General features: G+C 40.3%; 2 protein-coding genes across 3 annotated transcripts; both read right to left on the bottom strand.

Annotated features, from left to right (window-relative positions):
- Positions 1-366: 366 nt before the first annotated feature.
- HAO1 (hydroxyacid oxidase 1) lies at positions 367-26,459 on the bottom strand. The gene is made up of 8 exons (XM_075036776.1): positions 26,323-26,459; positions 18,107-18,258; positions 9,281-9,536; positions 5,622-5,797; positions 4,544-4,635; positions 1,158-1,316; positions 826-895; positions 367-437 (listed from the first exon to the last, which is right to left on the bottom strand). Exons 1-8 carry the CDS (start codon positions 26,457-26,459, stop codon positions 367-369), a joined length of 1,113 nt encoding a protein of 370 aa, XP_074892877.1.
- A 6,031-nt stretch (positions 26,460-32,490) lies between these two features.
- On the bottom strand, positions 32,491-58,674 carry TMX4 (thioredoxin related transmembrane protein 4). 2 transcript variants are annotated; one of them, XM_075035446.1, is made up of 8 exons: positions 58,470-58,674; positions 49,548-49,663; positions 44,593-44,638; positions 43,349-43,477; positions 42,334-42,379; positions 39,989-40,090; positions 37,632-37,695; positions 32,495-36,314 (listed from the first exon to the last, which is right to left on the bottom strand). In XM_075035446.1, the coding sequence occupies exons 1-8, from the start codon at positions 58,664-58,666 to the stop codon at positions 36,028-36,030; spliced, it is 987 nt and encodes a 328-aa protein (XP_074891547.1). In that variant the 5' UTR covers positions 58,667-58,674; the 3' UTR covers positions 32,495-36,027. The 2 variants fall into 2 exon arrangements, with proteins under 2 accessions (XP_074891548.1, XP_074891547.1); XM_075035447.1 differs by lacking the exon at positions 39,989-40,090 and having other exon boundaries at positions 32,491-36,314.
- Positions 58,675-72,089: the final 13,415 nt, after the last annotated feature.

The raw sequence follows: 72,089 nt of genomic DNA on the forward strand, positions 1-72,089 counted from the left end.
ATTTTGATAGCTGTTTGCTATCAAAGCATTTCTGTTTGTAGTTTCATTTTAACAGCTAAGTTACTTCCAGGCATGTAAGTTAATATTAGCATTTGTTGCAAAACACCTCGAAGTTTCTATGTTGGTCTTGTATAAAGGCCCATCTCTAATCACAACTGCCAGTAGAGCAGCTTTCCTGAAGAGCCTAGGAGAATATGGAAACACCTGTAAAATTGGCTTCAAGTACTTTCGTCAACAAGTGATCTCCTACAGACCACCCCTTCTCAGTCAGGATTGCAGGATGAGGCCCAAAGAGTGAACGCAGTTGCTTTTTGTCAGATAGCACACTTTCTGTACAGGCAACACATGAGGCAATAGTCTTCAGACCTAAATCTTGGAAAGCAATACTTGATGTCTTCGTATCAGTGTCCTGCCAATTTCTTCCACTCTCTGGCATCCTGGAGGAGAAGTTACATATCACTTGAAAACCCTGCTTTTTTATCCCACTCTAAGCCTTTTCTTTTTCTATCCCATAGAAATCTACATTCTGTCAGATGAAATCCACCCCTTAGTGACCAAGGATTTGCTACCACCTTTCTGCGGATTTATTGCTCTCCTTCTGAAAAATATTTTTACTTGTTTTTACTTAATCTACTCAGTTCCCCATCTATAAGACAGAGATAACAAGTCCTTTCCCCATCTCTCCATAGCCTTATCTGTTTATATTGCAAACATTTCCATCTCCCTTCTGTAGGTTACAACAACATCTTGCCCAGGGCAGATGAAAGCTATGAGGAAATGTGAGACAGAGGTGGTTATTATTGAGAGGAAGTGTTGATGTCTCACCTGTCAGTGCCATTGCTAGGCAAAACTCTTCCTTCAGCATCTGAAGAACTTCTTTTGCTCCTTCTTCACCCTAGATTAGGAGACAATATGTACTATTATGTGTACACATAGCTCAAGTGTAGATACAGACACGTATACATGTGCCAACAAAGTTTTATGCACAACTGTAACTCCTGAATCCTTGTCATTGCAAATTTTAGATTAGATGGTCTGGATACACATAGCCACCATCACATACGCACCCCTGTGTGCACACATATACGTGCATACACTAAGCCTAAAGAGTGAGTCTAGATATCTAACAACAGAAATTTGAGCTTTTTCTAACTTACTTGATAAACCAAGCCCCAGATGAGAGGTCTTCCAATGAATACAGCTTTGGCACCAAGAGCTAATGCTTTGAGAACATCTGTGCCTTTTCTTACACCACCATCTAGGAACACCTCCACCTTCCCTTCAACAGCCTCAACGATTTCAGGCAAGACATCAATCTAAAAGAGTGAAACCAGAAATACAGCTTGTCTATTTCTGTAACCCTATTTAATTTTTGAATGAACTCTTATGTACAGGATCCAAGCTTTAAAGAAGCAAAATGAGCAATTGCATGCCTAACCATATGCACGAATAACACAGCTTTGTACTGAAAAGCAGTAGTGACTTAGCATGTTAGCAGATATATACAAAGGTCAAATTTATTTGAAGTGCCACATAAGTAGAATGAGAATCAGCAGGGTCACACAAAATGTCCATCTGATCCAATGACATGTATCTGACACAAGCCAGTATCTGATGCTTTGGAAGAATATAAGAAGAAACACCAAGCACAGATGAGGCCTTTCCTTGATATTACCCCCCAAACTTCCAGTGTTCACTAGTTTGGGGAAGAAACCGAATCACTGTCACTTTTTAAATAATTGTCTTCACTTTCTTGTTTAAATTTAGTATTCATTTTTACTAAGGGCCAGCTAGCATCCAGAAGCCCAGAGGCAGGCATTGTACTTATAGACATGGAGTAAGAGAAAGATGTGCCCTGAGAAACTTAGAGCTGGCTGAAAAATTTTAATGAATATATTTTTCTTTTTGAAAATACATCTTGATTGTAGGAATAATTGTAGAAGAAATTTCTTCATTTGAGCAAGGCGGGAAATGCTTTCCTTTAATGTGCGTCTACGTTACTTTCACCAAGCTCTACTTATCCCCTACACCAGTGATAAAGGGTAAGGGGGAAAAGGATTTTGACTGCTCCCAAGTTATAAGTAACCAACCAGGGAGTTAAGTAACATGTCCACACCATGCAAGAGGTCCCAGTGAAGAGATGAGCCTCCTGAATTCAAGCCTCAAGTGTTAATTATAGGACAACTGTTCCTATAACACCTAAGTAGTTCCTATTCATGAAAATCAGGAAAGACAAAATTGGAAGCCAAGTACTAAGGAGACTGGAAACAGTGTGTGGTAGCAAGACAAAAGGCATACAAATTCATGTCTTTCAAATACAGATGTAATTTATTTCCTTTCTAATGGATAAAAAATGACTAGGAGATGAGGGGGGAAAAAACTTGAAAGTGCAGTTTGCTTTTAGATTTGGATGAAAATTTTCTTGAAGTTTGGCACTTGCTGTGATTTTTTCCCCTCCCTTTGGTTTTGCTCTCTTGCCAAACATATATTGGATCTATTTCCATATACAGAGACCACTTTCTACATCCTGACAAACTGTACCAACATTAAAGTGCTATAATAACTAAAGTATGATGCAAACCATAATTAAAACATAGATTTCCTCAACGTGTAGCTAGACACTAGAAATATTAACCAGCTTGGGTTCAGCTCACGTTCTGAAAACCCATGAAATTAAAGCAAATCATTATGTTTCTAATACAGAAACATTTATCGTGATCTGATACAGGTATTTACATTATGAAAACAACATTGTGAAATGTAGTCCTTTGTACAATGAAATTCAGTGAAAACATCAGCTTTAATAGTGCCTTCTCCTCTGCACTGTGGTGTTGCAAAGGAATAACTCATAGCAAGTAGTTTGCAAGTTTAATTTCTGTTCTATTGCAGTTGGCAAAAAATTAATTCATATTTCTTGAGCTTTCTCATTTCTCAAAATGATGTTTTTAGTATCCTCATACATTCTTACTGTTGATTACCTCACACATAGACTTGCCCAAGATTTTCAAATACTCTTAGTGAAATTGTGGAATACATTCTCAAAAGGTGACAAGAAGACAAAGAGGACAGAAGTTAAAGAAGAAAAATTCATTTCAGAAGTATTGGGCACCCACACTCTGAAAATTCAGTTCCCCTTAAGGTGTCTAAAACTGAATAGCTGTACACTCTCTAGCAACATAAAATCATATTTGAAAAAAGAAAAACCTTAGTCTCTTTTTTGAAACTGGAGAAGTCCTGAGATCAGGAGGTCGTTTTCCTACCAGTCCCCAGGAGTATCTGGAGACAGTCAGGCAAGAGCATCTCAGAGGATAATACCTCAACTCAGAGGACAATGCCTCAATTTCATTAACCATTTAGAAAACCATCTGTGCTGGCATTTGGCTCCCCAGTGCAGGGCTTGGCTGGTGATGAACGAGCCAACACAACCAGGCAATCACTGGGTGCATGTGAAAACCTCTGAAAATCAGAAGGTGAAGGAAATTGGCTGGGGAAATCCATAGCTGCCCTTCAGGAGAGAAGCAGAGAGTAGAAGTGCTCCGGGGCAGGTGGGGGGGATGCCAGTGGAACAGCAGAGCCAAGCAGATAAGACTTCATGTGCAAAACACCCTGCAGTGAAAAAAGGCTTACCTGTCCCCTTCTCCCTTCAGAAAATCATCATGCAAAACAGGAGGTTTTTCATCAAGGACACATTAGGAATACTGAAACAGTCACAACTGGGCTTTGATTCTCCTCCCTTTCATTCTCTTTTTACTTGCGCAGCTTTCCCACACCAAATGAAGCAAGATGAGTGATGACTGGAATTTTGAGGGGTTTCCTTCACCCTGAACACATACTTTTTCATTTTCCTTCTTTCTTTTTTGCCAGTTGAGAACTTCTCAAATCCCTTTCACCTTTGGAAAAGGCACAGGGTGGCACGACAAGGAAAAGGAAAAAGGAAAAAAACTATAATTTAACCACTGTGTACCTTTTCCAAAGTTGAAAAAGTTTGAAAGGAGAAAAAGGGAGAGTTTCATTCTGCCTTTAGCTGTTCTGTAACTCTGTAATTTTTCAGAACTCCCTGAAGAGTATTAAAAGGGAAAAACAACTCTAGTACGACCTTCAGTGAACTGCAAATGGCAACGGGGGGGGTTCAAAAAAGGATGAGAAAGGAGAAATAAAAGAGAAGACTGATAAAAATTTCTTAAAAACTTCCCAATTTCTAAACCTTTAACTGAAATAATACACTATCTGAAATTACTCTTCTAGATTTCCATGCAGGGTGCTGCAGACAAGGACAGAGCGCCCAGGTAGCTTGAAGAAACAGCCTCACGTAAACCTTCCCGTGTTTTTTTATTTGATCTGATGAAGGGGAGGCTGTGTCTAACTCGGTGTGATGTGACATATATAGAGAAGTGGAGGGAGATTACTAATCATGGGTTAGGGCATATAACACACATACTTACAGGTTTTTCGTCCAGCTACCACATGTTCAGAGAAGGCAAATAAGCAGCCAAAATGTAGAGAAAACCAGACACTACTGGTACATATTGGCATCAGTACTTACAGTTGCAGGGACCCCATCAAGCTGTCGTGCTCCATGATTTGACACCAGGATACCATTTACCCCAATCTTTACAGCTTCTTTAGCATCATCAGCTAGAAAAAGCAAAAAAGACAACAACAAAAAAAAAAACAACAAAAAAAAACAAACAAACAAGATATGCCCTTCCATAACTGGGAGCTTATTGATACCATGATGAGGGAAACTGTGGCATCACTAAAATGTGGCCAGCTAATGCAAAGCCACCTGAGAGCTTTACCCTTCCAAAGCCCCATCTCAACACAGAAAAAAGTTTTATCTTTAAGCAGTAAGACCAGAAAAGTAATTTGAAATGTCGGAGCAGAACAATTTACCACTTTGGATTAGCAGCTACTTTGGTTGCTAGCCTTTATTTTTTCTACTATGTCCCACAACTTGTCACTGAGAAATTATTTTGTTAAATTATTTTTTCCAAGCCAAAATTATCAGCATGATTACAGTAATAATTCATACTTAATGAAACCACTTCACTGTGCTCAGTGCTTTTGACAGAATGGATCCAGCTTTCCTTTAAGTAGCATCCAACTCAGATCAGAGTTAGACTATACAGGCACAACGAACAGAGCAAGTTCAATCTTCGTGGCTGAATCTGATTTCAGATAGAACTGACGTGACACAAGCCTACCAACTTACTAGTTTAGTGACCAGACGCTCTGGTCCCCACCTATTGAATGTCAAGGTAAACGCACCTTGCAGCACAGCTGTGCAAATCATCTGACAGCTCCAGGTACTTATTAAAGCAGCTGCTTCTGCAAGTGTCTTGCTTGCTGGTTCCCTAACCATGCATGAGGAAGAGAAGGTTTTTTCCCTTTGGCTGTTTTTGCCTCCGATTTGGCAAATCTTCCCTATTTAGCACAGCACAGAAACATGAACATGCATCCAACCATATTCCATATCAGCAAAGCGGATGCTTGCCATTAAAAAGTAATGCACTTTATGCAATTCTATAGAAATTTCCCCAACACAAACACTTTTCCTTCCCTGGTGCCTCTGTGAGAAGGGATGCCTCGCCTCCCCCATGGGAAGTGGCAGACCTACACACCCCTGAGGATTCCTTTCATGATGATGGGCAGTGAGGTCAGCCCTCGAAGCCATTTGATGTCCTCCCAATTGACGCTTGCATCAATCGCCTCAGCTACGTACGCAGCCAGTCCACTATTTTCTCCAAAGTCTTTCCCTGAGGAGAATGCCAGGTTACTGCTTGAAAAGTTTTTTAATCTAAAACAACAAAAGACATAGAAAAATAGTCTGAGAAAGATTCATTGTAGCCATGAATCAGTCCCTAATGCCAGAATTTGATATAACTGTGTTAAACCTTTGCTGTACTGCAAGGCAAGAAAAAAAAAAACCAAACCTATCCCAGCATGTCAGATCACATCCCTTAGCAAGCCAAAACCTTTGGCTGGCAAAGCATTTTATAACATTGGTGCAAGTTTCTCTGGCCCAAGGCAACAGTCCTAGTTCTTTCAAAAGAAATAGGATAAAGTCTAAAATCTAAAGGTTCAGCATCAAATCCACAATCAGGAGGAAGACCCAGCAGTGAAAGCACTAATTTGGGCTCAAGCATCTGTCCTCCCATAGACCTCCCCTGTGACTTTGGGCATGACACTTAGCCACTCCTTTTGCCTCAGTTTCCCACCATAAAATAGGAACACCAGTATCTGCCAGGAGCACTGTGAGGATAAATCCATCAGAGGCTGTGAGACATTCAGACCCTAGAGCAGTACAGGCTGGATGTGAGAAGAGAACATCGATCTTGCTTTACATAACCCAGGACTCACTGAAGTCAAGAGGTGCACCTCTACTTACCAGCAAAAATCCCCTTAGCTTTCACACAGCAAATTTGATTTTGTTTTTGATGTTCGCTTTGTTTTTGTTTTTGTTTTTTTCCCAAATCCAGTGGATTCAGCTACTGGAGGAATAGGGGATCAGGTAGATGGGCAGGGAGAAGGAAAGGAAATTTTGTTAAGCTCCATGATTTAGATGGATCTTCACGAAGCCTTGCAAAGAATTCAGAATTTTCATCTGTCCAACACGACCAACATCCAGCCAGTTCACCTTGTGTCTTTTTTGTATGTTTCCTTGTAAAATGTAGGGGAGGAAAATGAAGTTCCTATGAAAACATTAGCTATTATTTACCGTTTAGCACCAAATCAGTCTCACAGGTTCTAGGAACTGAATGGTAAGTGACAGCCCCTGCACCAAAGAGTTCATAGACTTAGCAGACAAAGCAGAAGGGGAAAGGAGGGCAAATAGAGAAATTCAGGCTGTGCTTGTATTAGAAAGCTGCAGCAGCCCCGAGTGCTCACAAGCATTAAAAAAACATCAGCGACACGAGACTGATTGCTCTGTTCTTCAGAAATTGTGTCTCATTCCACATTGCACTATTTTATACTCATATTCCACATTTTGGGAAATGCACAGGGTTTTTTGCATGGAAACTGGCTAGTTTCACTGCCGATTTCATGCCTGCAACAAGCAGCATTTCACATGGCTTTTCTGTTCAGCTCCAGGCCCAGAAGAAAATGAGAAAGGAGTGGGGTCTCAGCAAGATCCAGCTTTTCAGCTGTTGGTTTGTGGAGGGTGGGGTACCCAGAGAAAAACAGAACCATGGATAAGATTATATAAATAACTGTTGTTTTTCTTGGCCTGTGAAATGCAGATCAACACTTGAATGAATGTTGCCTTACATACGTTTCTGAGCACAATGGCACCTTGTTGTTACTTTGAAACTTTGTTGAAAACCTGAAGCCAAGAAAAAGTTATCACATAACTGAGCAAAGCCCCGCGCTAGGGGAGTTTCACCGCCGACTCTGCAACAAAACACTGTCCAAGTGTCATTCTGAAATCTGAAGTGATTAATTCAAACCTTTAAAGATTACTCCAACTTCATATTCTTTCATATGGTTCACTCAGACAAAACCTTGTTACGGTTCAGTCAGGTGGGATCAAAGTGTTTCAGAAACGCTCTATTGCTTTCCTCAAATATTTTGGGGTTAACTCGCATTCAGAAACTCTTTAACCCCAGGCCTTAAAATAATACTGACCCTAAAAATGCTATTTAAAGAATTTTTAAATTTCTTTTTTTAGGTAAAATGGCAGTGTGTATCAATAACGTTTTGTTAATCACAGATCTATAGCAGGATTACTATACAGGGCATATGCATACAAGTGTACTACATTTTAATGTTAGATGTGTCAGGGATTTTTTGTTTTCTGGTGCTTTTGTCATAAGATTGTACCCTCCTAAAACTGTACTTTAACACAGAAGTCACAGGCAGAGTTAAGGTTGTTCTGTCAACTTTCATCATATCACCTATTCGCTCCAAGTACAAGTGTATGGGGGAGATCCAACACCTCAAGCTCTGGAGGGTTTTGGCCTGTGAGGTAAAGAATCAGATTCATTGCACAGTCCCACAGCTTACCTTCAATTTGAATATTATGAAAAAGAAGACGGACCTCAGGATGTGATATTATATTTCTTGCTATGTACATGTTACGTATGGTATGTACATAGTATAACATAACAGTCTTAAAAGGCATAGGAAGAGCACTTCAGATCCATTGATAATATTCAAAACTAGCTTTCACCCAGAACTCAAATCAAAGTTAATCTGCTTCAAAATATGTTCACCTATCCTTTTTCATTTTTTTCCCCTCTCCGTTTTTGTGTTCATTTGCAGGCTCTGAATAAGAGCAAACACAGTAGTCTTAATATATGCCATGGCAGACCAGGGTCACTACCAAGACCTATTTGCAAGATTCTCATGAGATTTTTAGCTCCATTTTGCAAACCCAAGTCCTGGATATCCCATCCACTAAATACTCTTCCAGCCAGTCCTTGGCTGCTAACACTGTGCCAGCACTTCAGCATATGTTTATGAGGGTGGTCTCTACAGTGTACCGATTTATATTTGCAAAAGACAAGTGAAATCAGTGCCCTTACAACACTGCTGGATAATTCAGTTAAAATTAAATGCTGCACAGACCCTGCAGTAGAGAGGAACTAGAATATAGTGCTGAAGTCAATCATGAGGCCACAAATTCTTCTGAGTTTTAGAAAATGTCCCAAAACACACATGGAGAGAGAAATAGACTCTCATGGAGAATTTAGAAAGACTGATACCCATGTGTTTCTGTATTTGAGTAAAAGAAGAGTTGAAGTTGCTTGGAAAGGGGCTCCGTGGTTGGTAGTAATGTGGCCCCAGACCCAGTGCAGTATCATAGGATAACACAGGTTAGAAGGGATCGTAACGTCGGTCAGAAGGGACCTTTGGTCCACTTAGTCCAGGCCCCCATTCAGAGTACAGCCAACTCTGCAGCTGGATCCAACTTCAAAGTCAGAGCAGGTTGCACAGGGCTGTGTCCAGCTGAGTTTTGAATACATCCAAGAATACATTGACAGATGTACAAAGAAATGCCCCATCTCTCCAACTTCCTCAGTCTGCAGCCTCATGTTGCCCAGCATGCAGCATCTTTTACAGTCTGCAAACAACCAAGAAAGCTTAGTTTTGACCCAAAGCAGACCATAGCCCAAGCACAGCAAGAGACATGTGCTCAGTTCTCTGGTGTTACCAACCAGTGCAGCATGTGGCACCTGGAAGAAATTCCTTGTGCCAGAGACAAATTTCTCCCACAGCATCTCACAGTGACCGTGGCACTGCCACATGCCCATCCCACATCCCACCAGTAGGCATCTACCTGAGGTGAGGAGGAAGCTGGAACTTGTTGCGCACGTCATCGATGCGCCTGCCGAGGAATGGCGTGTCCACTGTCACGAAGATCCCTTTGTAGCCTGCTCTCTCTGCACGCTTCACAAGGGATTTGGTAACCTCCCGGTCCTTGTACACGTAAAGCTGCAGCCAGTGAAGGCCAGCTGGAGCTGCTTCAGCCACTTCTTCAATGGAAGATGTGGCCCAGGAGCTCAGCATCATCCCTGTCCCCATTGCGTGGCAGGCTGGAGAAACACAAAGATATATTCAAGATTATACAAAACACAGAGGCTCCTCTAAACAGGAGCACTTGGCTCACAAGAGTGTGTAGGTGCACATAATTTCACACTTCCTTTCCTCAGTGTTAATGCATTTTCAGCCTTCCAGGGAACGCTACATTAGTAGCAGTTACTAACAGTGGCGGGCTGCTGCAAGCGCTCTCTGGCTTATTCTGTGTGTTTGTAGGAAAAATTCTGGTGACTGCTGTCTGCATGTTGTTTGGGATGATCCCTGCTCCAATACTGGAAATAGAAGATATTATAATCAAACTAAGCCTAACCCATATTAATAATTCTTTATCCTATGGGGACCCTGTTTGTAAGCCCCTAGTGTCTGGCTACCACTTGTCAGAGATTTTGGCACATACATTTAAGGACATACAAAAACATGCACATTTTTAAATTATTTTAAAAATGCATTTAAGGCTTCCAACTTTTTGAACACTGCCACATTGCTGCAGATCAGTGTCTCAGATCTGTCATTCTCAACATTGCTCTTCAGTCCTCCTCACCACTGCCACACATGCTCCCTTGAGCATTCTGATCATGGCATTTTGGCTGCTTTCTCCCACCCTCAAAATGTTCACTAGCATTAAACCTACACTCCTTGAAGTGCTCTTCTAGTAAATGCCTGTTGTCATCCCTACAGGGTATTTCAGGGCATAATAAAACAGAAGGACACAGTCCAGCAGACAACTTGATTTAAAGCCTCAAGGGGGAAGCTCCACTGTTCTTTGCTTCAACGCTTCCGCTGCCTGTCTCATGGCCTGAAGGAGAAGAACCCCACATCCATTGTGCGATCCCACTCATATAGCTTGACACTTCTGCCAATAACATGTAGAATTTCTGACCTCACTGAGAGTGGGAGAAACACATGCCAAGTGGCAGTCCCCAACCAGAACACCCCAAAAGTAAATACAAAGATGAGCAGGTACAACAGACAAGTGATCTCCGAAGTCTCCGCTGAGGCCAAAGGGATGGGTGCTCACACCCAATGTGTTTTGATCTTTCTTCCTTTACCTTCAGAAAGCTGTGGAGTGAAATCACTCCTGAGGTGTGGGCAGCCCTGAGGTTAAATGTCATTGAACAATCCCAGACGGGGTCAAGCAGCCGGAGGCTCTGTGCTGGCTGCCTCACCAGGGCTGATTTCCAACCTGGGCTGCACTACAAACCAGCTAACCTCATACAATTATATTTTTATGAATCTATTACTTATTCTTTTTGGAGTAATCTGTCACTTAATGTAAAATAAAGGAAAACACACTGTAAAACTCAAAAATATTATATAAAGCCTTATTTTTCTTGGTCTACCGCAGTATGCATATTTTTAATGTAAATGGACCTCTGTTTCAAAACGTCATCTCCAGCCCATTGAGGAATTAAAAAGTGGTCTTTATGACAACATTTTATTAAATAAGGATTACAAGTCTCTTAGAGTGGAAACTTATGAACAGCTTATTCAAACAAATTGGTTACACCCTCCCAGGGCCACCAGGCAGCTTTCAATCATTGGAAATATGGTAGCTATGACCCAAAACTCTCTACATTGTAGCCATTTCATTCCCCCCGCCTTAAAATTACTGAAAATAGTTCCCTCTCACAGATTAAGTACGTAGAAATGAGTTTCTTCTAAAGAACCTATGCATACTGAATACCTAAAGTCCTGCTAAAATCAGCTGTGGTGGGTTATTGTAAATCCCGTAATAAGTGATTTGCCCAATCAAGACCATTAAGCAATGCTAAGAAACAAGGGATTCGCGTTCCTGTTGCTCTGTCAAATACAAGTTCATGAATGAGAGGGAGGGTTGCTAACCCAGCAATTGCAAAACCCTCAGATCAGATAAAGGAAAAATGTAAATGTTATGGTTCAATCTGCTTTTAAGTATCATTTGTTTCCATTCTTTCTTTTATTCTCAAGTCTACCTCTACAGCCCTATGGACACAAGAATAGTTGCAAAAGCACAAATTAAAATAGAAACTGCACAGTAAAATATATTTGGTCAATAGAAGATTTAAAACACAAAATACCACCATATCCTTTCAACTTATCTGCATACATAGCAATAGAGAAAATAATGCTTTCATCTTGTTTAAGATTAGATTTAAGCAGTTTGGTTCAATCAAAGTTCAACTATCTCAGACTGGGTTATGGCATTTTCACGAAAGCATATTCACAAAATTCCTCTCGTCTGTCCTGTAAAGTTAATGACTCTTTGGTAAAGCACCAGCTCAGCATGCGTATTTTGGATCTGCACAGTCAAATTCAAAGTTCACACACACAAAATTTTTCAAGTTCCAGTTTGGGTTGATCTGTACTTTATCTTGATCATTTTAAAGCTTATTTTGATAGTTTTCTAGACTTTCCAAAACATATGATACATAGTCCTGAAGTGCTGCCAGGTTTTGGGTTTTTTCTACCTCAAATCAGGTTTTGCTAGATATACTCCCACTCCTTGCACATTTAGCTGCAGTTGAAGAAAACAGAGACAATTCATTTCCTCCAACAACTATATTTTACACTTCAGCTTTAGGGTGCTGCAACTATCTCTATTTATTATTACAAATCAGTACTACTAGATCCATATTCTCACAGGATGCTCTTGCAGCAATATGTGACATTTGCCAGAGTTTAAATACCAGATTTTAGTAAACCAGCCTTTCCTCATGCCATTTCAGATTGCTTTTAGTCTTTTTTTTTTCCACCCCCCCCAGGTCTTCTTTTACTCTCGAGCATTGCCCAAAGCACACGTTTACCTTTGTACACTGTGCAAGCTCCCACTGAGGTCAATGACAGTGCAGAGAGCATGGCAATAGCCACACACAGGAGGCAGGGGAAGTTTTTGACATCAGAACAATAAAGGTTTGAGTTATTTGTACTCTTGTTTCAGGGCCAAATGCAACTAGAATTGGGATATAGTGGAGTGCCTAGGAAAGGGAAGCTTCACAGCCTTTGCTCCACAGCTGCCTTGAGCGGGCACAGGTTTCTCAGCCCCACTGCTGAGAGGCAGCTTGTACTTAGCCCAGGGACGCCACAAGCAAGGACATGCCTTCTCACCAGGGAACATAAACCTCAATAAAATGGGGCTTTCCTCATTCTTGGGGAACTCAGCTGAAGGATTTTACATAGCAACAAATCAAGGCTGACCACGGGACAGAACCCACTCGGCAAGTCCACAGGAGAACAGAAGGATAAGGGTTTTTAGCCCTTTTTTCATTCTGAAACCTCAGAATCTCCTTCCCTCCTCTGATGGGGCATCACTTCATTAAGTGGTTTGGGAAGGGTATGGAGTTTGTCCTGTGAGCAAGCCAGAGGCAACATACTTCAGGGGAGGACACTGGAGAAGAGCCCAGTTTAAGCTTGCGTATTTTGTCAGGGTTACCTTGTATGGGAATGGGAACTTGCTATTTTTCTCTAGCTGTGCAAATTCCCATCATTTCCCTTTTAGGGGCATCTCTGAAGCATGGCAGCCAAACTGCCCCACTGTGATCACTTTTCCCTGAATCCACTGTCCCCAGGTTAGGGGCCAGAGGACATTACTTGGGATCAACACGATGTCCTTTTGGCACAGTGGTATTTCTTGAGAGAAGTACCTATGTTCTTGGAGCTGCATATCCTAAGAAACAGAGTTGTTTAAAGTACTTAACATTACTCTCTTGACAAAACACACTTGGCTGAGAAATCCCCTGCCCAGCCTTACCTCACTTACCCCTTACAAAACGCTGTATGCGAGTTGTGCCTACGATCATTTTGTTGACACAATGCATTTTGTCAGCTGCACAGGAAGGCTGGAGGCAGCAGGGAAAAATAATGTGGCCAAAATAGATCTGGCTGGTCTAGGGGGGCTGTCATGCCAGATTGCCTGCGTACACTTGCACCAGAAAGTCCCCTGGCCATGCTGGTCTCTGGAGGGAGTCAGGGCCAGGTCAGTCCAAGCCATGTTGTCCCACGTGAATATCGTCCTCTCAATGACTCTGGAGTAGCCATACCTCAAAGTTAACATTTTTGGGAGAGACACCACATAGGAAACAGGTGAAAGATGGGTACAAAGTCCTGCTATTTTCACTGTGGCTGAGCACAAAGAGTGAGAGAGCACTAAATCTCTTCTTTACAGTCACGGGCACATCAGAGGAGCACAAGGAACCTAAGTTCAGATGCTCAGCAGCATCAAAGCAAACAAAAACGATGGTAGAAGTTTGTTAAGAGCTGAAGGAACAAAGGTGTTGTTCCCTCTCCAGTGGAAATGATAGAGCTGCCTGTAATTCAACTACAACAAGGGAGGGGGGGGGGAGCTTTTCAGTCAGTATTCCTATTCTCTGTCTGGCAAAGCAAATGGTGCAGTCACATCGCAGGTGATGGTGAAACCCTTCTTGCTTCAGCAGTAACTCAAAGTTGTTTGAGAGCAATTGCAGAGGGTAAATATAAAATCACCAGATCTGAGCAACTAGCACTCAAAGTTTTCGAAAGATCTGGCCAAGAACAGAGAGTCAGACTGTTCAGCCTGATTTTCAGCAAGTCAGAGAGTCAGGTATCGCAATACCCTTTCTGGGCTAAAACACAAGAATATAAGGTAATCGGTCAGTAAGAGAGCATTATGTAATTAGCAGCAATATAAACAGAATAGAAATCTCAGTAAAATAATGGTACATACCTGTTTAAAACAATGATACATATCTGTTTATTATTAATTAAGGTTTCAAAAAAATTGCTATTTCTTGCTCAGCAGCTGGATGGTGCACAAGGTTTTGTTTTGGTGTACTTGAAGGTGGGACCTATTTGCAGGAGCATGAGTACTACTGCACTTGTAGGGAGTGCTAACTGAAGACAACAGGGGAACTTATTGCTTTGCAAGCACAGCGTGAAGTCAGGATGGCAAATCAATGTCTTTGCATGGAGGAATAGTGACTCTTCTGATGGACAAGCAAGAAAACAAATCATGTAGAATCAGAAGAGTTCTGTTGAAAAGTGTTTAGAGAACAGTCCTTTGCTCTTTAATGGTGGCTAAGATTATTCATCAAATTTGGCAAATATTTTTAGTAGAAGAGGTTGAAATTGGAGTGGGAAGGGTAACAAAAATTCACTTCAGTCAAAGTGTCATGTATTGATATTTTCATAATGGAAATGTTTTCTTCTGAGCTAACACTTTTGTTTCAAAACAGAACAATGGCTAAAAGCATTAGCTACTAGGAAAATGAAATAAAACATCGTGGTTTTGATTAAACATTTCATTTAATCCAAAACAATTTTCCTCCCAGTTTTTCAGTTTCTACTGAACAGAAAATCCATTATTTGGAAAATTGCCACATACACTGATGAACTACAACTAAAATGCTAGGGAATATACTTGAAGACGGACCTGGAAAAACTGGGACAACTGCCAAGGTCTGTGTAATACTTTCAAGGACAAGAGAGCTTTCTCTATAAGGAAGGACTCCAGGTCCATTCAGACATGTCAAAGAAAACTGAGGAGCAAACTTATTACAGCCTATATGGACAACTTTTTTTCTTTTTTCTTTTTTTTTTTTTAAAGTCTAGCTAACAGAACAATAAGTAAATCCAACATCTGGATTTGAAGCTGTACAAGTTTTGACCATTATTACAGTTTATTCTGCTCAGAGTGGAGTTAGTTAACCCTTGAAATAACTTACATTGTGTCGGATGGCCTGTCACCAGCAACTTTTAAAATTGCAATTGAACGTTTTTTTTTCCCAAAAAGATCCTTTAATAATGAAGCAGAATTGTCAGCGACGGTGTCTTTAAGGCAAGCTGCCAGACTTTGCCCTGCTTTGGGAAACATGCACGCTCCTCTCCACCAGCTTGGTCACTGCGGGAGAGCATCCCTCGAGGAGCAGCAGCAGCAGCAAGGGGCAGCAGCTCCCACAACCCTGACAAGCCCGAAAGCAAGGGGTTGTGAGGGCAGGGAATTTTACTTAACAAGTGACACCATGACATGCCCTTGTCCCTAGAGAGGGTGTTTATGCTGCAACGTGCGGGTCTGCTAGAAAAGCAGAGCAGTTCAAAGCAAAATGCTGTTACTGAAGGAAATTCCTTGGCAGGATCAGGCATCATTCTCAAAATACAAAAAGGTAGGGGAAGGAGTTGTTACTGCTACCTGCATCGCCCTGCTCTGCAGGTAAGGATGGTGTGAACCCAGGATTATCTCTTGGGGTTTAACCCCAGACAGGCAGCTGTGTGGCTTGTGGCACGAGAGGAAATGGCCTCAAGTTGCGGCAAGGGAGGTTTAGGTTGGATATTAGGAGAAATTTCTTTACTGAGAGGGTTGTCAGGTGTTGGAACAGGCTGCCCAGGGAAGTGGTTGAGTGACATTCCCTGGAGATATTAAAAAACGCGTAGACAAGGCACTTCAGAACATGGTTTATTGGGCATAGTGGACTCGACCCTGAAGATCTTTTCCAACCTAAATGTTTCTATGACCTGCTGAGCGGTGCCTGGGCACACACACACGTGCACACTGAGTGCTGCTTTGGGCAGCTGCCATCTCCCCCGACACGAGCCAGGGCGCACACCACCTACTTCCCTGGCCAAGAAGGGGCAAGATTCAGACCACGTCATGCTTTTTAAAGATCATCGCAACAGCAGAGGCACCACCACATACGTTGCTTCCTACACACCTGAGCCAAAAGTCAAGCTTACGAAGCACACCAGGTTTGCAAAAGCCACAAGACTATGGATCAGACTTTCTTGCCTTGCATAAATTGGTGCAGCTGAAGCAAAAGCTGATTTAAAGCAACCAACAATCTGCTTACTTATATTTCAGAGGTGTCGCAGAATTTAAGAGAAGTTGGATGTGGCAAACCCCCAATCCCAAATGTCCCAAGTTTAAGGGAACCTTTAAGCCAAATGTGTACTTTATAGCTAATCCCTGTCATCTTATAAGGTCAAATGAAAAGCTTGGCACCAAATGCCCCACTCCAATTCTAACAGAGCACAAAACCGAAGCTGTATTTTTTTACAAGAAGTGCTAATGCAACACAGAGGGTGCGATTTTAATTATGCTCTCCTTTGAAAGTGATGAAAAATTTACCAACTCCAATAGATATGTTTACCTGAACGCACATTCAAACTGTTTCGAGTACACCAAACTCTCCTAGCTTGAAAACCCAAGAACATTAAATACAATAATCATATGCCATAAGTTTGAAAATGTAAGTGCACAGAAGTCAGGAAACTCCAAAATTAAGTTATCTACCACAGTCATAACTCAGCCCTGGTAGTCAGCCTTATTGTAACACTCGACTTTACAGGCCATTATAAATTTATGCCTTAAACCGTGGCCAGGCTATAGCACTGGTGGGAATTTTTGCTAAGGAACATCCTGAATTTTCTGTGTTTCAAATCTTGCTCTTAACATTGCATTAATATGTTTGCACTGAACAGTATAATGCTCCAGAGTTTCCTCCCAGCATAACCTGGGTCAGAAATAATCTGCAAGAGTTACCAAAGGACAGGACAGTACCAAGGCATCCCACCGGACACTGCATTGCAAACCAATTCAAGGTATTCGAGCTCCATCGTGTGGAACGTGCCAGCACATACAATAGGCATAAAATCTTTGGCTTCCTAATAAATTTCTTGGGAAGGGGGAAAAATGTATCCCCAAACATACTATATGTAAAATTGGAGAAACCCGCTTTTTTAGAAATTGCCGCTGGAGTTGCGCTGCAGCCCATCACAGTACTCATCGCAGCAACGTGGTTTTTAATGACACTCGACGCTGCAGGGCAGATAATTAGACTCACTTCACACTAGCGTTTGCTGCATTGGTCATGGAAATGCTGTTATATGAATAGCTCAACCACGCACAGGATTTTTTTTTTTTTTTAATATTGCCTATTTAAGTTTTCTATCCTTTTTCATTCGGTGCTGGATCATCAACATGCATAGCCCGATGCTGTTTGTATGCAACAGGCACAGCGTGACCTCTTTCTTAGATTTTGTGTCATTCTGCAGCTTGGGTTAAAGGAGTAGGGAACAGTTTCATATCTGAATTCTGGTTAACGTCTCATTTCTCATAGCCTTTTAAGGCTTCAGCCTCCATGCTGGCAACATCTTTGTGCAGCATCTAGCCCAGAGGGGCCCTTATCTCACTGGCTCCCTGGGATGCTCTCAAAGAGCTCTTTTCAAAGCAAGTATTTTTCCCAAACAAGCAAAGGCTTCTGAATTTCTAGAAGCATGAAGAATGTTGCCGTGACAATATATATAGTTATATTTATAGAACGTATAGAAAGATATGTATACAGATGTCATTTTCAATTTTGTATTTGTTACAAATTATTCCCCTCTTACATACTCCATTTCTCATCCCTGTTTCATAGCGAGGGAGAACCTGCACACAAAAGAGGCAAAGGAAAACAGTAAAAAAACAAAACTAAAAATAAACCAGATTGATCAGCAGCTCAAGCCCATCCCGGCCACAGCATCAGGAACAAGAAACCAAGCCAGGCTTCACAACCGGAAGGCACAGTATTACTGATGAACAACCTCTGCCTCACTGTGGAGGGCACATTGCATGGTTTACCTTTAGCAGTAGCTGTCTCTCCATCAGCGTGAGCCATGCGCTGCATAGCGGTCGCTCCAACGCAGACTGGCATGCTGATTTTCTGCCCCAAGACTGAGGTTGACAGGTCCATTACTGACACGTCTCTGAGCACCCGGGGGTACAGCTTCCATCTACACAGAGACAAATAAAGAGAATAAAAAGCCTGCATCATTGGGGTTATTTACAGTTCTTAACGGCCAAGAGCAGATTTTTCTCCCATCAGGAGAAACATGGAGAAAGCTGTTTTGGGGCTGGAGCAGAACCTCATTGTGTGACCCAGAGCTGCAGCAGGACCTAAAAAATGCACAAAGCCAGGAGGGAGCGGGCAAGGAGGCACCGAAGTCCATGGAGGGTGAAAGAGGCAAAGAGCCTTTGAACATTATTGGCTGGTATCATCTGAAAGAAAAGACAGGAGCTGCAAAATATTAAGATTCACAGTGAGTCTCAGCCTCCCCGAAATCCTTGGGGCAGAACTGGAGAGGTCATTAGCTCCCCCTCAGTTATTCCTTGTATGGACTAGGGAACCAAGAGACATGGGATTTTTTGGATAAAACTAGCCTGGCCAGCATGCTTAGCCCTCCTTGTCCCTGTGCTACAGGTCTCTGCAGTGAGACTACACAGAAATGAGCTGCCATGTGGGAAGCGGGCAGGCAGGATGGCTGTCCTGGCTTTCCTCAGCTCAGGTAGGGTGTGGAAATCCACTGCACCACATCTCTGCTCGCACAGAGACCAAGTCACTTTGCTCAGAGAGGTCCTGTCCCCAGCAGTCACCAGCTGCTGTGCAACACGTAGCCCGTGAGACTACAGCTGCAACCCCAGGGACAGCCTGTCGTACTGCAGGGACTCCAGACTTCCAGGAAAAGACCAAACATGGCCACTGTAATTTGGTGCAGGAAAAGACCGAGTAGCACAACTGTTTTCCCAATAGGGCAAATTATGGTCTAGTCCTTGAATGATGTGGCCCAGCATCTGCTCAACCGTTCCCGACCTTGCTTTGCCTTCAACATGTCCGCCAGAAACCACATCAGCCCAGAGCTGGGCTTTATTCTCCACTGGGCTCTTCAGCTCGGGTACAAATGGAACCTGACTCCAAAACAGAGCAAACTAAACCACGCTTAATCTGAAATTACAATTTATTGCAGTCAGGCTGGGCACCACATGCTTGCACACACAGAGATGTATCTTTTTCTCCCCCCACAACAGCAGCACGACAGTATCGCGATCCCTCATGGTGGGGTCAACTAGACGACACAGCAGTATCCAAACTGATCTTAATAGGGTCGCATTCCTGGGGCTAACTTGTGAAATTGGACTTTTTCTGCCCACGCAGGCGATGCTGCAGCGCAGCCACTCTGACTACAAGCCACAAGAGGGGGTGCAACAGCAGGGGCTGTGCACTGAGCCAGGCCAAACCCTTTCTGCAAGCCGTAGGTAGTAGGATACACATTACTTCTCACTAAGGCATCCCCTCCCTCTGAAAGGACTCTGATGGCTATTGAATTTTAGTTACAGAAAATAATTAAAAGCTTAAGCTCTACTACTGCTGAACCTGACTACCTGCTCAGCACCAGAATGCCCGAGTGATAATATTATTACTGGCACGGAGATAGCAACCAGAGCCACTGTTACCCTCAGACTATGCTCTGACAGCGAGTAGTGGTCAGTTTAAGCTTGCATATTAAGCTGACAAGTTATCAGAAAAGACACAATCTCTTTGTTTTATAGAAAGATGAAGAGACATTTCCATAAGAAGCCTGGGACAGAGCCAGGACAAGACCTAAATTTCTGAAGCCCTAGAGCACGGGGCCATGCCAGCTCTCCAGGAAGCGCTCCCCAGGGAGGAGCACGATTTGGAAGGAGACATGTAGTTGTGGGAGTCAGCTGTATTATTCAACGCCAAGACACATACTGCAAGTATGTCTCCTCAGACTTGTTTTCATGCTATTGTATTGGTTTGTTATTTTTCAGGGGAGGATGGGTTGAGGGTGGGACAAAGAAAACATGACTTTTTCTCTCCCTTTCTTCCTAATCAGCCTTCAGAAGGCTTTGTCCCAGCTCCGAGACATCTTTTCCCAGCAAATATAGAGAAAACAAAAATCTTTTAATAACCTTGCTCATTTTTATGGTCAAACTCAAAAGCATAAGTATGTGAAGTATCTCGCTCTTCCCCAGCCTCCTAGTTTCTCTGCTGTCCCAGACTTGTCAGATTTTTACCTCATGCAAACCACTGCCATCTCAAAGCACACACATAAGCATCAGTCTTGAAGCACCAACACTTCTATAGTGTTTTTAGCTGGGAAAAGAAATAGAAAGAGCAAAAATCCTCCCAAGTGCGTATGCAAGAAAAAGGATGCTGCTTCAAGCAGCAATAAACAGTATCCTTCCAACTCACCTTTACATACCATCAGATTACTCCGTCCATAAGCTTTTTGGGGTCCTAAGGCTCATTAGCCCCCGACTTTAAACATAAATGTCTATTCCAACATCTTCTGTGGCTTCACTTCCCCTTGCACCTTATCAGGACACATCCTCTAGACCAACATCAAGTCAATACTCATAACTGAGTATTTACTAGGTCCCATGAAAGACACCAAAAGGGATCACTACCTCAAGTATTATACTTCTTAGACAAAACCTGATCTTGCTGTGGAAACATGGGTGTTTTCAGCCATGAGTGTGCCAGACACTTGAAGTGAGACATTTTCTGGACAAGCCATAGGGAAATGCCCTTAACAACGGCAAGAAAACCCCAGAGCAGTACTTCCCAGTATGCAGCGTATGCGTTCATTAGGCTGCCACACGCCACCTGCTTCCTCCTAGTCTTTGAGTGAAAACATTTCCTGGATATTTTGTAAAAAACTTGAATTTTTTTATTCACCATCTCCTCATCACCCACATTTTTTTCCAGCCAAGTCCACATTTGTGTGCTGCAACCAGCAACTGCAAGCAAGTACATGTTTCTTCCTAGCTGGAAGTTGGGAGATGCCACAGTGGGGAAGGCAGCAAGCACTCCTGATTTAGGTCACTTCAGCTAAATGCCGTTTTGAAAGAAGGATGAAAGGGAAGTAGGGGGGATCAGTGGTTTGGTTTGGTTGGTTGGTTGTTTTTGTTTTCCCTTCATGCTCAAAAACTTCAGAATGTAAATTATCTTGCAGTTGGGTAAGAGGGAAGCACTCACCGCTTTCCCCACTCATTTTCAGCTGTGAAAATGCTGAAATTTTCAAACTGCAACACACTTTCAAGTGGCTCTCCTCTTTTCCTTTCTGAGCCTACACTGAATAATCGCTCTGTGCTGCATCACAGGCAACACGCTTGGGAAAGGATGCACCGCTCGGGCAAAGTCTCCATTCCAACTTCAACCCAATTTGCTGCCTTAATCTCCCCTACAGCTCCACATCCCATTGTGAGGGGCAGGTGCTAGTGCTGTGCAAGGCAAAGCAACAGCTACTTTTGCTTGAGGAAAATCAATTTTCTCTCCCAGGGTGTCTTGCTGTCTATACAGTGACTCTTTTCACAGCACTCTGCAAATCCAAGGTGAAAGACATCGCAGAAATGTAACCAACTTATTATTACAGGCATTCCTTTCATTTTCTCCCCCCCTACAACTTCACATGCTTGTCTGACACCATCACATTCTCAGCTTTGCTTTTTTAACCAGTATTTAAATTATTTATGTGCCCGGTCATTTTAACGTCCTTAATACCTAGCTACAAGATGACGATAGGTTTGCAGAGAATAGGCATTGATGCTGTCACTGATAAGCAAATGACTGCTGTTCCTCGTACATAACAACAAAACGCATCTCCTCCAAAGGCCGCTGGGGAGTCAGTGGCGGAACGTGTCACGACAGATTAGCAGAAACGTGTTCCTACACATGCAGATGTCCCCCTTCATTACAATGCCAAAAGGGGAGATTTCAGATTGATTTCTTGAACACCATCAAGCTAAAGGCGTCCCGAGCTTGTCATAAAATCTATTCTCCATTCAGGCCCCTTGGTTCCTTAACAGCTTGAGAGTGAATTTAACCGCCAGACAGCACGGAGCTGGAAGGACACACGGTGTTTTGGGACACAGGGCAAATGCAAGGTGAATACGGTCAGATGCCGCAGGGAGTAATGTATGCTCTGACATCCCAAATCATCTTTTCCAGCCTTAATGCCTCACTTATACCAGAGCCATGTCCACATCATTTGAAAACTATGAATAAAAATAATTATCTGGTCTTAGCAGGAACACACTGATGTTGATATGCGAGCTCTGGTTCTTCCCTCAGTCCCAGAAGAACTGGAAGCTAGAGGAGAGTTATTGTACCTGGTGTTAACCTTATCTTAAACACTGGCTTTTTGGAAGCATTTTGTACTCTGGTATCTGATTACAGGCCCAAAGTACTTTAAGCTCCTGTGCTGTCGAAAGGCCAGGACATTCATTTTATAATCTAATGAGTATGGATTGCGCTGCTCCAAAAATTTCATGGGCTGTTCCAAAGGTATTGCAGCATTTATCGACACAACCATTCATTTGCTAGATTAGTCCTTAATAATAATCTATTTATTTCTCCATAAATACAACTACTCAGTTGCCAAAAAATAGAGAGCTCACAGACAAACCCAACACTGATTTTCCTCCAAATACAATCCGTGCCGGCAGTCTTGCTCACCTGAATAATCTTGCACCACAAAAGTATGGGCTAACAATTCATGCTTCAGGTTCAGTTTTGTGCTTTCTTCTCTTCCATTTAAACATAAACATTTATACATACATCTATAAATACTTAAATAAACTGTAAACATTTTTAATCAGGCTGAACCCTGCAACTAAGCTTCTGACAGTGGATATCAACAGGAGTTCTCTGGCTGTGGGAAATGAAGCTGAACATAATCATTTCTTTCACAAAGTCATGCGACTGTGTGGCACGGGGGGGGGGTGTAAAGTCCATCTTACTTCATATTTAGCCACAGGAACAGGGAGAAAACCAGTAATATGCTCAGAAACACACAAGGACTGTATGAGAGTCAGAGTAAGAAGCAGTCCTGCATCCTTAATGGTTAGGCCACGCTTCTTCCGGCAGCATCAAAGAAAAAATGAAAGATTTTAAAAGTTGCTGGTGTCAAATAGGTCTTATAAACCCAAATACTGTGAAATCTTTATACCAGGTTTCTTTCTACCTTTTCTGGGTGTGTTGCCAGGAAGCCATTGTAAACACAGTCTTATAAACTCTTAACCCTAGCATTCCCTGTGCTAAGAAAACCCACCACAGCATGTGTGGTGCCCCACAGCAGCTACAGGTGGGGACTGCTGTAGCTATCAAGATGGAGCCCCTGGAGCCCTGTGCCCAACGGGCTTCCACAAAGCTTCAACAGCCCATTGAAGAGGCTCACCTTTGCAGAGAGGAAGGTCCCTCCGGCTGCAGGCAGCAGAGGCACACTGCTTACCAGAAATATTCCAGTTTGCAAATTAGAGAGGTACAGGAAGGCACTAGGAAAGTTGAAAATGATTTAGCTTACGTTTTTCAGTGCTATCTAAGGGCTGATTTAACTCTGACTGCCCTTACTATCATCTCCCTGCGGACAGACAAAAGGGCACGTTTGCCCATGAAGCTGTAAATCACTATATATCCCTGCTCCAGCCCTGCATCCTTTCCATATCATACATGGAAAGCTGATAAGCGCCAGCAGATGACTTCAGGTGCAATGCCCACCCTTGCAGGAAGGGCTGTGCTGGCGCTGCAGCGACCAGAAAGGAGAGGACCACGCGTGTGACCAGAGGAGCTGGCTTTCAGGCTTTGACCCCAGCTCTCCCACTGATCTGCTGGGTGACCGTCAGCACTTCACCACACTTCTCCGTGCTTTGGTGGACACTCTGAAAGAGACGTAGATGCAGAGCGATGGAGAAGTAACAAGCAACTTCAACATTTCTGCCCCATGACCCCTCTCTTTGGCTGTCAACAAGTTCTGTTGTTTGACGATTTAATAGAGTAACCCCATTGTCAAGTCCTTTAGATTTTATTAACTGCCTTTTTGGATGACATTTAAGTGGCCTAAAGCTACTGCAGAAATTAGATCTTGTTTTCTTTAAGAGAAATATACAGAGGGAGGGGGAGCAAAGACAGAAACACAGCTTCCAGCCCCTTCATACCTTCACTGCTGAGGAGCAGAAACCCATCATCAAGGGCCTTTTAGCCACACCAGGACCTGGGAAATTTCATTTACTTCCTTTTAAGGTCTCAGGCTGCTCAACGCACTACTATTTACTATCTCCTTCAGTTCCAGGCTGCCTGCAAGCTCTGCAGTTTTGAACGCCTAAAACTGCAGGCTCTTCTTGAGAATGTGATAGAAGATGCCAAAAAAGAGGAGGTGAGCCTGAACCCCACAGGTGACCGGCCCAATGCAAAGAGGTCTTCTTATCAGAGGAGTCTGCCCCTGTGGTAGGAAACAGCTTCAGAGCAGAGCTGCTCTTATCTCACTGCTAACATCTAGCTAATACCAAACCAGCAAGTGGACATACCCAGCTTTTTGCCAGCCTGTGTCTGGGCACTTTAGATCCAATTTTTGCTTAATCATGATTAGCTCTAGCAGTTAGTACTGAAAAGTTCACTACTACTACAGTTTATTGCCTCTGAGCACTTCCTTTGAGTGTCCTTTCCTTAACATCTCATTTTGTTTTTATGAGGGCAAATAACATCCTAGCATCTGGAAGCATTAAAAAAAATAAATAGAATAAAAAATAGGTGAGCGCTACTACATTCCGTCCTGCTCCTATTTACTCCTCAGAGCCAGAGCAGTCCTTTGGCTTGTGTTTGAGCAGCCCCAAGCACAAGGGGATTTCCAGTCTGTGATGGGGGCTTCTGCACAGAACTAAGAGGTCTGGAATAAGTGGTCACAGTGAAGCTTAGTTTTCTTCTTCTCCTGCCATTACAAAGCTTTTCTATACACATCCCTAAAATTAAGGTTCGGAGTTGATTTCTGTGATCTGACCTTTGAGATCCTGCTAAATGAATTACCAACGAGTTTCCTACAGTCTTAAAGTTGCGTGGGATTTCCAGATGACTTGTTCATAGCTTATGGAAAGGCAATTGGAGCAGTAAGTAGGATTGCTGCTCTACAGCAGAAGAGCAAAGTGGGGAGGGAGAAAGACTAAAAATAAATCCCCAAAATCTTGTTTTGGTTTGTTAGAGTCAAAGGGATTTAAGACAAAGCCTTTAGAGATAGCAGACAAGTGCAGGGAGTTAAACACCTGCACCAACACAGCACCCAAAGGAAAGGGAAGCCAACAGCTCTCTAAGCAGTTTGACTGGGCTCAGCCAGGCTGAGACGATCAGCTTCCAGCTGCCTTCTTTCCTCTGCAGTGCTTGGGCTGATGGTCTGGGGACAGAGCAGCAGCAGAGATTCAGGAAATGGGGAATCAGCTGACTTCACATGAGTTCTGACACTTTTCTGCCAAATCTGACAGCAAATGCCAACTTACTTTGTGCTGACCTCGTACTTCTGAGAGAAAGGGTGACCTGAGTCCGGGTTTTGACAACAGTTCAGGCAGCCAGTTTAAGACAAAACTGGTTTATGATCATTCCCATCATTTACAATATTTCCCGGTGAAGTGCTGACTTTCTGCTGGAGACCCCTCGAGCATGGCTTGGCCACCCAGTACTGAGCCCTGGCTTCCACTGCTCGCTCCAGAGCTAGGATACGCAACTCCTTTCTGCTAGGCTATGCAGCAATGATCTAGCAATGCTGCACGTGCACTTACCAGGGAAGGCTGCGTAACTGATTCAATTTAGGAAGAACAAGCAAAAGGCAAAACTGACTCAGGACCTAAAAGGCACAACCCCACCACAAGAATCCCTTGCCAGCATTTAAGCCTAAGATGTAAAAATTACAGTTTCATCAGCTGATTAAATATTGAAGCTGAAGGACTCTTTAGAGAATTTATGTTAACAAAAGAAACAAAATGCAGGTAAAGCTAAAAAGATGCTAATGGATTTTAGGGGCAGCTTTCTGACAGAAAATGTTAGGTGGTGGAGTGAAAGGGGAGTGGCAGTTGTTTTGAAAATGAATTATTTGAGAGTCTTTGCTAAAAAAGGAAGTTGCAGAAAAATTGAATTTTGTTCACACAGAAAAATCTAATATTGCACCACATTTACTAACAAAGAAGAATTTACACCCCCTACCTCCCACCTCAGCCTTACATCATCTTCCTACCTTGAAAATGCTGCTACATTATCTGCTAGCGTTTCCTGGTCATCTGCTCCAGATCGGTAATAATCGTACACTGATTTGGGGAGAAATTTTTTAGCATACTCTTCAAAATCAGCAATGCAAACTGGTTTTCCAGACATATTTGCAGATCTCACTGGGCTAGTTTATTCCTACTTCCCTCTCTTTTAAGCTCTGTATTTTTGTCTGTAAATCATTAATACAGGACCTCATCAGGATTCAACTTGCCTACATACCAAAAAAAATACACCAACTTGTGTCATATTGGACTTCAGCACCATGTTTTATTTCATGTGGTCAAGGCCAACCTAGAACATAATGGAAAAAATATGGCAAAAAGAAAGAAAATGAATTGGCAAGGAAAGAAATACGTAGGTGCAGCATGTATGACTTAAACCTGCAATAACAGGAATGTACAGTCTCTCGTGTATGCCTTCATCATCCAAAATATCCAGGAGACTCAAACAAGAAAGATACTGTTTATGCCCAAAAAGCAAAATCTTGATTTAGATGATTTATAAAAGCAGGTCCCAGCATGGACATTTAGGACAACACCTAACACAAGCAAGCTTCCAGTTATTTCCATTAAAATCCTGGATACTGAGTCAAGTTGCAGGGACCCAGCTGCCAGGCAGCTCAGGCATCTAATAGATCCTCAGGCAAACAGCTCCTGATTTTAAGGTAATTCCCCCTCCACAACCCAGAGAGCTCTAGTTATTCTTAAAATGTTACGAAGTCAGATGCACTTACTAGCTGCAGATAAAACTAGCATATCAAAGAGATGACGCTCATCCAAAGTGTAACAGACTGAGTTAAGATTTCTTGATGGAATCTTGACTTAAATTTTCACAAATTACATCATTTGCAACAGGTGTATAGTATTTACTTGACAGGGAAAACTTACAAGTTTATCACATGTATATAATTCAGTTTTCCATCCATTTCAATTAGCAACGCCATTTTATTAAACCCAGATTTTGGGAAGAAGGGAGAAATCGACCTTAACTGGAAACAAACCCCCAAAGCATAGCGCAAGATGTGGCAGACTTTGCAGCGTGCACAGGAGCAAAGCAGCATGCACTGCACTCACTGCACACCTCTTTCTGGTGCAAGCAAACCAGAGAGCCTGTATTTTTGCTCACTGTTCATTATTTGTGGTACACTGAGACGAAGAGATGCAGTGCAATACACATAAAGCTGTGCCTCACTCCAATAATTTGGGGCTTTAAGTGACTTGGTTTTTCATTCTTCAGCAAGGCTGAAGAATTCAGGTAACATCAAGTTAACTGTACATGTACCTCTGTGAAAACCACAGCCACCTTCCTTGCGGCTGGTTTATAAATAACAACTGGGAACGCAATATTCTGCTAAGAGTGAGAAAAATGCTTAAGATTCAAAAGAGATTGTCAAATATATTTGGAGGGATATCTCAGGGCCTGGGGCAGGAAGGATGGTGCCAGCTCAGGAATCATTTAGAAGGAACGATGGCACTGAGAGATTTTCAGCTATTTCTCTAACTGCTTTCCGAGATGAGGGCATCTCAGATTAAGTTGTACGGGGTGTGTTAGGGGGTCATTTTTCTAACCAGTTAGAATATTCATGGGATGAATTACTGGAAATGAGTATCAATGTACATACAATTACACCATGAGGCATTTATCACACATCAACGTCAGATACAATTTAAATGCAAACTGGTTTAACATGGACGTTTCTCTGCATTCCCAGCACAAAACTGGGGACACATCTGCTTTCATTTATTTAAAGTTTACATTGCCTATGCTAAAGACAGGTATTTATCCTCAAGTATGAGACAGTAAGCATTGCACAATAGCTAAACATTTTAATACACGCAGCTGAATTCAACCTTAATGAATTCAAAAGATTTTAATACTGGAAAGTTCCACAAAAATTGCTGAAGATGACAATAGTTTCACCACTGGTCTTGCCACCCACCCCCTTTTGTAATGTCTATATTCACTTAAAAAAAAGAGTTAAGCTCTTCAGAACACTACCCACCTTGAACTTTCTCTCTCCACTTATATGTTCATTTGCCACATTCACACAAGATCAGTGATTTACTTGACTGGTCGTTATTTGCCACTCTGGCTAGAAGTTCCTCTTCCCTCCCCTACCATGGAGCTGCTCACATGCCACCCTTTGCAGATCCCCCCAGACGTGCCAACCACACACCAAAGCCCAACCGGGGTCACCAACTTCTTGCTGCTGCCCAGCCAATGTGCCCTGGGAAGCTCCACAGATCTCAGAAGCCCACTAGGAGCTGGAAACTCTTCTAGTCCCACAGGCCCCCCACCACCACCACTTCCCACTGCTGGCCAGTTTATGAGCTGGGGTGCAGTGGAAGGTACCAGTATCAGCACAAAGGAAGCAAAACAAAGTAAACCAAGAAATTTAATCTGCCGCTAAACTAGGATGGGTGTAATCCCTAGGATAGCGCAGCCAACATCTATCTCCCCAGCACATCTGACACCACTTCCCTCCAAATAACTGGCTCCTTGTTTTAATGAATCTCTCTGGATCAAAGGTTTCCTCAGGGCACTTAATGAGACATCAGCTGTCTGAACTTTAACTTTGAAGCAAAAGAACAGCATCTGACTTAAGAGCAAAGAGCGTGCCCAAGCAGCCATGACAAACCTCACTGATAAAAGTCAATGAGCGATTCAATCGAAAGGTTCAGATGCGATTAGGGCAGAGGGAAGAAAAAAAAAACCAGAACAAAAACCACCACAATCAGGGTAGCATTACCATCCTTTCCCATATTTACTGCTTCTCCCTTGTTCCTTTGGCAGGTCACCGGAGACCTACCAATGGAGAACAGTGTCACTTAACTGGAGCTTGACTGAACCAGGCTCTGCAAAGGAAACTCTGCACTTTAGTTCAAGTAGGGGTATCGCAAATTCTGGAAGGAAAACCCCACAGAGGGCTGTTGAACACCGAGATACAACTTCGGGCTTAGAAAGTGCTCCAATTAAAAGCCAAAAAAGTGTTCTAAGACATATCACAACATGCTTGTCCTAATGTATGTTATTTGCTAGAGAGGGAGATCGCTACACAGCATTTGAGTCTGAACCACTGTGTCCTACCACAGGATCAGAGAGACAGTGTCAATGGTACCTGTCAACATGCAAAAACCTCCATAGGTGAAGGATGAGTCAGCTGGGATTTTCTCACTTCAGTTAACTGCAGTAAAGATTAACTAGAAAAGTTAACTGCAGTATATAATTAAAATATTTCAACGTCCCAGTGATTACCTATTTCTTAGGACTGTTGTGCAAAGCTGTTTTATCAAGTAACTTACATAAGTAAATGGTTATTTTGACTTCCAAATTCCCCACGAACATTTGTAAATTTCTTCAAATAAAGTAAAAAAAATACCAATTTACAGATGATGAAGGGTTTTCAGCAAATATCTCACATCAGTTAGAACTGAACCAGTTTACTTTGGCCCCTCCAAGTCAGTCAGAAGAATCAACAGAAAATACTTGCTTTTTTTTTTTCCCAGCAGCCATCTGCGACTTCAGCATGAGACCAAGTCAAGAACAACGGACCTGTTGCAGGGATGAGGACAGTTTCCTGGCCATTCAGCCGGTGGACCTAACAAGCCCCTGAATGTCTATTTTGGGAAGTCAGCTGGGAAGGCTGGGAACCACTGGGGTGGAGGGAGACTGGAGCATCAAACGGAGGGCCAGTGCTCCTGGGAGGATCTGGATGACTTCGAGTACAATGAAAACAATCCAGCAGAGATCTACAAAGAGGTTCTCAGTGCTATTTTTGGCCACCCAACCGCACAGCTATAACCGGACATAAAAGTGCCCTTATCAAGCATGATCTTTTCATGTCCTTGACATAGGACTGACAAATACTTTAAATGACCACTGTCATTTCTGCATGCTCCGCAAGCGCATGAGCTACTGGCACAGCCTGTGCCAAGACGATCAGTGGTGCCTAGGTTCAGCTCTCACACCCCGCTGGGATTCAGATTAACAGATATAAAAGCCTGAAGTACTAGCAGGCTCCGAGAAATTCTAACGAGTCAACAAAAATGGCCTTTCCATATAAAACGGAAATTTAATGAAAATATTTGATTACTAAATCCCCATTTGTTCACTGTATGTTTAAATACGGAGCTTTCTTCTCAGTAAAGACAAAAGAGTACACAGTTTCTAAAGTGTTTTTCTACTGGGAAAGAAATAAAGATGTTTCATTAAAAGAAGCAGTCACCACAGTCTTCATTAAAGTAAACCACAACACTTTTTATTCCCCTGAAGGGAAGGGAATGAAAGAAAGGTATCAGCAGACTTGGCTCCCTGGCAAGCAAGCTTACAAATGAACCGCTGTTGCGTGATGGGTTAGGAGTGGAAGGATAAGCAGAAAATTGGAGAAGAGGCAGGCAGCTCCTGGAAAAAGCTGCAAAAGCATCACAAGGGACATGCACTGTTTCCTCCCGGGGCAGCCCTTTGCAGCCAAGCATCCTGGTGTTTCCTCTGTGTGTGGGGGGTGGGTGGGTTAATACTCAGAAGAGGGAAAAGGAGGGGATTTGTTTGCTTCCCACTACCATACTGCAGCCAAAAGACCTGCTGCAAAGCCATGCAGCTTTTCATTTTCAATGTGTGATCAACTCCTAGGAGGAAGCACATGTTACTCGGCAGCCCCATTGCTGGAGCTGGGAGTTACCACTGGTCCTGTTCAAAATTCCAAGGTAGAAACTTAAGCTTTTTGACCGCTCCAGTACAGCCATCAGTTATCTTCATATTTCCTCTATAAAAATGGAGCTTATGTTTGTCCGATTGCTTAAACAAAGTAATTTTCAAAACCCAACCAGATTTTGCCTGTAGTATTCCACCTGCCTGTTTTCATGGGGAAAACTTTGTATTTTCACATCATGAGACAGAATAAGAAGTAGCTGATTAAATAGTGAAACAACAAAACACTTGCAAGGGCTTCATTTGATACTATTCCCCCTTCAACTTTACATCAGGAAATCAATGCAATGGAAAAGAAGAAAACTGAAGTGAATGGCAAATCACCCAACCCATGCATCAGTTCTGTTCACAGTGAAAGGCAGTTCAGGAAACTCACCCGAAGAGAATGAATCCGTGTACTGGATCCAGTTGTTGTTCACATCATTCAAATACATTGCAGCAATGGTTCCTGGCAGTCACTTCTCCCTCCACAGCACAGCTGGCCGTAAGGCCTATTTCTTTAGCAACAACTGCTTGCTGTGAACTACAGTGAGATGTGCTATCTAGATCCATACACTTCTTTTTGACCACATCAGTAGGGAGAAATGTACTGCTGTCCTCCAAATCCCAGACAGAATTAGCACACGATTTTCAGAGTTAGTGGATTTCTTGGGGCGGGAGGGGGGAGGGCTAACCTAACATAGAGGTACTGAGGTGAAGCCCTCAGGGATTCAGAGTTACACTATTTTGCCCAGCAGCCTGCATTTGAACCCCAGCTGCATTTTATACCTTCAAGAGTGTACTGCTCAGCCCAGAGTTCCTACAGTAAAACCCTCCATCTAGGTATGCTTCTTCCAAGCATTTTTTCACTCATGTAACAAGGAAGCAATTCATTAGTGTACAGGTTTGTTTTAAAGAGTTTAAGGAATCTTCACAAGTCCACAAGTCACAACCTCTATTATTAATTGGAAAATCAGTATTAAAAAAATAACCTTAAGTACACAGATGAGCCATCTACACACTGAGAAAATTAAAACTAACTACAAGATTATCATAAACACAAAATTTATATGGAATTCCAGTATAAATTTGCAACACTTTCACAGAAAAGACAATCCTGTTCAACATTTCCATGAAGGAAGCTCACCTAACAAGTGTTGCCCAGCATGGGTGCAGCATATACAGAGTATTCCAAGATGCGCATACAAGTTTCACACAAATCTCAAGGACAAGAGTTTTGAAAGGCTGTATGTATTACCAGCCTCTTTAAAAAGTAACCCACTGGATTTTTTTAATTACTTGCTTTTAAGCATTCATGTTCAGATCCATCAGGGACTGGTTTTCAGAGTGGCATGCATCCCATTTGAAATTTAAATTGGTTCTCAAAAATCTTAAGTAATTTTTGACATACAGCTCTAGTTTACAAGCCTTGCAGCCCTATCCTTAATCAAAACATTTTTAACAGTGTTAGCAGCAGCTTCTCCAAGGACATTTTGTCTATACTGAGGTTGCAAGAACAAGTTCCATTTTTTTTTAAATTAACCATAACAGAACAGAGATAACAACACTAAGATTGCACAAAAGGTTGATACTGACTTTTTTGGAAACACACCAAGTTTAATATTATCATAATAGTCTAATTAGTACTACACTTGCATGATTTTTTTAGTGGAAAAAGCCCTGATTCTGGAAAGTATATTAACATTACACTTTTACTGCATAGCTAGTGGTCTTTCTGTTAAACACAAATTTAGCCTTTACAATGTTTGCTACTTGTTGTTTGCCAGATACTCAACTTTGACTAATGTTTATCTCCAGTATCATGCTACAATATTTTTCCTACAAATATAAAACTAAGTTGGAGGTATCAATGGTTGCACAGCACCTGTTCTTCTAGTCTTAATCACAATTTAGTGATCTTTGTGATACTCCAATGCATGTCAAATACAGTCAAACCCAAGGTAGCATTAATATTCCCTACTTTATTAATGAAAACACAGGAGCAGTGACACACATACTATGTTCAAAAAAACTTTAGAAGCCTAGTACAGCTCTTTTCCAGACTTATAAGACAGATCTATAAAGAGATGAACTGCTGTCACTTGCTGCCTGCTTACTTAATCCCTGCTCATCAGTGAGTGATCTTACAGATAAGTATTTTCCATCATAAAAGACCTAATATCTTCATTTTAAATAATCCAAACTTAACAGTGACATGGAAGAACAGAGGAAATGTAAGCAGATACTTCAGAAAGTCACCACGCAAAGGAGCTTCTGATCTTTCTCACAGCATCTCATAAGCCATGTATCTTACAGGACAAAGTATCATTTGTGGTTTTTGTTTGGGTTTTTTTTAAATTCAAAGACACTGTAATGAAATACAACTCTTGTGAGAACACCTTGTTTGTCTGAACATTCAAAAAGCCCAAATACCTCATATCTTGAGCACTGAAAAGAGGTACACTTGACTTTTTAATACTTCATATTCCCAACAGCATACAACAAAGCCATTGTGAGGTATAAGGATATTCTGCATGTTTTAAAGCTAAAACCTCTTTAAACAGCTGAAGAGGGTATTAGACGACTGGCTCCATGATATTACAAAAGTGAAGAGAAATTGAATCAAAATTTAATATTGACATGCCCCCTCCTACACACTGAGTATCACAAGACCCTATGCAGTATAAAATATCCTTTTTGGTACACAATCAAAGCCATCATTGCCCTCAATCTGTGCTGGATACAGTCCCACATATTTTTCAGCGTCTGGTAGTTTTGGATCTGTGACTGAGGGGATATGTCTATTCTTGTCTTATGCAAGTTCATGTAAATGAATATACAGACACTGACTCCTGCTTGTCTCATGGAATATGGTTAAAGTCTTGTTTTTCTTTTAGACTTTTATGAGCTCCTGATGCACAGATAATGAAAAAAAGCAAACACGTGGTGGAAACAACAAATCTGTACTCTGAGCTTTTAGGTACACAGTTCTTCCCTACAGACTGCAGTGGCCACAAAGCTTTCTTAATTTTTGCAAATAAAAGCTTAGCTTGAGTTTGGGGTTGGTTTTTGGGTTGGTTTTGGTTTTTTTCAGAAAAAAAAAAAAGCTGCTATGTACCTCAACTGAGTTCTTCTGTAAGCTTCTATAATTGCTCAGTTACATGGGACAGCACTCAAATAACACAAGACAAACTTTTCTCATTATAGTGCAATTTATATATATTATCAAATATATGTTTTCACAAATGTGAAAGCATATTTACATGTGTCCACTATATGAAATTCAAGCTCCAGACTGAGAACGTTCCTTAAGAAAATTCATATTCAATATATGCAGTGTAATTTTGTTCTTTACACAGCTGTAACAGACAAATGCAAAGTTTCTACCATATAGTTCCAAGACACAATATGCAACAAGACACAGACAGGAAAAGTTAAGCTTTCATAGTAAATATGCTCTTTATGAGCATTTATTAAAACAAAAACAAAACCACCCAAACCAAAACAACTTTCAACACAAATTGGCCCTATTAATCTCAGTCTCACTCAAAGGAAACCAGCATTTTGCACTTGCAACTTCTCTTCTAATGAGAGATGATTTCATCTCTGATTACTCTTTATTATTGAAGATGAAATTCATGCATGTTAGCAAGGTTTATGCAAAATATATATATACACACACATTAAAAAAAATCAAGATTAAGACATTTTATGCACATGATCACACATCAACAAAGTAGGAACATACAGGATCTCACTGTAGGGATTCCTTACCAAAAAAAGCCTTATATATTAACCAAGTCAAAGGAGGGAAATACCGATATCTCTAATGACTTAAGTCTTCTAATCACACCTAATGCTGTCTAGCTGGCAAGCCATTTTCACTTTACACAGTTCAACAGACCCATGTTTATCCTGATATAAGTAGCAAAACCAAAAGCTTCTCCCCACTACCCACTCGTGTCCCTCTCTTTTCTTAACATGCCAATTCCAGTGACAAAACGTAGAAACACGATCAAAGGTAAAACCTTAAGTGCCTCCTCAGTTAATATTACTAAAGCAGTTTGAGTTCTGCTAAAAGTATTCTGAGTTGGAAATGGCAGAACTGCACTGCATATGACAAGCTTGTATTGGCAAGAAATACACAACTTACTGACTGCAAAATGAATACTTCTTGCTACAATCTCTTGGCAGGGGGGAGATAGAGTCATGCTTTGGCAAAAATCCCCCCTGACCAAAATAATTTCCTCTAAACCTTTTAAAAGTTCAAACATATTTTAAACATTTAGCTGCCACTCTTTCTCGGCCTGAGGTTTTCAATTACTCAAACTCCTTGGGTCAAAAAACTCAGCTGACAAGCTTGAGCTGTGCAACATGCCTCTGAATTACCAAAAACTGAAAAATTTGGGTGCATACTGTATGATAAACTTTCAAAGCAAACATTAATAAAAATGAAAGAGAAAGGTGCTTCAGTTGAAAGTGATAAAAATAAACACATCGTACACAACATTTTTAATAGAAGACTAGTAAGGTGCCTTCTTTCACTACTGTATCACTTCTCTGGTGCTTCTGTGGCATATGGAAACAATAAACATTCAGACAGAAAAGTCACAGTCCTGCCGAGCTACTGTAAAGAATTAAAACTCCTGATCTTGCTTAGGTTAATACTTAAAGGAATACAAGCATAGATTACCATTTTACAGCTGGTGAACTGAGGCTGTTACACTCCTTTTCTCTTAGAAGACTTCAAAGAGATAAAATACACTTATTTTGATTGTCATGGCTAAAGTTATGCAACTTTATGCAACACACAGCATATGTGCTTATAAAACAAAGTAAGCAAGTATTAGTTTAAAAAAAGAGAAGTCTGCTGACGGAGCAGAGGTTTTGCGTAAACACAAATGACAAATCAAGTGTAAGCTTCAGCTTCAGACCTAGGGTCTGATACTTCTTTGGTCCAAGTGTACAAAATACACCACCGAAAAAACTATAGTCCATTATCAGCCACCTGACTTTTACGCTGTCTTACTGAGCTTTCAGTCTCTGGATCAGCTAAAGGTTGTTCACTTAAGTCTTCCATTTCTTCTTCCCCTGATTCTTTTCCAAGTGCTAAATCCTCCTCTGAGTCATCAGCACTTGAATTTGCTGCATCTTCTCCATCTGAGAGATCTTTTACTTCTGCAGTCTCTTCCACATCATCTGCGGAAAGCTCTGCAACCTCCTCCGGTTCTTCTAATGCTGCATTCTCCACATTATCCTTTGTAATTGCTTCTTCTAAACAAAAGAGGAGTTTCAAATACTGAAGTTAGACTGAATCTCAGAATGATGTCTTTTCAAGTTACATCACCGTGTATGTATTCTGAAATATTCATAAACATTATTATTGAAAAATTGTACAGGACTGTATTTTCCTTATTTTTCAATTATTTCAAATAAATCTTCAGTAGTATTTCTCCTCCATCTTCATTTGGTTTTTCTTGCATATCAGGCATAGATAGCTTCCATTTTGTTCCACCAAGTTACAAACTAAAGAAAGATCAATTTTACCTGACTCCTTGAAGAGGTATAATTATCAAACAAATCAGTGGGAAAGTGATAAGATACTGGTAAGCTCTGTCAGGTAACAGCTGCTGTTGAGTCAACCAGCCAATTGGATAGCATACTGCACAAGTACGCATAGATGCATTTTTCTTTTGATAGTGATGAACATCTAAGATTTTGAAGATGGTAATTTTGCACACTTATGAATTCTAGATTTGGCTAAAGTCTTATTGGCCAGTGTCATAAATGCACCTTCATCTTCAACAGCAAACCAATACACACAAATGTATGCAATTAAAAAATAAGTTTTTAATTACAGTCAAGTTTTGACTCCACTTAATAGCACAAACATACCAAAAGGTGTTCTGGAGCTTAACACACATATGGTGCTGACAAGAGACTTTATTTCATGTGCAAGTTTTTGCCTTGCATGTTTGTAGGGAGCAGAATACTATTCAAAAGCCTTTTCACTAAGGATCAGGAAGACATATGTTTTCTTCTTTTATTTGAAGGAGATGCAACACCTTCCCCCATCTCCACAGCTGCAGTCTCTAGATTAATTTGATTCCCTCTATCTCCTCCTTTCCCCAACCACAAATTACGTAGAGCATTTTACAGATTCAGAATGTTGCATCTCCTAATGCAATATACAGAGTGCATATTAGGATGTGGAAGTGTCCTGCCAAAGCAAATTCCTTTCTATATTTAAGCAACAAGTCTAGTGAATATGCACCTGCACAAAATACACAAACTCCAGTATCTTTCTTCAAGACTTCCTCATTTTGAATGCATTTAGCCTCTTCATGGCTGTGGAAGCTAGAACAAATTACTGTTGGTTTGCAGTGGTTTTTTTTTTGGTCTGCTTTGCTACCCTTCGGGTGGATGCTTTGACATCAGGATTTTAGAGCCCAACATACCAATCTTTGTCAGTGTGACTAAAATTAATACCTGGATTATTGGCTCACATCTAAGTTCTTGACAGTGTACTGCCCTCCCTCCTGCAAGTTCACATTTAAACCTACAGTATCCCACCCACTTAAGAGTTCTTACCAGATGCTTCAGCTCTGTATCTTGACTTGGATGGGCAAAGGCAGTCTGAAATCAAAACCAGTATCTGTGTAAAGGAAAAAAAAAAGCATCTATTAGCAAATCATCCCAGCAGCCCCTGCACTATTAAGTATTTTCCTACTCATCCTTTTAAAATAGACATACAATAAAAGTTAGAAAATTACATTTTCTTGCTCAGAGATAAGAGCTAAATAAAAAGACAGGAAAAACTGCATTCTCAGTGTATACCAGCCAACATTCTCTGCTTTCTACTCCAAATTTTCTGCCTCCTACTTCCCTAAATTTACTCAGTTTTGAAATGGCTTGCGTCTTGAGAGGCCCAGAACACAGTTGAAGATTTTTTTATTTATTTATAACTTATGAAACCTTCTTGGTCAAAATTTTCTGTATTTTGGGATGTTATTCAACTCCTACCCCTGACTCCCCAATCCACGATGTGTACTTCCACCTTTTGTGCTTGATTTTGTCTTTTAGGTTTTTTTGTTGTTGTTATTCAAAGCAGCCTAGTGTCGAACACATACAATCAAAGTGCAAGAAGATATTTATGTCTTATTGTCATGTGCTAAGAATAACACAGCAGAAAGAGATGATACCATGTTAAAAGAAATATATTTCAATCATTGAAAAGCTTTTTAGAAAAAGCTGAAAGATTAACCTGACGTTTTTTCAGCTTTTTCATGTTTGGTTTTTTTTAGTGAAGGAGGAAGAAGGAAAGTTTTTTTTAAAAAATTATCGTATTCATTTGCTCCTAGTTACACTAACTTGATTTGCACTCATTTGGGGATGAAAATCTACCATCTAGAAAAATGCAGCTGTTTAAATTGTATAGTGAAAGACATTTGCTCATATATACCAATTCAATTAGGTATAAAAACGTGGGTTTGCCTCAATACATACACTGCTTTGAAATCACTTCCCCATACTACTGAGAAACATACTTACACCATTTTTCTTCATTTCACTAACACTAATATTTGGGCTGAAGGGCAGAGGTCCAAGTGCCAGAAACAACCTTTACACTTCCTACATGGAATAGTGACTTAGCAGGTAGTTAAACCAGTTATCAGCATAACTGTTTTAAACTGTCTTTGCAGTTGCAGAACATGCTTGTAGACCAAGCAACTAGTCTGAAAGAACTATTCCCATCTATATTTCCTTTTCCAGCTCAGTTTCTCATTTAATACTGATATTGGAGAGGTCACAGAGCCACATCATTCAAATATTCTGAAAGGAAATAATCCCAGCTCCACAGGTAAAGCAACTTTGAACTGTTTCCACTGATGAAACAACACAGGGCTCAGGATATAGTCCTTAACATTCACATATATAGCTAACAGGTTTGTTTTAATAACCTTCCTGATGTTTTGGAAATTGATATATCAACACACCAGTTCTAGTTAGTAACAAGAGAGGTCAGATTTTTCAATTACTAATGAGAACTCAAACCAAAAGATCACAGGGGAGAAAGAATTTAAGACAGATTTTATTAAAACCAAGCTGTAACCACAAAGCTATGCCCTGGAATAGAGTAAATCAATTAAACCCCCAAATCTTCAAAGCCTTTAAAAAAATATTTCATCCTTTCATTTTGAATAACAGTACAGCAGCATACTTACATTGCTAACTCCCACAAATACAATCCTATTCCAGCTAATAAAAATCTCTCCACAAAGCCTGTGTTTTTAGAAAGTTGGGGGTCTTAACACAATTCTGACCACACGCATTCATTCAGTCCTTAAGTACAAAAGTCTGGATACAAAAGGCCAATATAAAAATCACTTGTTTAGTGGATGGACTAAACAAATCTAAATTGAAGCATGAATTTCATAAAAAGGTTAACTTTTTTGAGTGAACCAGTCTTAACCTTTACCAGAAGTAGGTAACAACATTGGAGAGTGGATCTGCAGTACTGAACATTAAGAATTTTAATAGAAGAGAGGAGACTATTTTGGTTGGAAGGGACCTACAACAATCATCTAGTCCAACTGTGTGACCAATTCAGGGCTGACCAAGTCAAAGCATGTTATTACAGGCATTGTCCAAATGCCTCCTAAACACTGACAGGCCTGGGGCATCGACCACCTCTCTAGGAAGCCTGTTCTAGTGTTTGACCACTATCTCAGTAAAGAGATGCTTCTTAATGTCCAGTCTAAACCTCCTTGGCACAGCTTTGAACCATCCCCATGTGTCTTATCACTGGATACCAGGAAGAAGAGATATGTCATTAAAATAAGGTACTTCAGTACATCTTATCAGTGAAGTTTATTTTTTTTTTCACAAGTTAATGCAAAGCAAAAGTTCTAGGTACCTGAGAAAAATAAAGTAATATGCTTTCTTACCAAACCCAGGAACAGGCCAATCAATAAGGTAGCTAAGATGAAGATTGCATAAGAAATCCAAACATGAATTCCAAGAGTACCAGTGAGGTAGCTATGAATTTGCTGGAAATGAGAAGAAGATACTTAATAGCTTCATACCTAACACCACTTATGATACTGCCGTCACCATTACATAAATTGATATCCAATTAAGACCTTTCATTTAACAGTATTTATACTAAAATCTTCCCCCTCAAGCCCTAGTCATCCTTAAATGTCATACTGCAATTCTTTTGACACCATTAAACCTTGTTGTTCTTTACTGAGTTGTTCACATTAAAAGGCTTTTTAAGCAAAGGATGCACAATTCCTTATTCCTAAGGTACTCAGCATTAGAGATGCCATATGTAATCTTACTGCAGATAAATGTATGAAGCCTCAGAGCACAGCGGAAAGTATCACAACATTCTTGATCATTATATTCTGTAAGAAGGTGGGAACTGTCAGAGACAGACTATTGGGCTAGATGAACCCACGGCATGAACCTGTACATTTATTCTTATGGCCTCTGTTGTAGGAAGGAGACAATACAGTAAATGTGCCCAATTAATGATAGCCGCAGCATCCACAGAAGTCTACAAAGCTGATTATTTAAAAAAGGTAACTTAAACATTTCAGAACCAAAAAAGAATCAAGTCAGGTTAAAAGCAAGTGTCCTTTTACAACTACCTCTCAAGTACACCACCAAGTGAAAAAAATTTAACTTCATGCAGAGCTTTATCCCAGAATTATATCTGGGAAGCAGAGTGGTAGACGCTTAAAAATTGCACAAAATGAAAATACATACTTAAATTTGGGAATTCATTCATTAACTAAAATTAAGCCATATAGTTCTTACTCAAGCTCTTTAGTTCTTAAAAGAAGCCACCCATTCTAAGCAGACACTGAAAAAGTGATTTCACTTATAAATTTAAAGAGAATAATCCAAATACAACATTAAGATTTCTTTGAAACTGAAGTCTGTTATTCAAACCTACAAATTCAATTGACTGAACCAAGCATCACATTGAGTCAGATTGTCTGGTAGGAAGTAAATTATGACATTAGATCTCTTCTAAGACTATATCCATTAGAAAACAAACCACAATCTACATTTACAAAAGTTTAATTATTGAATTTCCAGGGTGTTTGTTTTTTTTTTTAATGTTAGAACAGCTTCCAACATTTATTATAGCATATACAAGGACAGCACAGCAAGAAGAGTGATGAAATGTGCAGCCGAAATATTCATCAAAGCGGAAAGCAAGTTAGAGAAGGTTTCTTCCCAGAGCATTTAATCTTTCAGGAAGGAAACTAGACAGAGACAACATCATTACACAGCAACTATGGAAGTGAAACATCAGAAGGCTATAAAAAGTTAATACTATTCAGTGAAAGAAAGAATCAGACAGTTTGCAGAGGAAACCTAACAACTGAAAGTTCTGTTTGATTCTGGGTTAGTTAGATGCTTGCTGGAAGCGATACCAACTCTGTTCAAACCCTCTACTACCTTTATTTTTTGTAGCACATCACAGTATTAAGACCTTTTGCTACAAAGACAGTCTCTCAATCTCGGTTACACTTGATGATTTTAAGAACGAGTACGTTTCCTGACCAAAATTGGAAAGGTCTGAAAATTCTCAGTATTTGCATGCTACAGTAAAAACTTTGATAGCTCCCAATGAAAGGGTCTTGAAATATTTTTAAGTTCAAAGCATACTTCAGTGTATGCTAAGCCTTTCTCCTTTACTTCTGATAATTACTCGTCCAAATTTGTTGTGTTCCTGTGTGAATGGCATTGACAGTTTGAAATCCAGATGCAGAAATTCTTACTAAAAAATAAAACCATTACCCTCTCTTCTCCTGTACAATACCCTAGACGCAAACAAACTACAGAAGAGCATGATTCACAATGCTGAAAATGAACCTGGATATAATCTTTAGTAATAGTATTAAGTGAGAGAACCTGGTAGATACTAAATGTATTCCTGATGTTTACAACCATTTTTGCTGCAGCTCTCAAAAAACTGATTTATCCTGTTAGCACACTTCAGTAGAACATTTTAACTACACCAAGATAACAAGAATAGTAAGTATTTTCAGTATTGATGATAATCTTCACAATCAAACTGCCATTTTTGGCATAGTCCATTAGTACCACAAAATTTATAGTGCAAAGATACTATACACCCAATGTACAGCAAACGTAAGGAAAATTTAACTCTGATAAAAGGTTAATAAAAATATTCAGTTAGGTTTTGACTTCTAAACAGATTATTCTAAGCATAAAAAGGGGGTATGGAAAACACTACTACATAGTTACTTACCCTGATCCATCCAGAGAGGTGAAATAGCCCTGCCATGCCATGCATCCTAAAAAACAAAGAAATGGAAGGAACAAGTTATAAGACAGACAGGAGTTGAGATACACAACAAACTGCACAGAAACCAGAAAAAGATTCTATAGACTTTCAAAGCCATTCAGGCCCTAGTAATTGTCAGAAGGAGGCTATTGCAAACAAAATTATGTTAATTTAAGCCAGCTCAATGCAAAGCATTGAAACAGTGACTTGAAAGATGACATCTGAGCATAATCAAGAAATAGCAATTCCACAGCTTAACCCTGTGCAGCCGTAACCATCTTCTCCCCAACTCACAGCAGCATGCAGCCCTGTAGCTCCTCTCCCGATTACTAAATATCCTACAGCTCTTCCTCATTGTCAGATGAGAAATAAGGACACTCACTGGATGTTTGACGTGAATTTACACATAATAGCTTTAGCCAGAATCAAATGCAGGCCATTCACATCTTTGGTTCATCCTTTATATCACACAAGCATTCGACGCTATTTCAAAGCAAATTCAATGCTCTGAAAAACAATTCTAATATACTGTGTAAGCACTACACTGTTTCCTATTCCAAGAGAGGACACAAGACTTCCTTCTAAACAAATAAACAAGAAATCCTTAAAGCCAAAGGCTGCCTGCCCCAAGTAGCCATAAGTCATGAAGTAATAATTTACATAAACATGCATTTGGTTCCAGTACTTAGTAGATATTGAAAATGACACTTACATAATGCTCAGTGGCTGTACTTTTTTTCTTTATATATTTTCAAAGATTATATAAACAAGCCTTAGCAGGCACAAACAAAAGCGGATGCAGAAAATAAACTGCTTTTAAAGGTGAGAAACTGGAAAGCAGGCTGTCAATACAGATTGCTTCTTCAAAGCCTACATGTCTAGGGAATAAGAGCCTTTTGTCTTGAAGCTGTCAACATAGCACTCTTAATGAATAATGAGCTATGAAACATGTTTCTTGTTAATAAAAACAAAGTATTACACTATAGAAGATGGAGACTTCCATCCTGCTACAGGTTCCACAGCTTCCCATTTTCTCTCTAAAACATAACCTTGAAGATCTTCCAATGTCCGTGAGCCTCGGTATCTGCGAAATACTCCATCATTTGCACTAAAAAACAGAAATATACAATAACACAGATATCCCTTAAACTGTATCTATGGTAAAAAAAAAACAAACAAACCAAACAAAAACCCATATACATTATAGATTTGACTTGCTCAGGAAGTTGAACACCTAAGCATTTTCAGTATGTTTTAAAACTGTAATCCATGATGGAAGGTCTCAGTTTTTAAAATGCATGAGCTTTTGCCATTTATTAAAACCACCATTTTTCTTAATTAGTCACTCACATTACAGCAAATACAAAGCACATGAGGATAACCACCAAACCATTTTTTAGACACAACTCAGAATTAAAAGTGTGCATATATATATGTGTGTGTATATATGCACTACTCACAATACCATGACTTAATAAAGGGTTCAATATTTAAAGGATGACAGCTTCTTATTGGAGAAGATAGATAGCAAACACCTCTTCTGATCCATTTTTAACAGTATTGATAACAGGGGAACCTCATAAAGTCACTTAAACTAAAGAAAAGCCTCAGGTGAGGACTTTATCATACAATCAAAGCTCCAACAATAACCTGAACTGAAATCAAAAGTCAGTATTCCTTCTTTTTCCCCTGCGTTTCAGAGTTACAGTTTAAAACAAGTGGCAAGTAGGAGTCAACAGCTACATATTGCTATTAAGTCAATAGATGAAGAGTTCTAAGCAGTACAGAGCAGCAGTACAACAAACAGTGGAAAATTTCTGTACTGTTTTACATGCAACTTATGCAGTCCATTATTCAAGTGAGAAATTTTAGTGACACTTCTATACAGTCAAGTGTGTCTGCTCACATACAGTCAGGTTTCTAGAAGGCAATACTGCAAACCTGCACCAGTTTTTACAAATGCTATTAAATATTGTTTCCAGACTGAAAAAAGCATCACTCTTATCTAGGTACAAAACTGTTTATAGGAGAACCTTCCACCATAAGTTAAAAACACATACTTCATGTTCATTTAGTGCACTGAGCTCCTGAAAAATGTTTTAGGGATTGACAAAAGTGAAATAAGCCAGTTGCTCAGTACATCTTCCATGCCACTGTTCAAACAGGACAGGAAAAAAGAACATATACTGAAACAGACAACTGTTTCTAGTGTGACACACTTACTGGTAAATTGTAGGAAGTGTTGTGACAAAGAAACGACCACTCAAGCCTAGAAAGGGAAGAAAAAAACACATCAAACGGTTAAGTAAAACTGAAATTTCTCAGCATTCTGACTTATCTATAAATACCTACAGATCTGTATTTGTAGACTAGAAAGCAGCAGACTGCATAGCTTTTACAACTGTTTTGTAAATACAGGTTTACAGTTTGTGTTCAGAAACGCTACAAACAGTAACAGAGACTAGATACTGTTGACAAATTAGGAAAAAATGCACACCTTGAAGAATGTTTACTACAAGTAATTTTTCTACACGTATCTCCCTAATCAATATTTGCACACAGCTGAAGTTTTTGGCTAGACCAGCAGCATGCACCTCCAACCAAGAGAAAGAGCCACACAAATGCATCTATATTCCAGGATGCTGTGTGCTTGTGTCTGTGTGTAGTCTCATCCAGACGATCTTTGTTTCATCTAGAAAGTTGGGCCACTAATGATAGCAGTGACAACAAAGGCTTACAAACTCTGGCCCCCCGATTTTCAGCCTCTAGCTGATTTTAAATGATTTAGAGCTGCACATTTCAGATGTCAAGTACTTCAAGTCATTAAATAAATTAATCTTTATATTTGCTTGTTTGCTTCCTCCAAATAATGCACATATACTGCACAACGAGTCTGTTCTTATATTCTGTAGGAAGGCTCAATCTCTCTCAAACATGACTGTAGCAAGACAATGTTTTGAATGTTTCTATGTTCTTTTCCTTCCTTCGCATACATTATTCCTCTCTAGGTAAATACAAGTGGTATGCCAACACATTTATAATAAAGCTTGGGATGTCTCAGCATTCTGTTCTGTAAAATATTGCAAATTTAAGCCATGAGAATAATTTTTTACACCATCCAGAAGGGTGAGTCATGTCAGCATTTTGATCATCAGACAGAAGACAGCAGAAAGGACAAAGAAAGGCTAAAGTAGGACTTCAAGAGGCTGACTGGAATTGATCCCCACTGACTGGCAAATACATAATAATCTTTTGACAAGTATCACCCTAGACAGTGACAACATAATGCAACTCATAGGACAGAGAAATTATCCAAATCATCAAAAAACAGCTTGTGGGGAAAAGATGTTTGAATTTCTCTGGCCTTGCACTAAGTACTGCTATAGAATAATAGATGCAAGTGCTTCCAGCTTCACTGCTGTGTTAGGTACACCAATGAAGATCTCCCAGTGTATGCCTTCACTGCAAGAGTCGGCCAAGAAGCATAAAGCTCCTGAACATCTCATAAGCAGGTTGTCTGTATGACTCAGCTAAGTTGTCAGGTGAAGATATCACTCTCTTCCTGCTCCCAAATCTGAGGAAAGTCAGGGCTACTTGACACTACCACCTCCTGAGAGTCAGAAAACCTGCAAGTGAGAGGGAAAACTCACCTTAGCGCTTAGTAATGTTATTTACTACTCAACACATCCAACTTAAAGACTGCAGAAATGAAAAATGTGCTACTAATGCAGTCTATTTTGGCAAAAAAAATACAGCAGACTTCAGAGATTATCAACCCCTAGATATGCAGTCTAATTCCATTAGTAAGGGCTACATTCTTCTAGCTAGCAATTGCCATTCATATAAAGTACCAATGTAAAGAGTACAAATCAGTTATGTGACTTTTGCTTTTATAAAGTTTGTGATAAACTTTTGGGGAACTAAGTCTTTATTCAGCTTTCAATAAAGTAAACAGCTTTCTGCATCAGGAAGCTAACCATGGAAAAGTACTACAGCAAGAGGTTCTGCTGTTGGAGACAGAGATGTGCCAGACCGAACCAAGCCAGGTATTTTTAAAAGTTTCAGTAGTAATGCTTTTTCTAGCGCGAATTCCCCTACAGAATAGGCAAAAACAGGGTTGTGGGGTTTTTATTGTTTGGGTTTGGGGTTTTTTTTTTTGGTGTTGGTTTGTTTTTTTTTTTTTTAAGATGCTTAAATCAAACCAGGTGCAAGCATCTTTAAAGTTCCAAAAAGGAAGTCGTCTTCATTTCAACTTTTCAGCTTTTTGCCTTTATTGCTATGAGAAGCAGCATGGTGGAAAACTTCATAAAACAGCTAAAAGCTGTGCCAGCACAGGGAGATGTGAAGTAAACAAAACCACAAGTGTAACAGTAGAATTAATCAAGCAGAAGCACAGCTGCACAAGAAAAACTAGATGGAGAGCCATAAAGAACACAATAAGCTTAAGAGCAGCAAAAATTATGGGAACACTGAAAGACTCTCTGAAGTTCTTAGAAATGCTAGTCAGGCACCCAGAAAACAAAATAGCTAGCTTAAATCTCTCTTACCAGTAGCCTATCCTAGAGCAAGTACCAACAGTCTCAGAATGAACAATGAAATCCATAAATTATAAAATCTGTTGCCAAAATGCATCTAAGCATCCCCAAAACTTTAGCTGGAGGTTTATTGCTTACCTAAGGCACCTCCTTAGATCAGTAAAACCAGGCATAAGCCAGCTACAAAAAGCTAAGAACAGACAGTAAATTGTTTTGGTGCGTGTTTCATACAAACTTGAACTGGCTAGTAGTTTTAACTTGAAATACAGTTAAGCATCTGTTTTTGTTTGCAAATAAAAATGTGACATATATCCATTATAAAGTCAACATATAATCAAGAACAGGAAAAAAACTTCAGTATTTGCACCCTGCCCGCCCCCCCCCAAAACCAGAGAATATAGATGCCATCCAAAAAAAAAGCTGCTTTCATCAAACAAGTACTCAAAGATTACAGAAGACACAAGAAGTCTTGTTTTAAATCACAGGTAAATGCTGTGATTGGGAGCTTAAGAAGGCACCACAAATATACAGAACTTTGAGATCCAGAAGTGCCTCTATTACTTGCTCTTGAAATACTGAATGTTTCAATAGAAAAGATGAGGAAAGAATAAGCACTTTAAGACTAGCACATCGAGTGACTGAAATATGCTGTAAATCCATTAAGGCTCCGGTGCATTTATTCTTTGGGCATCTCCTGTAATTAAGCACCGTGAATGGCTACCTTCTCCTAAAGGTTTTGGAAGTGCAATTTTATGCAACTCTGCACTCACCTAGTGGTTTTCCCCTAATTTAACGCATTTTGACTACTTTCAATTTGATGAAGGGGTTACATAACTAAAGCTAATTAAGGTACCATTGAGCAAGCAAAAACAGGAGCTAGAGCACTTAAGCACACCAAGAAAGGCTGAAGCATAAGCCTATAGTAAAAATACCTCAATAACTTTGGAGAGCTTCCAAAGGAGCTCATATACATTCAACATTACATCAACACCAAAGGTTAAATCTGTAATAAATCTTTGTTTTCCAGTTTGAGTATTCATTAGTTTCAGAAGTGGCTATGGTTTTCATGCTTTGTGCTGAACTGGATATTGTAGATATATTATGCATGCTCTAGTACAAATTCATCATTTTGGGTCAGTGCTTTGACATGCAGAAGTCAAACATCCTCAGAGGTCAAGACTCTCAGCAACATTAGAAATTCAAATATTTAAGGAATCTCTGGCTAAAAGTCACATCTAAGGTCTTAAGAATCTGACATCACTCAGCAGTCAGAAAAATTTAGACCAAAAGAAAGTATCAAGTACCTGTCCCCTTCAGGTCCCAATACTTCAAGTTCTTTACCAGGAAGAATAATTCAAGATCTCAAGTATTTCATTTTTACAGCCTTCTGAAAGTGCTTTTTTAAGTTAGTCACATCCAAATGCCACAATCAAGACTGAAATCCTTTTTTGTGAACACTGCATAGGCAAAAATATCCCTAATTGGGAAAAAATAACAAGATAGGATTATAACGCATCCCCATTTGCAGCCTTAACTCCAGAGTAACCACTACTTTGTTTATGTGCAGAAGCTGACTTTAAGTTTATATCTATGCAAAAATTTTTAATATTCAAACTCATCTGTTTAATAAACTGTAAATGATTAATATATGCACTAAAGGAGGGCCCCACATCAACAGCTTTTTGGCATCAGAGTTTTTGTATACTTCTAAACTTTTAACAAAACATTAGCCTACAACAGGTCTAGAACAGCTGGCATTTTCTTGTGAACTTAAATTGCTCTGAGACCAGAGTTTAAGTCATTTCCCTGTTGTTAACTTGATAAAGCTAACTTCTTCAGAATATTTTCAAATAATAAAATGGACAATCAGTAAAGCTTAGCCCTTTTTATTTTAGTAACATCTTCCTAACTCTCTCAGTCTTTTGATATTGCTGAGAAAAATCTTTTATCCCTTTGAAGCCAAAACAAGCATGAAGCATTCCCGAGAGATGCAGAGGTTTAAACAATATTGGTACTTGCTTACACAAACATAGATCCAAAACTTTTAAGGAAGTCACTACAGGAATAAATAAGATTGTGTTCATGCTTCTGTGCATAGTTAGGAAACCCTTTTTGTAAACACATTTGCATATGTGCATCACCAACAGAAAACAACAATAACATCTACACTTTAAAGCACCACTACAATTAAACAAAACAAGAAAACAGCACCATCATGGAAACAGTTAAGAACTTATTAAAGCAGGCTCACACTGCGGTAATGTTACCACACCCTGAAACTCTCAGTAACTGGAGGCTACAGAACTGGATTCTTCTGCAGACAGTTTGGAGCAGAGAGGAATGAGACAGGCAACAGCTTTCAGTGAAGTAGATTAAAATAGAGAATAAGCCCTTTTTAATACAGTATTAAGCCAGATCACTCCCCCAATTCTTTAATCCTTCAAACTGAGTTTATAAACTCAGGCTCACAGATATGAAATATATGGACAAACAAAATGTGGATAACGTTATTTTTATTTAGAAACCTCTTATCTGACTTGGCTGGTATCCCAGGTACTCCAGTAAAATAAAGCACACTCCCAGATACTAAGTGGTACTTATATTGAATAATTCCTTTTATTAAAAGTCTATTTCATACTATACCTGGTTCTTGAGTGACATCCACCTTTCCCACAGTGATATCTAGACGTTTGCTTTCCTTTGCAAAACTCTCCCATGTCAATTCAATCTGTTGACAAGCTGGACACCAAGGAGCATAGCTGAAGGGGGAAGACAGGTTAAATGTTTTAATATCCTTACACTTACAGACATTCAAGTTTATTTACTATACAGAGAAAATACAAACACATCAATCATAAAGGAAAAAGCCTACAGTTTTTCTTAATCAAGTGTACTGAATATGATGATCAAGTAGCTTTGTATCAACCCCTACGTTCCTCCTCACATTATTAAAACAAACACAAATCTCCACAGATTTGAGAAATTCCTATCCAAACCCCTCACTACCCATGATTTATTCTATTTACATATGAAATAAATCCATTTCCATTGCAGCTATCTAAATCATTGAAGCCAGGCTGTCCTCTGAAGCGGTATCCTTCCAAGTAACATTTTGTATTGATTTCCCACATCTCAGAACTTTCAGAAATTACATTTGCCTTTTCCCACTACTCAATACATCAAAGCATGCCCTTTTTGATAGCACTCTTTAGAGATTTAAAGAGCGCACATCAAATTCCTACTGCTCGTACTGTCCGTCTTTCTCCTGTTTTTTCTCAGACTTAATTTCAGCAAAGTAAGAAAGCATGTTTCAAAAGCCGAGTTTTCAATACTACCAATTGGGATAAGCAAACTAAGTTTGCAGTTGTTATTGATAATACCAACATGGAGACAGAACAGCTAACATGAAAGGATAATATCAGATAACGCTTAAATGCTGATAAAACCCCATTTCCCATCTTTATGTATTTTACCCTAACTTGGTTCACAAAGTCTGTGTCAAACCTGTGCAGCTTTCAATGGTCTGTCATATACACAATTAAGGTAACATGGAACAGCTAGGTATAGCATGTAACTAAGCCATGGCAATTGCCCATACACAGACTTACCCTTTTACAAATGAAAAGAGACCTTTACATGGTTTAACCTAATTTACTGGGGGGTAGAGGTGGAAATGTATATGTGCAAGTTTCTGATATTTTAAAATGAAAGGGAGCAAAAATAGTAGGTCTACAGACACACTACTTCTCACATTACTTCATATATGCTACCACACTCCTCATCCACTGCTAACAATAGAAACAGATTGCTTTATGGGCAAAGGCCGATATCCTTAACGGTCCACATAACCACTACACTTTAACTGGGAACCTCTACAAGGAACTCCCTTACTCCTTCAGCTTGTCTGCCAGTACTATTATCTGACTTAAAGAGTGGCACTTCCTATTCTCTGCCTGTCTTCTGATCAGGAATGCTTACTTAGTGGCTGCAGACTGAGATCTCTCCAGCCACCCACAGATGTTTCATGAAAATAAGACTGAACCTAAACCAGGTAATTTCTCACAGAAGAGGCGGAATCAAATTTACTCTGAATGCTTTATGGTAGTTTTGAAACCTAAGTATATAAAAAAGGAAAGCTTGTCATTTGGAAGTTAAAGATACAATTTAAAAATGTGTTGTATTTTACTGTACTAGGAATTTATGATTTTAAGTATGAAAGCTAATACTGTGGTTTTTTGAATCAACATCACTTTACATTAGTGTATCTGAAAACAGTCCATAAATCTTACCCTGCCAAGAAATAGCCTCTCAGTATCTTTTAAAAAGATGCTGGAAACAAGTCTCACATGCAGAGTTGTTTCCCGTTGTGCTGCTGGCCTACAGAAGGCTTTTAATAATATTTTGACAGATACTGTACTTGAGTATTATTTTATTACAGTAGCTTGACTGGTAGGTAAGAAACTGCACACATCCATCACATGCTGCTGCTGATGTTACTCTAAAATTAAAGACAGAAGTCAGAATGTTTTCCAAATCCAGCTTCTCTAGATGTGTCAAACTCACGCCAAGAGGTTTTAAAGATTAATGCACCCTTTAGCCTGTTCAAGGTACTATCTGATCTTGAAATAGAAATTTGGCCCATATCAACATTATGCTTAAGTTTCACATTCATAAGCCTTTCTTCTAAATGAAATTAAGTGAAATATTCAATATACATGGCTAACATTTATATGATTATAAACTTTTTCTTTAGCTCAAAGAAGCATTAAAATCCACTCATATCAAAGTTTGGCAGTGACAGAACATAACAATGAACTTCACAAAAAGCCTTAGTTGTTGGCTTCCTAGTTTTTATTACCAATATTGGATATGGGATGGCAACAGCCACATGTGATGCTACAAGATCCAGCCACTCAAGCTGAACATCGGGACAATCAGCCTTAAAACATCTGCTTTACATTCCTGAAATTACACGTTCAATTTTTGCCAGCCAGGCTACACCCTGTCCCCACATATACAAGAATGAACTTGAAATAGACATCAGATTTTTCCAAGAGTTATCACTGCTGTTTACTTTGACATCCTCACTTTTCTGAAGCTTTACTGTCTGCATTTGTTATGCAGCATTTGAAGCACTATGGAATTCAGGAGTGCCTCCTGGAAATAACAAAAAACATTCTATTGCCAAAGCCTTATTGTGCTTCCCTCTCAGTCTTAAAATACCTCCCCTTAGACTTTCTGTTTCAACACGATACAGAAGCGTAAGATACTTCATACTTCGGTCACCTTTATCAAAAGTTTCAAAAAACTTCTCGCACCCTGAAGAACTGAAGCTTAAGGACTTACTTTATTTCAATGCAGGCTTCTAATGAATCCTTTAGAACTGTGGCTGATTTGTATTTCTACAGGAGTCACAGTACAGCTACCATTCTTATATTCCCCGGGAAAAAGTAAATAAATAAATAAATCTGTCAGAGCATGAAAGTAGATCAATGTGTGTGCTGTGAAAGCAGTCTCCATTACTTTTCATTAAGTCATAAGATGCAAGACAAGGTCACTCACAAAAGCAGATGTAACCAAATTTCTTCTGCCATACTCTATGATTCTATTCTACTCCACAGACAGATCAGGAAATAATTAGCACCTTGTCAACACCACCAAATTTCGCGCTGTTACTCCTCTAGCTTCTCTCTTTGCACAAGGGGGTACCTTTAGCTGTTAACTTGTTGTTTGTGCTGTGCCCTATGCCCTACAAGCACACCAAGAATACAGCACTCAGGTCTTTCCAATTTAAAAATCAAAGTCCACTGGAATTTAAATCAAGACCTGGGCACTTGGTTAAGGAAAGGAAGTTTTCAGTAGTCTGTTACACATTAAAAAGCAATTTACTGATCTCCACCATTTAAAAGTCAGATTGAAAACAGCACATGCCTATAAATTATACACTGCCAAGTTATTCACTGCAAGCAGGTATCACACATTTCTCAACATACACCTCATTTCTGACATTACCAGTTCTCTTACATAGCACAAAGTTTTACAACTGAAATATCCTCATACATTGTCTACCCTCCATACATAAGGAAACTAACGTCTATCTTCTGGTCAGGTCCATTGAAAGAACAATTGACTTAAGTAGATTAAAATCACTATTTCAAAGTAGCCAGGTGTTTTCCAGTTCCTACTCCAATCCATTACAATACCTGAAACTTTTTCAGAAGGCATAAAGAAAGCAATACAAAAGCAAAATTTTAAACTCTTAAAAAGTCAAAGCAAAGTGTGTGTCTATCTCTGATCTAAAGCATAAAAGACCAAGCTTTGGCTTTCAAATACCAGTAACTTCACTGATGCCTGCAATACAAAAATAAATAAATAAATAAATACCTAAAACCAGTAAAAGCAAACATGCCATTCAGTCACATCACTACAGAGTTGATCAGTAAACACAGAATGACTTTACTAAGATTTACTGATACACAGTTCCCAGCTCCAAGCCACTCACCTCTCTTCTTGTAACTGCTTGGCTAGGGAATTCACCAATTCACTCATTTTCAAATGAGTGTAACTGACTCGTTCTATCTGCTTTTTCACTATCAGTAACTATCAGTGTTGAACAGATGTAACCTCAAATACCATTCTACACTTTTGCATTCTACAAATTGCTCTGATGGCAATTTCACGAAGTTGCAAGGATCTAGGAACAAAGGAGAAACAGCTTATAGATATAGGTATCAGAATTTGCTGAAGAGAAAACAGCAAAATAGACAAAGATGAAAGTTTCCCCTTTCAGTCTACTTTTTCTTGATTCAAGACACACAACTTTTATAAAAGGTACTGCTTACAGTAAACCAAGCTATTTGCTGGATTTCAGATTGGGAGTACTAATAAGATTAGAGGTGCATATGTTGAAACAGTACCTAATAGAATGGTAAAAATAGTATCAGAATGAAATAATTATTACTTTTATTCTTTTAGGTAGTTTTGCCTTATTGCTACAGGTTCCATAAACATACCTAAAAAAAAAAAACACCAAACAAAAAAAGACCATGCCTGATGTGTTTGGCTGTTACCTTAAGACTATCATTTAATTCATTCTTGTTCCTAAATACAGATATTTCTTGAGGCAGGATAGGCGGCTTTGTAATTTCAACAATAGATAAGCTTCAGAAGGTCAACTATATGGTTTTAGTCTACTTTTCAAGCAAGCAGGTAGTAGCCAAAGATACAGAAGTTAGTCCTTGTAATCTACCAAGATTTATCTCATAATAATACATGCTCCAGAAGCTGACAAGGAGTTTCCTCCCATGTGCCAAAACCCCTCCAAAACAGACAGGCAAGACCTCCCAACCCAAAAACAGTTGCTCCACAAAAGTTAAACAAGTTTTTCTTACAAATTGTCAAAGCCCTACCTACCTCAAAGAGCAAAGGAGGTTTCTTCCCTGCATTCTCCTGCCAAGTTTCACTTAAATGCCTTAAATCACAGATGGGCCTGCTGAAGTGACATACACCGAGGCACTGTTCTGAGGAATTTGTTTCAGTGTCCAAGCTCAACCTTATGAATTCCCATTCTGCTATTTATAATATTTATATTATATATAATATAATATAAAATATGCTATTTATAAATAACTGAAGTTATTTACTTCAGTAACCTGACATGCATCTCTTTTCCAATAATACCTGAATAAAGGGGAAAAGTAACTGTATACCATTGTGGTGTGATGCACTACAAGCCAAACAAATTGTATTCTGTAAGGTAAGATTTTAAACTTCCAAGAACAAGATGAGAAGCAAAGCAGGGTATATCTTAGTTATTCAGCTATGTAGTTTCAAAAACAAGAAAAGGATAACAGTACCATCTGCAATAATAATAAAAAAAAAGACCCCAACAACTTTCTATCTCAAGCATTTTTTTTAAAGATGGAGAAATTATTTTTAAAATAGAAAGCCAATCACTGAAAGATTATGTGAAATTCTCTAGAACTTCAGCAGATTAAGTTCCATCATTCTACATGGTTTTGTCCCCTTCTATAACAGTAAAGCATCTGCTACCAAGGATATTTCAGTTTCACATTTTCTCAGTTTCTGTTCAGCCAAGGCACAGCACAGTAATCTGCCACGTGTTCAGTTATTAAATAAGAGTCCATAGATAATTTGGTTACTTCCTCAGAACTCAGTCAGGAGGGCTGTAGAAGCTTCAGAACCAAAGCAGAGCTGCAGTAACTTGTTTTTCATTCCCCCCCCCTTTTTTTTTTTTTTTTAGGAATATGACAAAGAAAAGCCTGGATACTAACAAATCAAGAAGTAGTAACAGAAAATTCCCAATCTTATTGATCTCTCAATCTAAGTTACAGTAATTGTTAAATAATTCGTGGAACTCTTCAGGAGTTTATTTACACAGTGTTTCAAGCCAACTATTTAAAAGCATTAAACTATCCAAATACCAAAACATTCAGCTACATTTTTAGCACACTCCCTTGAAACTACAGACAAAAGTGCTAGTGAGAGGACTGAACCCTTGTGATAATCTGGCCTGCTAGATAGCAGGACAACGTTTAACAATAAATGACAATGTGTGTGTGTGTTGTTTGTTTGTTTTAATCTACTTCAGAAAGAAGATGATGTTAAATTAAGATCAATCAAGCTTGGAACAAGCTATGTTTACAAATGCAAAATGCACTTTTAAATAAACAGACCCAAAATTAGTTTTCTATATTCTTAACAGACAGAATATTAAAAATAAAAACAAAAAAAGAAAACTCCTCATCTTAACAAATCATTATCTTGCAGCTACAGAGTAGAAATAAGTCCATAAGGAAACCTTTAAAAACAGTTAATTCCAGTACCACACTCACAGCACTTCAGCACAGATATGTATGCTGCGATAGTAACAGTAAGCAAAGTGTTGCAATGTCTTTCAGAGACACAAAATTATCCAGAACATTTTTATCAATGAAATGCAGCAGTGCTTCCAGTGGCTGCAATTTTGCCAGCTATGAAAAACTGAATATTTACAAAAAGTCAGCCAAGTACATGCTCTTCAGCTAGGAGGAATGAAGGAAGAAAAATCCTATTTCCACTGCAAACCCCGCACACAATTTCTGACTTAAGTTTCTCTATTTGCGCACCTGAGAACAACAAAAAAAGTGGTAGCATGCAATAATTTGCCTACACTAGTTTCACAAACAGAAAAACTGACATTAAACAGAAGTACTAGTACCCGTTCCTACCAGGGCAGAAGGCTTCAAGCCAGTAATCTAAAGCAAGAGACAGAATTTATTTATTTTTTTTTTTAGAGATCCTATAATAACATGGGCATTAAAAAAACCCATAACAATAAGTACTGCTGGAAAACAAAGGTCTTATAAACAAACAGGAGGTTCTCTGTGCAAATGAGGTTTTGATGAATGATACTGTAGTCTTGCCAACTGACCTATCACACAGCATAGAAGGAATCAATGAACTGACATGCAGGACTCCTGTCAGGATCACCAGCTCTGAACCAGATAAAAATCAGTAGAAGTCAAAATCCATCAGCATGAAAACAGCTGCAAGAATCACAAGAATCAATACTAGATCTCAAACTCCTGTTTAAACACAACTGGGAATCTCAAACTCTCACTAATTCAAGAAGAGCAGCATTGAGTTAGCATCCTCAATAAAGACAGGTTCCCTCTCAGTTAGGAGAAAAGCAGAAAGCACTAGAAACATACCACAGAAAGTAGCATGGAGGACCAAGGATCTTTCACACATCAAACACTGTACATAAAACAAAAATAAGTCTAATTTAAGCAATGAAGCAACACATACTGTATTCCGCTAGCACTAAAACTAACTTTGCCACCATTGCTATTGTCAGCTACCTGTCACTCCAATCCAGAGTGCAGTGTTTCAAGTGGAATAAAGACTCCCAAAGGATTTTAACTGTTCACTATCCCAGCCACTTCTGATTTCAGTCAGTTCTTCTTTCTTCCTCAGGGGCATGCACCACTAATTGTTTAAATATTTTCACTTAGAAATAAAAACTTTGAGTCTCCATAAATAACCTTTCTGCTCCTTAAGATTCACCAACTCACGTATGCTTCAGTAACTTTCATACAATAGTGTCCACATAGGACTAGGATGTCAGAAGTGGAAAAATTTCAATTAAAAAAATAAAATTATTTTCTCCCACTCCAAGATCATCTCTTCCCCCACCTCGTAGAACACAATAAATTTAAAAGGGAAAAAAAGAGACTTAAAGTCAAACCCAAATCCTTTGCCACACCAGTGGGCCTTCCTGGGTCTCTCAATCAGCTATTTCAGGACTGTTCCCATCTATTCACTGATTAATACCAGGTGTCCAGTAGGATCCTGAGCAGTAAAGCCCTAGGGGAAGTGATAGTCCCTCCCCCTAATAAGAGACTGAAGATAACTCAAATTCAACACTAAAACAAAACCTAAAACAGCTGGGTAAGTATTTATAAGGGAACACAAGTTCAGATGTTGATGGGCAACCTAGTCTGTTTCACAGGCTACCCAGTCTGTTTCAAACTCAAGCACTTCCACAGAGGAGCAGCACACATGCCACAATAAAATCCTGTTTCATAGCTGCACAGCACACAGATATCATGTGAGCATACAGTCTGCTTATACTACTTTTTTTTTAACTGCTGTCTTAAAAAAACCCCTCAAGTTCCTTTTCCGCCTTCTAAATACAAGCAGGTGAGTTAGACTCCAAGAGCAAAACATCATGTGTGTTTCAAGAACAGTATCATGTCACAAGCGAAGCTACGACACTACAGTTTGTTGGAAGCACTTAAAACGCCAGTCGGCAATAGGCAAACCTCTCTAGCTGTCACCAGAATAAAGCAACAGCAGCACTGAAAAGTTAATGAAATCTGATGCATCTTCTTGAACAAGAACTCTAGAGCAAGGCAGCTGGAAGTGAGGGCGTACCAGCATATTATGTAACAACACTTTGGAAACCTACTCCTGCTGAATATTACCTACCAAACTCAGCCTTCCTAGCTTGCACAGAATCCACTGAAAGTCCCGAACGGGTAAGCGGTGCAAGGTGCAGTGCCTGACACTACTCCCCAGCAGGTAGTTCTCTGAAATAACATCGCTGACAGGCTCACTGAAATGTGCCCGGTTTAACCTTGGGGCGCTCGGGCCCTCTGTACCCGCACAGGACGAGAACCTGAAGGAAAGCTACTTTTATCAGATCCTCTCAAATAAGGTGAGCATGTACCTGGAAGCTCAGGGCTGACAACGCTCGGTGGAAGAGGGGATCATAGGCCTTAGGTATCCCTGCGTGGTCACCGCCCGGCCGCCTCCGCCCGCGCCCCCCCCCTCCCCGGGCCAGCCATTGCAAGCTCCCGCACTTCCCTTCGCGGGGTGGGAAGGCCGGCACCGCCCGGCCCCCCTCTCCCCGCGCTGGAGCAGGCGTTACCGGCCATGCCCGCTCCCCGGGACAGGCGCCGAGCTGAGGCGGGAGACGCCGGACACCGCAGACAGGAAAGCCCCCCCCCTCCCCCGGCACCGGCTGCCTCTGAGGCAGGCGGGAAAGCGGCCGCTACTCACAACTCCAACATCCATTGGCCCTGCAACACCAGGCTCCAGTTGGAGCCGCCCAGCACTTGCACGCGGCTCCGCAGCTCGCCCGGGCTGCCTGCCCGGGAGGAGGACGAGGAGGCGGAGGCGGGACCCAGCACCGCTGCGAGGAGCAGAGCGGCCGGGGCGGAGAGGCACCGCCACCCGCTCCTGCAGCCCGCCGCCATGTTCAACCCACCCGCCCCAGGAAGTGAGGGCGCGAGCGGCCGCCGCGGGGGCGGGGCCTGCGCGGGCGCGCGGAGGAGGCGCGCGGAGCGGCCGTTGGGCTGGAGCCGTTAGGTGCGGGGCGTCAGGCGGGTGCTGAGGCGCGGACAGCTCTCGGAGACTCTCACTCCCCTCACGGGGAAAGGCCCCGTTGAAGACTCAACACCGAGCTCCCGCTCCAAGCAGGGCCACAGATCAAGTGCTCCGGCCCCACCACCGCCGTGGCTTCAGTGCACTCGATCAGGTTAACGAGTCTTTCTGCTATTGGGGCACCCATAACGGGATGCCTTATTCAAGGTGCCACGTTACGAGTGCTGAGTAAAAAGCGATATTCACTTCACTAGGATGCTGTTAGCCACCAGCCCTGTCGGGCTGCACTGCAGGATCACGTTTCAAGCGTCCACTAGGGCCCCAAGGGACTGTGTGCCCCAGGCTGGCAGCCTGTTTATCCTAATGCACTGTTTAACCCATCCCAGACACAGGACTTTGCGTTTTTCCTTGACTTCAATGAGATTTCTGTCAGCCCCTTTCCTTTGGCTTGTCCAGGTCCCTCTGAACAGCAGCCCTGCCCTTGAGTGGAATGACTGCACTCTCAATGGTAATTAAGACAGTCAGCTTCCTTAGTTAGCCTAGTAAATTGACCAGAAAAAATAAGAGATCACTGAACAGGCCTGAGCTGCCTTCCTGTCTGATACAGAAATTAGTTCTTGTTTGGCTGGAGACTATCTTGGCTTGGAAGTAACTTGTGATGAAGAATTTTCTAACAGTTACTCCAAAAGTTTATAAGCTCTCTTGTTAAAACACTTACACACTTTTTTTCCCTCAGTAGAGGAAACAGTAGGACTTACCACCTCTGGATTTTGTGACACTTTGCCAGTTTGTCTTACGAGGCTCCTTTACATTACTGCCATATTTCTCTGTAGGAATCTGGGCTTCGATGAAACCATTCCTTAAAGCCTGAGTATAGGCCTGGCCTTTATTTATTGACACTGAAGTGGACTCAGCATTAGCATCTGGAGACAAAAGCAAAAGTCAGGAGTCAGGAGGAGTTTAGCAGCAGCTATGGGCTTCCACTGTTCCTCCAACACTGAGCGAGCGGGAAGACAGACCTGCCCATAGGACCACTCACACTGTGCAGACATGAAACAGTGACAGCAATTTTCCTCATTTGCCACTTCTCAAGAGTAGGTCACCTCTCCCAATAACTCGGTGATATTCTCTCCTCACTAGGTATTCAAATAGTACCTGCCATTACCAAAGAATATTTTTGTCAACAGCTTCCCAGCATTGTAGAGTTCCCTGCCTTTCTGAGCCGTAAGCTTCTTGCCACCACAATTAATGCCAGCTGAGGATTAGGTAAGAGCCTCACAGAACACATATATCTTCTAATATCTTCCATGTGATACACGTAGACTGAACTCAAAAATCTCTATATTACAATTTTTCTAATCCTTTAGCTATTCATGTGGTTTGTAAAAAAAAACCAACAAAAAACACCCAACAACAACAAAAAACTTGTCTAACTTACCAGTGCCCTTCCTGCATGGATAGTTTGAAAATTGGATGTGGTATTTTAGCAGTGTTTAGACCTGAGATACATAGTGAACAGAAAGAAATACAGCAGTAGAAGTTATTTGAGAAGACACACACTTGGCTGAAGTTCCCTTGTGAGGCAATAGTACAGAAAGGACTTTTTTCTGCTGCTCAGTAAGAACTTGGGAAACCTGAGGGAAACATGCTAGTTTTTCTATAGATTCTCGGGGGGGGCAAGAAGTGATTGGCCAAAACCAAGAGAGGTTTGAGATCTGGTGGAACCAAATTAGGAGAATTTATGTGACAAAGAGCTGATGTGCAAAAGGGAAGGTTGAGGAACATTTTATTGTTTAGTACAAGATGCCAAATAGTTATATTTGTGTCCTCAAAGAACATGCAAATGAAGGTGGTGGCAAAACAGATTTCCATGAAGTGGCTAAGAAGGAACATGTAAAATGATGGCTCCAAATATATGGGAGTGTTCCTGCGAATTCAAAAGGACCAGGAAAAAAAGACCAGGATGAAAAGAGCAAAAGACTTTCTTTATAAGTAATTTATAAGTATCTTCTAGCCACATTCAACACAGAGGAGGCTTGCAGTTCAGGCAAAGGCTGCTCAGGAACAATGCAGAGTTGCTTTCATCCCTAAAACAGAACAGGGTGTTCCTAAAACAGGGGAGACATGTCAATGTGCTGCTAATCCCTCTGAAGTAGGTCAGGCTTGCAAAGATGGAGAAGATACACCTCATTTGAACCTGATTAGGAGCATGAAACAGGAAATGGATAAAAAGAGAAAACAAGGAGGGCCACTTAGAAAAGACAGCTGTCTGGGCCAGACCATTTATTGCTTTCATGATTACATCAGTTACTCTGTCCCTTACAAAACTTACTCTCCTTTAGCTTCATTGGGCTTCTGTTAAATCTGTACATCTTCAACTTTCACCCTATATGTGTGTGTTGCTCTGCTGGCTTTGCACAGATCTTGAGAGTTAGAGTTTTCCAACTTCCATAGTCCCACTGCTGTTAGAGAAAAGGTTTAGGAATTAAGCAGTCAGTTTAGGTTTTGACAGCTGTTGATGGAAGTGTATCCATTAGCCACAGTTAAGTTTTGGACAGAATTAGGCAAAAAAAGGTTTATGAGTTCACTTCTGTAGCTGTTTTAATCTTAGTTATAAATTGGAAAGTTCAACTATAGTATGGAAAGAACAAATAAGTGTGGTAGACCTGAATGAAGGGCGAGACACCAATAACTTGTCTTTCTCCTGTTCTCTGATACTGCAGGCACTCATGTCACAAATATTTCTACACTGGAATGACAATTTACCTTGGTGACCAGTCCCTGCTCTGCACAGAGGACACCACCAAAATACATTGTTTCCTAGACTTCCCTAGCAGTAATTTCAGTGTTTCTCTTGAAGGACATGCACAAGACTGTGCTTTGTGCTCCATAAGTATTTTCTCTGTGTCAAGTCTTTATGTTCACTGAAATAAAATTTAGCCTCCTGTGATAGTGTGGCTTTCCACTGGAAAAAAGAAGGGAATTAAAAACTCATTGATTTTAGGTGTGTGGTATAGAGGGTATAGTTAGAAAACTTTTTCTGTAAGTTTGTTTCTACTAGGTTTATTTTGTACTTTATTGAATGTTGTCCTATTATTAGTTTGTGTGGGTGTCTCATGGTAAAGAAAGGTATTCCAGAATTCTTGACATGTTTTCTTTCACTGTGGGCCATGATGGATTCATAACACTGCCTAGAGCAGAATAAATTATTGTAATACTCATTTTCCTAAAATATGCCTAATATCACCATCTATGTATTTTTTTCAGTTCTATACTGGATTTCTAGAACGACCCTCCTAAAAACTTTTGGAATTTGTATTTGATGGATTGTTTGTAAAACCAGAAAATAAGAGGTTATTAACACACAGACAATACCAATTTTGATACTTCCAATTTTCATTTAATCTGTACATGCACCTAACAAAATAATAGTTGCAAATATTTTTTACTGTGAGAATGGCAAAAGCATTTGAAACTTGGTTTATAATTTCAGACAAATAATGTAGTAGAGAATAAACAATATATGGCCAGAAATAAGTATTCCATGCATGTTCTAACATGGATTTATTAACCTTAAAGCTTGTTCTATTTAAGGAGAATGCTGTAGTTTCAAATAGGTAGATTAGTAAATACAGAAACTCACCACTGGAAACTCACCACTGCTCTGCCTTTGATATCTATTTCAAATGAACAAAACCTTTTATACAACAGTTTGACTTTTGACCAGGAATGTTCATATCTGTCCTTCATAAATAAGACTACAAAATTCATTGGAATATTAAAAGAACTATATAAAGAGCTTTCTTGTTCATATAAAGCAAGTTCACATGAATCTAATGACTACCTACCAACAGATAGGTATAAAATGACAGGAGGAAATCCTACTTTACACCTTCATAAAGAAAGCCAGTGAGGGTACTGCAACCATAATGCTTCTAGTTAAATGTAGTTTTCAAGAACATCTCTGACTAACTTTGAGTTTTGCTGTCTTGTGTAAGTGTGAAGAACTAGAGTTGTCCTGTGAAGCACTCCAATCTGAAGATAAGTTATCAAAGGTATTCAGCATCGAAAAATGTATCTTATTATCAAAAAACCTCACTGCTCATTTATTGTCTATGCTTCTTACACAGGGAATTTAACGTGCATCACTATAGGTATGTTAGTGTGCACTGACAGTTCTACCCTACCTTCCTGTGTGGCTGCTCTTGTGATCTTGTAGTACTAAATAATATAACAGGAAAAATATGCTTTTTCATCTTGCCTGCATGTCCAACCACAGAAGACACTTGCTATCAAGGTGAAGTTTGTCATACAGAGACTGGAGTGCACCAGAGTACAACAGGGCTGTGATGGGTTGACCCTGGCTGGATGCCAGGTGCCCACCAAAGCCATTCTATCACTCCCCCTCCTCAGCTGGACAGGGGAGAGAAAATACAACAAAGAGCTTGCAGGTTGAGATAAGGACAGGAGAGATCATTCACCAATTACCATCACGGGCAAAACAGACTCAGCTTAGGGAAAATTAACTCAATTTATTACAAATAACCAGAGTAAGGTAATGAGAAATAAAACCAAATCTCGGAACACCTTCCCTCCACCCCTCCCTTCTTCCCAGGCACAACTTCACTCCCAGATTTCTCTACCAAACCCCCGCAGCGGCACAGGGGGACAGGGATGGGGTTTATGGTCATCACACGTTATTTTCTACCACTTCATCCTCCTCAGGGGGAGGGCTCATCACACTCTTCCCCTGCTCCAGCGTGGGGTCCCACCCACAGGGTCACAAGTCCTACCAGTAAACCTGTTGCAGAGGATCTACAGGGGTCATCACACACAGGCCAATGTGATCAAGTGAAGTCCATTTACTACAACGTTTGATACAGTTATATCCCTTACGCGCTTGTGCACGCGCTTTATACAATACTCTAATTGGTACAATACCCCGTTTCACGCGACACTATCTTATTCTCTATTGGCTGCGCAAGCTTCTTCACGAGGTGTCCAGCAGTCACTTATCTCATTCTTCAGCATCCAGGTGTAGTTTGTCAGGCTCTTCTTATCTTCTTTTTTCCCAGCGTACAAGGACACAGCATCCTTGTCTGCTCCAGCATTTTGTAAACTTATGCTTCATTCCCACCTAACGGCTGGATTGCTCACATGCCTTTGTCCAGCCGAGAAATCCTCAACATAAACCTGCTCTGTGGGCTCCTCTTTCCACAGATCCGCAGGTCCTGCCAGGAGCCTGCTCCAGCGCGGGGTTCCCACGGGGTCACAGCCTCCTTTGGGCACCCACCTGCTCCGGCATGGGGTCCTCCCTGGACTGCAGGTGGAGATCTGCTCCACCATGGACCTCCACGGACTGCAGGGGGACAGCCTGCCTCACCATGGTCTTCACCACGGGCCTGGAGCATCTCCTCCCCCTCCTTCTTCACTGACCTTGGTGTCTGCAGGGTTGTTTCTCTTACATGTTCTCACTCCTCTCTCCGGCAGCTGTTTCTCTCTGTCCCCACTTTTTTCCCTTCTTAAAAATGTTATCACAGAGGCATTACCACTATCAGTGATTGGCTCGGCCTTGGCCGGCGGCGGGTCCATCTTAGAGCCGGCTGGTATAGGCTCTCTCTCTCAAACACAGGGGAAGCTTCCAGCAGCTTCTTACAGAAGCCACCCCTGTAACCTCCCCCGCTACCAAAACCTTGCCACACAAAGCCAATACAAGTGCTCAGTGTACTTTCTGCAGCCAGAGGCATCCCTAACCTCCACAGAGCAGAGGTGCCGGAGAGAACCTGGTTCTGGAAGCATATGATGCCTACATGGAAGCCAGAGGAACAGCTTGCTTGCTGGCTTTGAAAAGAAGACTGCTCAGCAGGGAAACTGGGACAGAAAGAATGAGATTTGGAACCTGAAGGACAGCCTGTTTCTGGTGAAATGTCTCTGTATTGGTATCTTTACATATCTTCCAAGGTACAAAATGGAGGGACAGGAAGTAATTTACAAACCTTATGTAATATCCAGTCCTGTAAAGAGGTGCATGCTGGGCAATTCCTCTACCCACATAGTGCTCCACCATGCAGGCATGCCTCCGCATCATCATCTTTGCATAAATCAAGCATAGACCTCCTACAAGATCATCTCCCACCTCTAATGTGCATCTGTTCATTTTCTGCCTGTCAAGCCTCTTCAGAATTTAAAAGAAAGAAGTTGCAAGAGATAGAAGAAACTTTCAAGTTTGAGTGCATCTGATCAGGACAGACCTGATAGGAAATGGGAATTTTATTGCCTGACTTTTTTATTTTCCAAAGTGGAATTCTTCTGCTGTGAAAGGAACTGTTTCTTGCAATATATTTTTTCCTCAGCAATAAAAATATCTCCAAGGCAGAAGTATAATTCTCTTTTTTAGACTTGACACCTCCAAAGCCCAATAAATGTGGCTAAGTTAGATGAAAAGGTATTATTAGGTTTTTATTAGATTATGATGCAAGCTAAAGCTGGCTAGGCTTGTCAGCCAGTAAATCTAGTACAAACATCTGTGGCCAAATTCTGCTCTCATACATATTTCTGTTTGTGGTCAGTATTCTTCTCTACCGTGATACTGGTTCCTTTCTATCAGTTGTGAGAAGGGCATGGGTGTACATAGGGCATGATTTACAACATAAACAGTCATTGACATAGAATAATTCTGACTGTGCTCCCAAATTAAATCAGAAATAATGCTATTAAAGGCAAAGGAGTTAGTCTTCCTTATACAATACATGAATCCAAAATTCAGGCCTTTATCACAAGACTAAGATTTGTTAAATATGGCATGGATATTTATTTATACATGGCTTTTTACCATCAGTGACTTCTTGTTTCAAAAATAACCCTTTTTTGACTCCTTTCCAGCAGCTGCATGTTGTGTTTAAAAAGTGAAGCATGTTGTGTTAAAAAAGTGAATCAAACTGTGTTAAAGTCAGGTAGACATGATGCTCTCCTACTGACTTCAGCAGGGACTGCACAAGAATTGGGTATCTGAAAGCTGCACTGGGTACTGCAAACACAGCAAGTGTTTCTTCCATTCCAGGCAGAGTGGTAGTCTCACTAACAGTAGGCAGCTCTCTTCACAGCATGTCGCACTCATTTTAAACCTGCTCCAAATGCTGCAGGAGCTCAGCAGTGAGGCAGGCTGCCCAAAGGCACAGATGTAAACCCAGGCTAAGCTCACAGATGTTCTATGGCAGAGTATCTACTGTGCAGTCTATAACACACAAAATATATGCTGTAATTTTTTTTAAAGGTTGCAATGCTTCAAGACTTCCTGCAGAAAGAATAAAAGCTCACCTGAAAAGATGGTATGTTTGAGAATATGAAAAGTGTCATGTCATAAGCTAAGTTCTTGCTTGTAGTCAATTTTTGGATAAGCGTCTCAAAGATGTACTGCAGCGGAGCCATAAATCCAGATGCCATTGCATGTAGTTCTCAAGTCAAGCTTCCAAAAATTCCAACCTTTGCAAATATCTTTATATATTAATCTGAATTTAGTGCTGAGATAAGCAACTTCTGATGAAAGCAGCAGGATATACATGAAACAAATATTTTCCGAAGTATTGCTGTATCTGCAGTACCTTTTCAGAGTTTCTAGTCATTCTCTCCCACGCTAAGAAAATGTCTTCATCTAAATGCAGAGAAAAATAATATTTCTGGCCCCATCGGAACAATTAATGGGTATGCCAGCTTGATATGTATGCCAGTAGTTCTGAGGCTTTGGGGGTAGTCTCTAATAATTTCCAAGTTTTAGTAAAGTAATGTTCATCTCCCTCCTTTAGTATTACAAAACAGGTATAAAATCCTTACCCTGGACCTTCTGTTTAACCAGTGATTACCTACAACCCTGGGCATGTTTCTCCTGTTCCTTTCCCATTGACCCATTGCATTATGTCGACCAAGGACAATGGACAAGTAATGCTCAGTCTTTTTTTTTTTTTTTTTTTTCCTGGCAACCATTTAAAGAAGGTAGACAACTACACAAGACATTGCAAGACACTGGAAAAATCTATCTGTACGAAGAAACTTCCTGAAATGCACAATGAATGTAAGAAATGTAATTATGTAACTATATTCTGCCATAGCTTTGCCAGTGTAATTCTCCTTGCTCTCCCTTTCCCAAGGACAGTTTAAAATAAGTTACTTGAAAGAAGAATTACATTGCAATATCATCTGAGTTTATCTCATCACTTATCTTGCTTCAGTAGTGTCCAACAGACATTTCAGGCCATTTATCCTTTGGACAATAATCTCAAATTGTTCCCAGAGTAGTAGGAACAAGATCACTTTCAGTTATAGTCATAAAATCACCCCACTGATTTTACAGAGGTTAGTTACTTGAATGAAAATTGGATTCAATCCAAAAAGTTTTCTGTATTGAAATGTAAAGCAGGCTGAGTTCAAAATTCTTGGTCCTGACAATGTCTTTTTCATAACCAAAAATCCAGATGAATGAAGAGCCTGCCGAACAAAGGTGATTTGCAGCATTGCTACAGAATGGAATGAGAAGATTGCTTACATTTCATAGTCATTTACGTGGCTATAGAAGTACTTCTCTCTGCTCCAAAAAGAGGTGGCATATAGATCAATAAGCCTCTGCAAAGACATATTTATGAATGGGCCTCTGCTGGTGGTGACTAAATGCTCTTACAGGTGCCAAAGAAAATGGGCCACCCACATAACTCTGCTTCCAGCCTAGTCTCCATCTGGTGCAGAACATCCCCATAGCTCACTGCAGCTGCTTGCGTGTGACAGTTGCCAGAGGCTCATATGCTGGTGCTGTTGAAAGACCCTTTTAGGCAGTTTGTCATCTGGGGGTTGCAATTGCCTTTCAGGTAGTGGGACAGTGATCATGGGCCTGCTGTGGTAGTCCCTGTTCAGGCAAAACTCTGTTAGATTTGGCAGTTTTGCTTGAAGAGTTACTGCTGGATTAGGCTACAGATTGTTAGATTGAGAAATTGTATCTTGTTGCTGGGACATATGAAAGCAGAAGTCTTTTTAAATGCAAATTATCTGAGAAAAAGACTACTCAAGCTTCCAGGAAGCTGAAATTCTAGTCTTTTATTTGCCAAGGCTACAAAAATCTTCAAATATACAATCAGCAACCAGTTATCATCCTGTGATTAAATGCAACTTCCAAAGTGTCCATAAATATTTAAGTCTATTACAACTTTCAGACATGTGGTTTGATAATTAAGGTGATCAGTGTAAAGAAAATTATTGATTTTTCTCTGGGGGGCTCCTGTGCAGAGCACTTGTGTGTTCCAACCCTAGAATATGAGGGTGTCAGGCACAAAGTCAAGATAATATTTTTCTTTTGAAAAAAAAAAAGAAGAAAAACTGTAGGGTGTGCACATTTATTTGAAGCGTGGGCTGATGATAGGGCTTATTTAAAAGTTTCTTTCAGAGCTACCCTTTTGCCAAAGAATGCACTAGCAGATATCTAGAAATAGCATGTTTTGTATGAAATATGAATGTTGAAGTTGGCAAGTGCTCAGAACCTTATTTGCCAGCCTTTTCCTGTTAAGTACTGTTCAGGTCCACAAGTAGACAATGAAAACCAGATATGATCACTAAGTGGATTATGTAAGGAACAATCTAAAGGATGCTTTAAGTATATAAATATGTAGTCTTAGATGGCTCATTCCAGAAGAGCCCTGTACTGAAAGTTCATTATTATTGCTGAAATATTCCTAGCCATGGTGCAGCTTTCTACATGACAACCATTTCATGAAAAGTGCTCCTGGTCTTTCAGCTTCATCCGTAAGCTCTTAAGCCTGACTTTCCTGGATGGCTTTTCCCTTGAGGGAAACCTGAAACATATTGTGCACTTATAAAGGTTTACATATCCTGAAACATCTCTTTTCCAGCCGTACCAGCTAAGAAACAAGTTATCTTGCTTTGCAGATGGCATGTAGATTATTATATCAAAATTACTGAAGAGTAGTTTTCGGGGACCCAGACCTGACTCTGTAATAAACTGCTGTTGGCATACACTTAAGCACAGAAAGGAGGCAGTTTGCAAAGTAGGGACCTTCTAAGTAGCAACTGCCAAAGCGAGTCCCTCTTGGGTTTTAGACTCTCCTGTCTCTGACAAGATGACTGTAGATCCAAGTCTTGCATTCTAGTCCTGTGACTCTCTGGTCACTCCCACAGAGCCCTGTCTGTGAAGCAAGTATACCATTTGGCATACTTGACCTTAATTATAGCTTATATCACAACTCTCTTACCCAGTGGGAATGTAACTGTCCCACTGCTCAAAACACTGGGAAGGGGTGGAATTCATATTTCTGTGCCTTGCCTAGCAGAACAGCTTTTGATCCAACTGTTTCTGGAGCATAAGTGATGGATATTCTTTAAGCTGGTATTTTATGTGTTGTTCTCCCATTTCTGTGAATTTTTCCATGATAAATGAATAGGTAAAAATGGGAAAGCATAAGACAGTGATGACCTCCTAATATGTCGTCTCAGTTTACAACTAAACCCCACAGGCAGACATTTTTCTTCTGTCTCAGAGATGCATTAATGTAAGAAAACCACCAAGACTGTAAACCTGAAGGCAACTGAAGCCAAAGTTGTCTTGGAACAGCCATGTTAAATGGCTGAGCAGACATTTATACTTGTAACACTAACAAAGCCTTGGCCATAATAATAGAAAGATTACTTTCTGATTTGGTTTCATAGAGAGTTGCACTTTTGGCAAACTGTTAGGATATAGCTATAAGTTACCTATTTCATTTTGATCTAAATACAGATCCATACATATAGAATATGTCCTGCTAAATCACAACTTCTAACACGACAGCACTCTTGTTCTTCCTTTGTGAAGAAGCATGTAATTCATACAGGCCTTGTTGAGGTAGAAGAAAAAAAAATACTTTATTGCAGTTTAGAAAACAGTAAAAATGATTTTAAATGATTAAACCCTCCAAGTAATTTCTTAAATGCAACCCTATGATTTCTGTTGCAGAAGGCAGAAAAAAGCCATAAGAATGGCAGGGAGTCACCCAAGTGCCACCACACCCTAAGAAACTAAATCTGCTGTCATTTTCTAAAACAGAGGGCTGCCATTTGGAAATGTAACAGACATTTTTTAAGTCCTCTTAACTCTCTGCCCACAATCTGCTGCTACTTGTGGTTCAGTAATTTCCCAGTAAAATCTGTACTGTGAACAAAAGGCCAGACAATTAGAACAACTTTTTGGCTATTAAGAGGTGCTGACTGCTTCCTCCACCAAAGGATTGTGGGTTTTATGTCTAAAATTTCTTTTGAGGCTCAGTACTATCCCTTAACATAAATATAAAACAAAATATCAAATCTCAATGATGCTCAAGGGCTGCAGGGAAGGTGTAGCCCCTCCCTTGAGATTACCACAGCACTAATCTTCTACTGTTTTTACATTCTATTCTTATTTTCCAAGGGTTTCTAGTAGAAGTACAGATGGCTTGTAATTAGCCAGTCCTCATGTTGTAGGCTGTATTTGTTTATCAGCAAAGTAACCACCAGAACCTTCTATAGATAGAGAAAAAAGTATGTTACAGAAAGGGCTTAAGAACAAACAAATCCAACCACTACTTTTAGCTTCCTAAAGTCTATTTGACTAGGTAGAGAGCCTTAGAATTACAGGTTCCAAATATGCAGAGCATTATCTGCTAATCCAGGCTCCATGGAAAGGCAGAGACCACTCTAGATAGGTGGACAAGCTAAAAAAACCCTACAGTTAAAACTATTGCAACAGATATAGTGAAGAACCACAGCAGTTAGAAAATAGCTTTTTCCTACCCAGAGCTATAAAATTAATTAGACATTTGCTCAACCAACAGCGAGAACCACGATTGTTGGCAAGAGCTCATCACTACTGACATAGGTGAAAGTTCACTGAATGCAGTAGTGAACACAGCTATGAAAAAAAGCAAACCTCAATTACACTTCAATAAAACACATCAAAAACCTATTATGAGCTACAGCCCACCATACACTGAATTCTGTCTCCTCAGATAAAAAGGGCCTTTCAGGTTTATATACTTATAAACTTAAATGATAACCAACTATTCCAGAGAGTCCACCTCTTACAAACAGCTATATTAGGGCCCTGAGGGCACTTAATAAGCTCTGTTGGCCCTGATCAGCCTCACCTGGGATCCCTGTCCATAGGCCCTTGGGCCCCATTTAAGCTCAGGCCTTGGCACTAGGTGCTGGTTTGGGCTGTGCTGTAGGAGTGCTAGTCTTTAGGTGTGTTTTATGGTTGCCTTCAGTATTTATATTGTAGTTTTGTCTTGTATTGTTCTAGTTTGGGCTGCCTGGATGGCTTACAGGTTTGGTTCATTCTCTTGCTGTGTCTGGGGCTGTTGATGGATCTTGTTGTCTACAACTGGTACTGCATGCTGTGTTCAGATAGATCCTGCAGGCTGATGTTCTGGTTAGGTCTGCACTGGGATCATCTTCAGGTCCTAGCTCAGCCCTACCAATGGGGTTTGCACTGGTTTTGCTGCTATCTGATGGGCTAAGTGGGAAGATGGGTAGACTAGGGCTGGAATGAAACTGCAGAGAGCAAAAGTTAGTGTCATTTTTAAAAGTTAGTTTTCCTCATTAAATTTTTTAGTGGTTAATTGGCCTAAGAAACAAGGGAAGAAAGTAGTATTTCTCAAATGGCAAATGTTGCATGGTATTTTGTTACAATAGGATGTATGCTTGTTACAGGCTCCTGTCAATGAAACCAACAGGATTATAGAGAGTGGGATTTGCTTCTGTAGTTCAGAATAGGCTGTTTAGAGAAACAGATTACTGGATGCTAAACTAATCTTCTGAAAGAACCCACTTACTTTCAGTCTGGAGAGGAATGGAGGTTACTGACTTTTCCTCATGACAAGAGAGCTGAGAAGTGAGGTGTTTAATGCTGTCTGTAGCAAGAGCTTTTTGTATATCTTGTATGCTTGATCAGACAGTATGAATACAAGTGTCATATTGAGACAAACACCCATTTGTGGAATATCTAGTTTCCATGAATGGTCAGAAGCAGGTTCCTGGAGAAATCAGATAAGGAATGTGTATATATTGCTATCCCTAGCCAGATGCAGTTAAAGCTTTTGAAAGTGTTGCAGTTTCAGTATGCATTGAATTGGATTCACCCAGCTACTTGTAGTTGAAATCTAATTAGCATCACTGTATTTTTCTGCAGGGTAGCATAGCAAATGCGGCATGCTTAATAAGATTGCCATGCCGCTTTCACAGCTTTAACTGTCAACCTACTTTTGTTCTGAAGAAATGGAAAGACTG

This window comes from Buteo buteo, chromosome 9 (assembly GCF_964188355.1).
Source record: "Buteo buteo chromosome 9, bButBut1.hap1.1, whole genome shotgun sequence".
Lineage (NCBI taxonomy): Eukaryota > Metazoa > Chordata > Aves > Accipitriformes > Accipitridae > Buteo > Buteo buteo.

Coding starts and splice junctions, on each gene's coding strand:
- TMX4 (XM_075035446.1), bottom strand. CDS start 58,666: ATGGCGGCGGGCTGCAGGAGCGGGTGGCGGTGCCTCTCCGCCCCGGCC. Junction 49,664..58,469: donor GGCCAATGGATGTTGGAGTT/GTGAGTAGCGGC, acceptor TTCCCCCTTCAG/CTATGCTCCTTGGTGTCCAG. Junction 44,639..49,547: donor GGATGTCACTCAAGAACCAG/GTATAGTATGAA, acceptor TTCCCTTTCTAG/GCTTGAGTGGTCGTTTCTTT.
- HAO1 (XM_075036776.1), bottom strand. CDS start 26,459: ATGTCTGGAAAACCAGTTTGCATTGCTGATTTTGAAGAGTATGCTAAA. Junction 9,537..18,106: donor AGAGACAGCTACTGCTAAAG/GTAAACCATGCA, acceptor GTGTTTCTCCAG/CCTGCCACGCAATGGGGACA. Junction 4,636..5,621: donor CATGAAAGGAATCCTCAGGG/GTGTGTAGGTCT, acceptor TGCTTTTTCTAG/CTGATGATGCTAAAGAAGCT.